The 72,089-nt window shown below is 39.2% G+C and overlaps 2 protein-coding genes across 11 annotated transcripts in view; one reads left to right on the top strand and one right to left on the bottom strand.

The window, feature by feature from the left end:
* Window positions 1-21,526, top strand: part of L3MBTL3 (L3MBTL histone methyl-lysine binding protein 3) — a 78,829-nt gene extending 57,303 nt beyond the window's left edge. For 9 of the 10 annotated variants that reach the window (XM_009092290.4, XM_050972551.1, XM_050972552.1 and 6 more), the window contains 6 exons: window positions 6,139-6,285; window positions 7,675-7,839; window positions 11,487-11,578; window positions 16,202-16,365; window positions 17,119-17,181; window positions 19,644-21,526. In XM_009092290.4, coding sequence (XP_009090538.3) covers window positions 6,139-6,285; window positions 7,675-7,839; window positions 11,487-11,578; window positions 16,202-16,365; window positions 17,119-17,181; window positions 19,644-19,787 — 775 coding nt within the window. In that variant the 3' untranslated portion in view covers window positions 19,788-21,526. The remainder of the gene's footprint in view (window positions 1-6,138; window positions 6,286-7,674; window positions 7,840-11,486; window positions 11,579-16,201; window positions 16,366-17,118; window positions 17,182-19,643) is intronic. The other variant, XM_050972548.1, reaches the window with a different exon arrangement.
* Window positions 21,527-23,424: 1,898 nt separating this feature from the next.
* On the bottom strand, window positions 23,425-58,959 carry SAMD3 (sterile alpha motif domain containing 3). Its single transcript, XM_050972675.1, has 11 exons — window positions 58,860-58,959; window positions 57,946-58,135; window positions 53,988-54,095; window positions 46,100-46,285; window positions 45,708-45,792; window positions 38,557-38,724; window positions 27,143-27,220; window positions 26,185-26,388; window positions 25,649-25,820; window positions 23,985-24,067; window positions 23,425-23,742 (listed from the first exon to the last, which is right to left on the bottom strand). The coding sequence occupies exons 1-11, from the start codon at window positions 58,936-58,938 to the stop codon at window positions 23,425-23,427; spliced, it is 1,671 nt and encodes a 556-aa protein (XP_050828632.1). The 5' UTR covers window positions 58,939-58,959.
* Window positions 58,960-72,089: the final 13,130 nt, after the last annotated feature.

Genomic DNA, 72,089 nt, shown 5'->3' with positions numbered 1-72,089 from the left:
TTTCATTTATGATCTCTCTAAATAAACATTGGCAATAAAAGTTCTAATGTTTTAGATGGAAGGGATGAGTAAGAGCTGTATGTCTATTTACTTTGTGTAGCCTTTGCTTTTATAGCTACCTTTTCCATGCTATTTAAAGGTCATTATACTTACTCATCCTGAATATTAAGAAAAGAAACAAACTCATGGCATTTCATTGTGCTTCTTTTTTTACTGTAGTCTAAGCAATCCAATTATTTGCACATTAGCTGATAGTTGTAGGGTATTAAAATATAACCAAGGAGATTTTGTTGAACATAAGACAGATATTTGCTGTTTCATAGCAAATATATTTTACCAGTAAGTATCTTATTCACTAGCTATTTATTTGCACTCTGTGATTATATTCTAGTTTTGTTCTGGAGTATTTCTGTGGAAAATAATGAGATTTGTTCTCTTCTGGAGCCTACAGATTTGAGGGTCCAGGTTATAACAAAAATTCTAACATTGTACCACCAATTTTTTCCTGAGTTAACTAAGAGATTTAAAAATTTCTACAATTTTCCACATCAGGTAGCATTCCCGTGGCTCTTTTATCTTGGCAACCTTGAAATGTATTTAACCACGCTTATCTTGTTTTTTGTGATGAGGTGCAACGCATAAATGCCTGTGTGCAGAAAAGATGATAATTTAAAATGCTAAGTAGTTCTGACATAATTTGGAGAGCTTGTTCCTTAGGAATTAGATGAAAGCCTCGGTGATTAATTATATAGCAGTGCTAAAGCATTTACTTTTTGGAAAAGTTGATGTTACTAAGGACTTGGTATCTATCAACAGTTGATCTAGGGCTATGTGCGGCGCAGCTGAAACAGCCTGACGTACAGATTGTTAGCATTATGCAGATCACCTGCATATTTCTGCTTGTGAGTTGGATACCCTGGTGTTTAAAAAGCGTGCAGTAATTCTCAAGTTCAGGCAGGAGTGGGAAGAGGTCAGTTGTAACTGGTTCATTAAGAGTTTTGAGTCAGTTCTTCATGAGTGAAGATTTTTGCCAGAAACTTTAAACTTCCCATGCCTTACGTGTAAGTTGAAGCGAATGGAAGTGCTGTGGTAGAGGCTGTGTTGCAGGAGAACACATGTTACATAAACATGGAAACCTCAGGTCAGCAGGAGGTCGCATCTTTTTGTTGAGTGGTTTTTGATGCCAGTCTCAAGGTCATTGGCACCAGCCAAATCCCTTCTAAAGTGCTCTTGATTTCTTGATTCATGTTTAGACTGTTGAAGCAGCTTTCCCCTGAAAGATGAATGCTTTGATGATAAACATGCACTGTAATTTGTGAAAGAGAATAGTTGTATTGATTGTTTTGAGACTAGTTAAAAATGTTTTCATAAAGCCTGAAGTAAAGAGATCACTTAACAAAATCCATCAGGAAAAAAAAACCAAAACCCACATCCCTCAGATGCTGTCAAGAAACCTTTCTCTGAAGGTTTCTTGCTAATCATATATTGCTACCAGCTGGTGTGATCACCTGGACATAGGCTGCTCTAGACAGTCCAATCCATCCATTAGTCCATTCTGGAGCTCTCATACACCTCTCCTACAGCTTCATCCCTTGGCAGTGCTCAGCAGTAACTTGCACCGGGAAGGCACTGAGGAGCTGGTGTTGGTGACATTTCCAACCAGTACAGCTGAACCAGGAGACCTGTCTGTGGCTTAATACAGGTTTGCAAAATATTCTAAGAGTTCAAAAAGACTAATAATCTAGATTTAATAGTACTTCATATGCAAGTTCTTAGACCTAACAGAGTGCTGCCTTACTCTGCTTTAGTTTAAGAGAGAATCCTGGCCTGTGTTCCCTTTAGGTATAGCTGAGAGTATTGTGTCTGGACTCTGTGCTTCAGAAATTTGCATACTGCTATGAGATAGGAGCAGCTTCAAATGTCTGGAGAAGTCTAAGGTCCATGCCTATCAGCAGCCCAGTTTTATCCTTCTACCCTTGAATTTTACAGAAAAGAGATAGGTTTGTAGCTGCACCCAGAGATAGATCTTGAGTGTGATAGAAGAGCAGTTGCAAATAAACACAGGTAGGGTATGCTACTCAACACTTTTGTTCCATCAGACAGTTCTGGAAAGGGCTAGGAATGTAAAACCTCTGTTGACTTGAAAATCCCAGTCCTGAAATCAGAATGGTGCATTGCCTTTTCCTCTCTTCATCTTTCATGGTTCAGTAAAAACAGAAACTTATTTTAATGCTCAATTTTTACTCAGCGTATGCAGGACTCTGGAAACAGTGGCTCCCTTTCCTTGGAAAACTGTGTCATGGACACAACATCTTGCCAGCCAGCCTGCTGCCATTTCAGTGGTGCCCTGCAGACAGCTAATTATTGTGCTGTGCTGATCCTTCAGCATTTGGAGATGGCTGATTACTCTCATGTGTGGGGGTGTGTGTGTGTGTCAGGTGGCATTAATGTGAATGTTTGTTTACTGAGGCAGCTCCAATGATAATTGAGATCTTCATGTTGGGCTGGTTCCAAAGCTCTGGGGCAATGCTGGGGGCTCTACAGCCCTGTCAGAAGAATAGCAGAGGTTTCACATTGAGTACCTGCTGCTTTTGCTTCATGCCATTCTTCCTGAGCCTCTGGCACACCTTGGTACCCCCAAGCCAAGGACATCTGATCATTTTGGAAACTTGTGCTGTTTTCAAAATGGTGTGCTAAAGCAAAATGTAAGCTGGAGCAGAAATCCAGGTTTAAGGTGACAGAAGAGTTAAAAATCCTTATTTAATATTAAATAACTTAAACACCAAGACTTCTGAGCCCTTGAGATGAGTTGTGTTAAAATCTTACAGTCTTATATAAATTGAATACTTCTATTATGTAGGAATAACAAGATTAATTTTTTTCATTCTTTGTAGTAGACAAGTTTAACTGAACTGAAGGCTGGAGGCATTGAGATTCAGGAGGATTTACTGATTGATCCAAAGCCATACACAGGTTCATTCATGCTGTGTTCTGTTGTAACCTAGCTAGCAGTGGAAACCGCGTGGGTTCTTTTGTTGCCTCAAGTAACAGTAACATCAAAGGACTATCAAGGTGTTTTTTTAAAAATTGTCCAGTAACTTGAATGATTAATTACAGAGAAAAAGTCATCTGAATCTAGTGTTCTGAAGCATTGTTAATATTATAACTATTATTGACTGAAACTGTCATTCAACTTCAGTTTTTCCAGAAAATACTAAAGGGAAAGGTAGTATATAAACAGGCAAGTTATAATAAAGGACTGAATATTTAGGCTTTTTCTTAGGGTATTTTGTTTGTTGTTGGTTTTGGTTTTTTTTAAATTTAAAATGTATTAGTGGTGTTGGTAAACAGAAAACCTGCTGGAGTCTGACAATTATATTGTCAGATTTCATTGGGAGTGTAAGGCTTGCTTAGTAATACACAACTGAAGTTAAATACCACATTGGTAGTGTTCAGTGTTTCCTTGTGACAGCCCTTTAACTGCTCAGAAAAATTGCTCAAAACACCTCTGTGAGCTTAGGAAGCCAAAAGAAAATTACATGCTTTGCCCTGTAGCAATGGCAGAACTGAGATTAACCAATATATTCATGAATTTCTGAAAACTGTATTTCATCACAGTGGTATGTGTTTGTCACAGCAAGAACTTCAATCACACTAGCATTGGTGCCTTAAAACCTTTTTCTGAGCAGAAGCCTGTATCTTTTATCTTGTATTTCTTTTGAAAGAGAAAAAAGATATCATTGTGATAGATGCAGCAGTGTAAGTCATCTGGCAGAGGCTAGTCCTAAGACACACAAAACCAGTAGGTTGAGAATAAATGTAAGTAGACATGTATAAATAGATTTAAAATAAAATGGCCTATTCTACTTAAGAGAAATTAGAAATAAAAGTGGCTGGACTCTAACTGAGCTGGATGTGTAAACAAAAAGTTCCTCATAAGAAGACAAAAAGATGACTGTTCTGTGCTTCATTGGATCACCTGGGGAAAAGGCTGCATGTCCCTTTATAGCACTGCACAGACTGTTACATCTGCTTGGAGTAGCCTTAAACAGGGATCCCATCTTGATTAGAAAAGCAGAAGCTATTTTTTTTTTTTCTTTCATAATTCAAGTTCAGCAGAGCTACTAAAGTATTTTAAAATAATAATAGAATATTAAAAAAAAAGAAGTTGATACTGTCTTGTTTTCAAATGAGCCAACTGAAGAAATCAAACATACTCTTGATATCCTGTCTTGATAACCCCAGCAAGGGCTGACTGACTTGGTCTTAAGGAATTTTCTCCTTTTATGCAAGTGCTGATAGAAATGTAAATTTCCACCAACTTTTTGTGTGTCTTGGTGACATCAAAATTAGATTACCAATATTGGTCCAACCCCATTATAGGAACTGTTACATATTCATTGAATTCAGAGCTTTGTTGGTAAGGGAAGAGGAGAGTGTGCAGCATATTTTAAACTATTTTTAAATAAAAGGCCTTTTTCTTTTTTAATGCTGTGGTTCTTAGAAAGAAAACTATAGTGAGAGCTGTTGTTTTTCTATTAATTTTTGAAATTTGGAGGTGGCAGGGCATATAGCTGTCAAGGTAGAGTTGTTGATATTAGACTGTTCTCTTTAGAAATCATGCATGTAACTATCAGTGAAACAATTGAAACATTGTGGTCTTGTTCACAGGGGTTCCAGGATGAGGGAAGAGACGAGAAACTTGACTCCATGTATCAGAAGCTTGATTTATTATTATATGATAGATAATATACTAAAACTATAGTAAAAGAATAGAGGAAAGGATTTCACTACAAGGCTATGCTAAGAATAGAAAAGGAATGAATAACAAAGGTCTTCTCTCAGACCGAGACCGACCGGACAGGTGAACTGTGATTGGCTCTTAATTGGAAACAGCCTGACGAGGCCAATCACAGATTCCCCTGTTGCATTCCACAGCAGCAGATAAGAATTGTTTACAGTTTGTTCCTGAGGCCTCTCAGTTTCTCAGGAGGGGAAAAATCCTAAGGAAAGGATTTTTCATAAAACATGTCGGTGACAAAACATTGCAGTGATTTATGGAAAGATGGGGTAGTTACAGTAGCTTCTTTCTTGAAAAGAAAATAAGCAAAATTGTAGAACATGGGGTTTTTGCCTTTTAAAATTATGGAAGTCATTGTAACAATACAGGTGAGTAGGAAAGCATGTTTTCAAAATATAGTTAATGTCATGGCTCATGAGCCCCAAATGGAGCATCATATTTAGTACAGTCTGTCCTGCATCTTATATAGTTTTGAAATCTTGAGTGTGATGCTATTCAGTGTTGTAACATGAATATACTGTTCAGAGTATGAGTATGTTGAGTATGTGGTCTGGCTGACTAATCAGTTGAATACTGCAGAGCATTCTACTAAAGAAAAATCCTAGTTCAGGCCCATGTGGTTTGGTTTGTGTTGCTGTTTCCCCCTTTCCTACTTCTTTTGCAAACACAGGTTTTCTGCCTTTGGCACAACTTTCACATTTCTCAGAGCAGTATTTAAAAGTCATTGTCTCAATGTTCATTGTCAAATTATTTCCCTGTCAAGATTGCAGGGAAACAGGGAGGGTTGAATGTTAAGAAAGACTGTGAAAATATCAGTCTGTTAATGGAGTATCACAAAATAGCATTTGCAGAGTTGGGGCACTCACTGCAATAAGGGGATGTGCTCCAATCCTCATGTTTTGCCCTTGGAATGCAGCTTCTGTGTAGACATCACATAATAGAAATATCCTCCTTCACATAAATAAATAACCGTGGTAATATGACTTTATTTGGAGAGACATGGGTGTAGTCAAAGGCATCCTGTGTTGTATGTAAAAATACCATTAAAATTATGAGGGAGCAGGCTAAACATTTATCAAGCAATTTTCGACAATATACATTGTAATAGAAATGAATACAGTTTGTGTGACACAAGTTGCTGTCAAAAGGAGATGTGAAATTGAGGGTTTTATTTGATGGATTTATTAACATTTTAAACTATGACTACTTACTGCATTTTTTAAAATCTTCTTTATTTGAAATTATTGCATCTACTTCTAGGAAATTCCAGTGTCATTTTGTTTGAAATCAATAAAGTGTCTGAGAATAAGGAGTAATTGTTCTTCTTCAACTTCTAGTGCAGTCAGCTGTCCATATTCAGAGATGAACTTGAACAAAGAAAGCCTCTTACCTGACCGCTTGAGTGGGGAGATGCCTGCAGCCAGTCCTATCCCCAGAAACAGAAAAGTGGAAACAAATGAAAGATCCACCTCTCCTGTAATCAAGTAATTATGATTGAAGAAATGCCCATGACTAACAGCAGTATTTTATTTCTGTGTCCTCCAGTGTGATTTGTAGCTGTGCAATGACTGAATGGTTTCAGAAAGGCCTGCCTATTTATCTACATTTTCATTTACAGGGAAGAAAAATGTTTTTTTCAGTGCTTAACAAAAAGGTCATGGAGCTGTCAAAGGCTGATACTGATTTTACTGCCTATGATTTAACAAGAGTTCAGGTTCATCTTTGGTAGAACTATCTAGACTACTAAGTGGTTAATTGGAATTTAAAATTGAATGTTGACCAGTTGGTTTCCCTTTAGAAAATTATTTCTTTGTGTTCCTTTTGTTTGCTGTAGTGGTGTTATTATGTGACTGTAAATTAATGTAGATCTTTGAAGAACAGCCACTATTATGTCTTTACAGTGGGAGTGGGGAATCAAATCACTGGGACTGAGTTTTGCAAGAACAATGCTGGAGTCTGTAGCTGAAGCTTTTAAACAGGAGCACTGGGAAAAAACAAAGGAGTGTGATACCAAGATGATTATTTTCAGATGATTATTTTATCTCAGAAATTGTGGATACTGATTCCTGTTATTTTGGACTATAGGGAAAAATAGAGAATTTAGGAAGGAAAGGAAAGGGAGATTTCCCTTCTTTTCAAGGGTTACATTAATGTAAATGTGAAAGTGTGAGGGATGTGAAATGTGAAAATGTGAAGATTTCCAGTTCCCGCTGTAATGACCACATATTTTCAATAGATTGTATTTTAAATTGCCCTCTCAAAGATAGTTTCAGCTTCATGCTTTAAAACCTGAAATATTCTGCTGTCTAAGAGTTCTGCCTGAATAGATTGTTATAAAGGTAGAGTTTTAGAAATCTGAAGTGACTTAATTACTCCCTGGCAGGTAGCCTGCTTAGCATTACAGTGAATCCTCTAGCACTTTGAGCAAAGTCCTCAGTGGCAGGGACTGTGTCAGGTGCTACTTTTTTCATTGTCCCAATTAAGAGGCTGCATAGAGCACTTTAAAGGCTGCACAGTGATATGTTATGGGAGAGAAGGTATAGGAGGAAAATAATACCTCAAAGTGTTCTGGTGTAACAAATATTGGAAGTGGATAGCCCATTATCAAAAGTAATATTAGACAAATTCTCTTCCTGTTGAACTGTCTAATCATTTTACCATTGACTTAATGGAGAAGAGAGTTCTTTATTTTGATTTCTGAAAATGCCAGGTAAACAATGTTTTTAGTGGCAAGTAGAAAAACTGCTCTGTATTTCTTAACCAAAAAACCACCTTGGATGTTTTTAGTTTACTTTTTGTGCATAGAGAAAATAAATTGAACAACAGCTTTGCTGCTTCTACTTCTAAACATTTTGTCAATTTGTTTTAAACAGTGACAGAAAATGCCCCAGCCCTGGTCATGTAGGTATGAAATCTTCACCTCACAATCGACCATCAGGGAAAACTGTACCAGAAACAACCAATCTGGAAGATGCAGAAAATAAATCTCCTTGCAAGAAGCCCCTGTTCTGCAATGTGAAAGAAAAGAAGGCACCTGGGTAACTCTCAGTTCCTTTCAAAGTACTGAGTGTTTGGAGTCAGTTCAAAATGCAGCTTACCAGGCAAAGCAGTCCAGTGATTTGGCTGTGGAATTCTTAGAAGCCATGGGGAAGGAGATGGAAGCTCTTCAGCTCTCTTTATCTTAGAAACAGAGGGGAAGGGAGTATCATGGGGTATGTAAGAAATAAGAAATACATGTCAGAGGAGAGGAAAAATACAATTATTGGAAATTGAGATTCTTCTTCCTAGGTTTGTGTCCAAATTATTTTATATATTCAAATATGTTCAAACGTGGAAAAATTAAAAGTAATTCTTTAACTTTCAGCATCTGGCATGCATTTTTGACAAAAAATGACATGAGAACTTTTTTATGCCATAAATATTCTCCAGTGCAAGTTTGGAAGCTGTCTTTGAAGCTAAAAATACACAATTTAGTGTTTTCATGGGGATATGTGAGGCAATAGGATTCCCTACATTTTTAATTAATTACAGTATTGCTACATTATTTTATTAACTATTTTCAAACAGAAATAGATGACACCCTGGAAGAAGATGTGTCATTTGTTATATATTTACATGAGCTATGTTATTTTGTGTTCATAATATATGAACAGTGTTAGCAATAACAGTGTCTTGAGAGACAGAGACAGGAGAGTTGGTATTTTATGGTAAATAAAATAGCCCACAGTAAAGGTGATGATTGAAATGGAACTGTTTTGTTAAGAGTTGGACTTTGGTGATCTTTATTGGGTCCCTTCTAACTCAGGATGATAAACAGCATTCACTAGTCATACTCTAGCGAATTTAAACAGCAAAGAAAAGATTATGGCTTCTAGTGTAATTTTGAAATAACCTGTGTTTAAAAATAATTAATAAAATCATTATTAACAAAATTATTAATCATAAAAATAATTAATAATTAAATTCATAATTTTATCATACAGTAAATTCAAAATTTTTTTAGAAATATCCTTTGGCTTTACAGACTGCCTCTTAAGAATAATCGAAGAAAAAAATTTTTCGTCTTTTATTTTTTTGGAGGGTGTTACCTTTAGAAGACTTAGGATAACCAATACTTATGCTATCTGTTCACTGTGTTGAGTCAGTTTCCTTAAGAGAGAAGTCTTGTGCCAGCTTTGAACTACCCAGAGACTTTGCAGCTGGTATTTCAACTGTTTGAATACACTGATGACTGGCTGCATTTTATCATCTAGCTTTCCTCATTCATTATGTATCCAGCAAAGTCATGGAGGACTTTCAGTTGAATAATCTCCCTTTGAAAAAGGCATGAAAAATAATGCTCACAACATTAGGTATATATGAACTGCTGGGGTTATAAAATATTGAGCATCTGCTTATTGCAATACCCAGTGGATCTTTTTAGATGTGTATTCAAAGTACACATGCATAATTGAAGATATAGATACACGCTTGTGTGCTCTTTAGTTGCTGAGCTCACAGTGTGGATTTAATTATGTTTGACTTCAGTTCAATTGTGTATACCTTTGTATTCAAAGGTAATCTTTTGTTTCATAGAAGTCTTTCATTGAGGAACCAGCCACAAATGATCTCAAACACGAGTTTTATTTTGTCATGTTAAATCTAAGTGGTGCTCAGTTAATCTCTGGTTCCCCTTACTCTTTTTCTTTTCTCTAGCTCTCTTTCTCTTTTTTTTTGTTTTTTTTTTTTTGTCTCTCTATGCATCAAACCTGCTGTGTACATATATACTCTAGTGTGTCCCTCTAGAATGATCCTGAAATTAAAAGTCATGATAAAAATTATATGCCTACAGCATATTCAATTTTAAAGTATCTTCAGAGTGGCAAAAGAATTTCACTGTAGTAAAAATTCTATTCTGGAAATCTTTACAGTGAAGGAAGCTGAACACTCAGACTTGGGAATCAAATTACTGGCTCTTAAAAAAAAAATCTGTTTGTCTTCCAGCCTGTTACCCAAAACCTTCAATTCATGATAGTCATATTTAACTAATGAGGTCAAATTTCTATGTGTATGCTGCTATGAAAATTGCCCTCGAGAAAATAGGGAGGTTCTTGTTTCCTCACAGGATTAGGTGAGCTCTCTTCCTTAGCTGAATTACAGCTGTCATTTCCTTTGCCTTTGGAATGAATTGCACTAGTTATTTTAAAATGTTACTATGGAAAGTTTTCTGTGTTTGTGGAGTTTGGAAAATAATTTTTAAGTGAATAAATCTTTCTGAGGAAGATACTGTGGAGAAGTCCTTTGTGGCACAAGAAGTTGTGCCTGCTATATGCATTCCACTGGTATTGGTTGTCATACTGTTATTATTTGTGTCCTGTCATACTAAAAAGGCTGGATTTCCTGATCTGCAGTGTTCATTTTGCACCATTACTAGTGTGATAATTACATTTCTGTTGAAGTCAGTGAACCTGAAGCTCCTACTTGATTTAATCCCAAATGTTTTCTTGTATATAATATATAAATGGTATTCAACAGTTTAAATGTAAACAGTGGAATTAAATAGTCTGTTTCTTCTATGGATTTGTACTTTGAGATTAGCTAATCTTGATGCCTAACAAAGTGTTAGGTGTGCATCTGCTTTTCATCTGTGATTTTAACATTTGTTAAGGTGTTCTTCTTGACTCCTGTGGTAGACAGTAAAGCATCAGTTCATATAGTAGTGGGATTTCTTGTAGTCTTGACTCTAAGAATCATTCTGTCTGGTGCCTATTTTTAGAAAATGCTCATTATGTACTTGGTATCTCTGAGTGCTCTAACTATCTGTGATGGTTTATTAAGAATTGGCCAAAGTGTTCTGAAATTCTTAAAAAGCAGAAGTAAGTAGACAAATAATGTCGTCAAATTCCTATCACTTCACATTTGTAAGAAACCAGGAAGCACCAGGAAATCCTTCTGGAAATACCTTCTGAAGGCGGACTTTGAAAAGGAACTTCCCAAGGGCTGACTTTTAGACAGGCATGTACACACCCCACACACCCCCACCTTGAGAAATTCTCTTATTTCTTATCTCTTGCCCGATTTTTCTCTATAGGGGGAAGACATTTCCTCTCTGCAAATTGCTGGGCTGGCAAAGCTTAGGGAGCAGCTGGACAAGAATTAATGCAAAAGCAGAGGCAAAGGAATATAGATATTTTTGGTGATATCTTTGGGATCATTAGCAGGTGCACAACAGGGGGTCAGTAACTGTACTGACAAGGAGTTGATGCCCTGTAGAGATGAATGTTGGGCAGAGGAAAAGGAGTAAGAGTTATTTCAGACAGCTCCTGAAAATGGCCTGCATAACCAGCCAGGCTTTGTAGGACAGGCAGCTATATATGTGGGATTCACTCTTCCCACCTTATGATGTGGACACATCCACTGCCTACATGTGTGTATTTTTCAGTTTCAGTTATTAGGTCAAGTGTGTTGGTACGGTTTACATAATCTTAGCTTACGCTATTCTTGAGCCTTCTTTGCAAAATTCATCTCAGTAGTCATGCCATTCTGTGTAAGTCAGAAATAGGATCCTCTCTCTTTATTTTATAATGATACAGCATCATTTGTGTGGGAATCCTGGTGTGTCAGTAGTATTGCTAGCGAGAGATTTTATCATGCTTAGTGATTTTTATGATGTACTAATAAAAACTGAACATCTTCTTTTCCTCAGTGGAGTACTACAAACAAAGGATGCCATAAAGCACAAAGAGTGTGAAGATGAGGAGACAGAAAATAAGCTGCTCATTTCAAATGAAATCAAAGGTAAATTGGCAGTTCTTAATTTGTTTCAAATTAAAATCTGCGGAAGTGAAGAAGTGTGATGTCCCTTGAAATTCTCATGAAGCTGTATTGTCAATTATTTTCCACATTCACTGTCTGTGTCCAAAAATTTCTTGACAGCAACACTTTCAGCATTATGTCCTGGTTTGGGGCAGATTTGGAAGGAACTTCCAAAGGAACGTTCCTTAAAGGGCAAAATTCAGCTTTACCCTTACCCCTACCTGTTCAGGAAATTATCTTGTGGCCATCAAAGGCTTTTACAAGAACTTTATCACAGTTGTAAGGATGAGTGCAAAATGAATAGCAATATAAAAAATCTCATTTCAGTGATGTTTTTCTACTGCCTTTTCAAAATAGTTTATTAAACCAGTCTGAATTGTGAAGGTATAAGATTCACTTATTGCCTTGAAAATGTATTGAAAGTTAAAAGCACTTACACATTACAGATGTAAAGCAAAATTAAGGTGACTGACTTAACCCAGCCTCAGTCTTGTGGAGGGTGATGGCCAGATTGTGGCTCCTCATAGGTGAGACAGGAAAGTTCTCATATGGTCTCCAAAGGTTTCTTCCCATGTGTACTTTTCTTCTGTTCAGTGATTCTGCGTGGTTGTATGTACAGCTGTAGCAAAACTCTTGGCCATTCACAGATCCAGTTGGACAGATTGTAGCAGCTGTTCATTAATAATTTTCATACTCTTTGTTTAGAAAGAATACAGCACAAATCCAGAATATCAATCTTATACTTGCTATTTTTTTCATGTGTAAATCTTAGTATCAGGCTTGTTATTAGACTGAGTCTGTGCATTGTTGCAGTGCAGCTTTGCTGCAATAATTTTATTGACTGATACAAGGTCAGTGCAAGTTAAGTATCTTAATTTCCTGATCTTAATTCCTTGTATTTTTAGATTATTTTCTTCAGCAATTTTTTGTACAACGGTTTGAAAGCTTTCATCAAAATTGAGTAATTGGCTTGAGTAATTCTGTTTCTTCAATAGCTACATGTCTTGCCTTTTAAGTGAGCTCATCTCTGCAAAATGCAGGAAATTCTTTGAAACTGGTAGAGCTTGCATAAAGATAAAATAAGCTAGTGGTTTATTTTTAAGTATTAACCTGATGCATTTTTTTTTATCTTAAGACATTATTTATCTGCCAGTGCCTTTCAGATAGATCTGAGGCAGTCTGGTGAGTGTGTAAAATTTGAGAGATTCCATCTATTGTAGGAGCTATGAAAAAACTGTATGAGTGTTTTGAAACATGTAGTTCAGAATTCTGTAGAAAATTAAGCATTAAAAGAAGCAAGTCTCTAAAGTAAATAGAAGAGACTTTTTAGTAATTTTAGCTATTTTGTCTCAGGAAGAAGGAAATATGCAGCTTTGATGGTAACTTTTGCATTATTTGACACAAAAAAATTCAAATAGTTGGGAGCATTTTAAATTGTCTGGTATTGTTCTTTTAATTATAAGAAAACTAGCCTGATTTTGTGAAGCGTTGACAAAATTCACTGGTTTTCACCAACAACCTCTGCTTGATAGGTTCTTGCATAGTTAGATTAAGGAAAATAGAACATTTTCTTACATTATTGTCTGGAAAAGTTGTCCTTTTTAAACACAAAATGTTATGTTCTGTGTTTAAGTAGGATGGCACATTTAAGCTGTAAGATGAAAATGGATCATTAAGTTCTTGCTATCATTGAAATCTCAAGATAAAATAATTGTGCCTTTATGAACTGTCACTGTTGGTACCTGTGCTTGTTGCCCTGGTGCTTTGGCATGTCACTTACCTTGTTATTCTTCAGCCTACTTTTGCCATACTCACTTGACCAGTTCCCTACTGATAACTTTATGTGTACTGCTCTCTTCCCTTTGTTTGGAGAAAGATTATTTGGAGCTAAAGAACTCCACTGAAATCACTGCCCCTTCATACTAACATTTTTACAAGCATAAATCTTGTGCATATATATATATATATATATGCTTAAATATAAGAACTAGACCCATGCAGGAGGCAATGAGCAGTGTTAATGGTCTCTCAATAATGCTAGAAAGTGTTTGCCACTTACCTTCTATGAAATATAAGTTCATATTTTGTTCTGTGGTAACTCATTAAGAAGATAGAGTTGAACTATCAGAGAGAAGGATAACAAGGTGGCATAAAGTAAGAAGAACAATGTAAAGGCAGGTGGGCTGATGCTGAAGCAAAATGTCAGCAGAGAAGACATGGTTGAGGTTTAAAAGTGTGAACTTTGTGCATCTGCCTGCTATCTTGTGGAGCTGGCAAGCAGATTTTTTTTCTTCACTTCAGTGCTTGAAGAAGCTGTTTGTGGCTCTGTGATGAAACTGGTTAACCCCTGGTGCACCTCAAGTTATTCTTCTCCTAAATGTCCCAGTTGAGACATAACTTGGAATATATCTCCTATTTTCTATGGCCCAGAAAGACAGATTGCCTCTCTATGGGAAGCAGGGCGTGCAGAGTGAGAAATACTCCAGAGTATTCCCTACTCCAGAGGGTAGGGAAAACTTTTAACTGTCTGGTATTAGAGATACAGATTGTAGCCCAAGTGGTGTGTTCTGGACTTCTTGTTACAAGGTTACCCACACTAAATCTAAATTTCCCCTTTTTTGCTGTTGTGGTTATATCTGCCACAGGGCTAGGGACTTTTATTTTTAATTTTTCAATCTAAATTGGCACTATACATGATCCATTTGTGCTCTTTGCCTTACCTGTGAGGCAGATACTACACAGACTGAGAATGGTGCTCACTATGCCTGTACCTGTGTGCTGTTGTGTGTATACATATATTTAAATGTGTGACTACAGGGTGTGATTTGTGTGGTATTTTCTTCACACAGCATTATAGTCTGCTATTTCTGTGGTCCATGCAGTTACTCACAAATCCCTATCAATATATTGCATGATGTGGCACTATCAATATATTGCATGATGTGGCACTATCAATATATTGCATGTTTTGTGAATGAAGGGAAAAAATAGCTGACCACTTAACATTTCCAGCTCTTGAGAGACCTTTTCTAGGAGGAAAAGATCAGAGGGTAAGGATAGGGAGGGGATTTGAGGAAACAATTAAACAGATACTGTTCTGTAAAATATGCTTTACATTCAGCATAGTTGCTGCCTTTCACATTCCTTTCTCACTGAGATTTTTATTAGTATTAGAGGCTCTAAGGAGCATTTGTAAAACAAGAGTGAAGTGTAAAAAGACATTTAGGGAACTCTCTTTGAAGAATGAGAGTATAATGGCAGTAAAATATTAAGGAGTCTATTTTAAAATAAATGAATGAGTGGGCTGACAGTGCTGACTAAATGGCTTAAGAGTCAACTTCAGAATAATAGGCATTAATAGGAAATGAGGATAAATCTTGAAGGTAACAAAAAACTAGGCTGGAGGAGCAGAACAACACAAGCAAATGTGATAACATACTATTAGGTGTATTATAGACCAGCCCCAGTGTGCTGGTAAAAATCCATAGTGGGAATTAGTGCCCTAGTTGTTGGTTGCAAATGTGTGAAAACTAGAACATTGTGGTTAATAGCAGCTTCTCAAGAATGAAAGTAGAATGGAACTGCAACAGAAATGAGCAATCCAAACAAAAATAGTATAGGGATTTGTGAGTAACTGCATGAACCATGTCATTAAGGAATATCAGGCATTAAAAGTGTACTTCCTTGGCAGTTCCTTCAAGAAATGAATTTCAGAAGTTCTCCACAATTTTAGTTGGCCATTGGGAAGCACTTGGGCCTGAGTTCAGAGAGCAGGCATGTTGCTTTTGCATTGCTAATGGATCTAAATGAACAGGGATGTCACATGCAGTTTGACATCATTTGAGGTATGACTCTTGGCTCTTTCCTGCTGCACACATCTGAAGCTGCTGCTTTTCTCCAGACAACAGCAGCAGTGTGTGTCTGAAGGCAGCCTCCCACCAGTGCATTACCTTTGGGGACAGTGGGATGGGAGATCATTCCTTCCATTATGGATGAGTGAGATAAAATGCAGCACGGAGGAGTTTAATGTTATTTTCCAAACAAAACATTCAATTAAAGAAGCAGAAAATTTGCAGACATTTGCCTTTTTTCCTCAGAAGAACTGAAAAACATTTTGTTGTGGATGAGCCATAAATGTTGTGTGGGCTGGGACTGTATAACTGATTCACTTGGAATTTTGTAGCAGTGCAGTGCTGCTTTTGATTTTCTAACAGCTCAACCCCAAAATTAAGTTAATTCTTTTGTTGCTGTACTACTATTAAATGTGAGTGTGATTTATTGTACCAAAATAATTAAAATTGTTTGACCTGTGGTGTGTTATGCTAACAGCTCTGATGGCATGGAATTGTGTTGTGTTGAAAGAGACTTCTTCCATGTAGGAGTAGGTATATTTATAGAGAGCCAATGTAATGATAATCATACTCGTGGAAGAACAGTCATGGCACTTCCAATTCTGGTATGGCATTCATGGCATTTTACTATTCAAGCAAACCTGTACAGCTTGTGTAGGGAGGCCCATGAATAGAAATGAATGTGCTCTTACCGTGACTGATCTCATCGTCGACTGAGGGATTTAATTCTGTTTCTTGCTTCCTGTTGCTGAAGATGCTGAAGAACCCAACACACAGAGGCTTCTCTCCCAGCCAGTTATCGTGTCTTCTAAGTTGCAAATCCCTGGCCTACCCTTGCGCTGGGAACAGCAGAGCAAACTCCTTCCAAGTGTAGCTGGGATCCCAGCCAGCAAAGTTTCTAAGTGGAGTACTGATGAGGTAGGTTCCCCCTTTGTCTTCTGTCTTACTACCACTGTCCTTGAAGGCTGATTCAGAGCTTTAGATTATCCCCATAGATGAAGAATACTACATGACTACTCAGAGGATTAGGCTCAGCCAAACCTAATGTAACTGATCCCCAAAATGCTCATTCCACTGCCATCCAGCCCCAGAAGCAGAAGAGCAGAAGTATTAATTTATATGTGTATTAATACAGATAAATGTGTGTGTGTGTGTGTGTGTGTGTGTGTGTGTATATATATATATATATATATATATATATACACACAAGCTTATTAATTGGTTGTAAAGAGAAATGTTCTGGAGGAATGGTGTAGGGGGTCTGCATGAAGCAAGAAGTTATTCCTGGTGCATAGTTTGGATGTGGCACACTGCTTTGGAGACTGAGAATATAGTGCAGAGAGGAACTGTATGGATATGGTCAGGCCATAACACCTGATTTTAAGATTAGAGCCTCTGTTCAGGTATGTAGCAATGCTTGGACAGACAGGATCTTTTCATTGCTTTACTTTCACAAGTACCTGTGACTGTTCTCTGCACCTGAGGCAGTTGGATCTCATTTAATCGGAGAATAAAAGAAGCATGACTCTATGCACTTACAGAAGAAGGTGGAATGCCTAATAAAAGACTGTAAAAACAACAGCTGAAAGACTTTAATGATTGTCAGCCTTAAAGACTATTTTGAGAAAGCATGAGTCTTACTAAATCTTTTGTTGTATGCTTTGGTGGCAGGTCTCTGAATTTATACGAAGTTTACCAGGATGTGAAGAACATGGCAAGGTGTTTAAAGATGAGGTGAGTAAAAAAAGACAGAGACAAGAAAGCTTGGTAGAGACACATATAAATGAGTAGGATGAAGTGTATGGAATCATCAGGGTTAGAAGAGGTCTTTAAAATATTAGGTCCAACCCTCCAACCTAGCGCTATCCTGCTAGCCTCCAAACCTTGCCAACCCAGCACCAGATCCAGATGCCTCTTAAACTCTTCCAGGGATGGTGACTCCACCACCTCCCTGGGCAACCCATTTCAATGCCACGTTGTTAAAAGTCAGATGCAAATGTGTGGAAGATTAGGTTGTTTCTCAGGTCAGGAAATGGGAAGAATGTAAAGAGAAAACCAGCCAAGTGTCAGCCAGGTAGTTTTCCAACTTGGTTCCTGCCAATTGAAATTACTTGCAAACTTTGTGGTTTACTACTGTTCTCTCTTGGTCTGGTTGGACACAATTTATAGGCAAGGATGTTACTTTAGTTGTCCCTGATGTTAGTAAGTAAAAAAAAGCAGAACAGATAATCATCTCTTAAAACTCACTGCATCTTGTCTCATCACATTTAGCAATTGATGCTCTTCCTCCTAATATTGCCAATTTATGAATGTGATTTAACTCAGCAGCAGGTGAGAAGATCTGAAGGTTCTGAGGTTCAAGGGAGCATGTACTCACTTTGTTAGCATTCCAGGTGTGCATTTCTGTCATCTGAGAAGATTGTTTTTCCAAAGTTGTCATTAGGAATGGATAGGGCTTTTAGATACATTAGGTCTTATAAACTAGGTTGCCTTATTTTTTTTTTTTTTTCTGCTCAGAGGTTTGTTATTCCTGTTAATGCTTGGCTTCAAGAAGGCAGTTTGATCACAAATGCCAGAGTGATCAGGTGCTTATCCCAGCCAAATGACCTGAATGGGCAGAGTCAGCCAGCCTTTCAAGTGAAGAATAATTTTGTTGCTTAGACCTGGGAAGGCACCTCCTGAGGAAAATGCATGCAGATGGCCCTGCTTATCTCCTGCAACAGAAGTTTTCAGGCTGTGCTGTAGACTGTAATGACTATTATAGCTGCTTATCAAAGGACTGAGAGGCTGCATCTCAGGGCATTTGGCACTAGCTCAGATGTTGAGCATTTTACTCTTCAAGCCTGGATCGTCCCCTATGTCACTTAGGATGTCTCATCAATGAATTTATAAATAAAAGTTGGCATATTGCTGATCAAGTCCACAAACAGCAAGTGCCACAGAGATGCTGAATCCTTAACACTTTATTCTCAGAGGTGTGAGAAAATATTTCCCTCCTCTAGGATTCAGCCTCTCAGGCTTTGTCTGTAAATTAAATGTCCTCCACTGAGGTCAGTGAGGTCATTGAGGCATAGACTGGCTGACATCAGTAAAAGATGCTGGTTCAAACTTCTACTATGGAAATGAACCCTCAGCCTGCTTCTGTTAAGATGCTTCAGCATTTTATTTGGGGGGCCCCAAGTTCACACACTTTGAGTTCTGAGCCCACCAAGTCTGGCCTTGTGTAGGAAATGAGTAGAAAGTAATTGTGGGTTACCACATGGTGCTGTCTGACTGCAGTGTTCCTCAACTTAGAGTGCTGGAGTGTCCTTTGCAGAATGTCTGATATAGAAAACTTGTTTCCTAGCCCTACAGGAATTTAGACTGTGTTTAGCTCAGGTCAGTATCTTTAAGGCTAAGTAGTGCTCCTATCTAACCAGAGTTGCATTTTATGTATAGCTATCCAGCTTACACTAAAAGTTTACCTATAGATACCTAAGTGATCCAAAGGTTACAGAGGAAGTGTTGGCCCCATTGAAGCCCCTGAAGTGAGGACCCTGGGGGCTCTTCCTGTTGGGATTTAGCATTCCTGCTGAGAGAGTGATTTGCTTACAGGAGAATGTTCATTTGTAATGTTTAGTAAAATATGAACAATACAAAATAAAAATATTCCATGTTTGAAATGTTCTGTTATGTTTGTGTCGAAGAAGCAGTTTTATTAGCCTGGCCCCTATTTCCATCTGGGATCAAATTAATTTCAATTTGCTATTTAGTGAGCAGAGAAGTGCTGGCCTGAAGGGGATTCCAGCTCTGTAGCTGGGAGTGGGATCCAGAAGCTTCTCCTATGGATGCTTGCATAAAAGGAATAGCTAAATGTTTAAAAGCATTGCTGTGCTTCAGCATAGTTGAATTACACTTAACTTACCCACTTTACTTTTCAATAGGTTTTATATTATCAGTATGAAAATGAGAACCGTTCAGCTAAAAATTAGCCAGATGGTTGTTTTTGAGCAGGAGGAAAATCATCCCGTTCTCATAGACTAGCTGATCTGTCTAAAGGTTGAAATCAAAGCTCTCCTGAAAGCATTTGAAAGTGCTTGTATTCTGCCAGTCCTTAACTTTGTCTGAAGTTGCTGGGACTTTTCATGTTTTCTGAAACTTTTTATACTGCTGTACTGTCAGACCTATTAATAGCTTTGTGTGTTTTTCTTTTAAAGCAAATTGATGGAGAAGCATTCCTGCTAATGACCCAATCAGACATAGTCAAAATAATGAGCATTAAACTGGGACCAGCCTTAAAGATCTTTAATTCCATTCTGATGTTCAAAGCTGCAGAGAAAAACTCACACAATGAACTTTGAAGATAATGGAAAATGTGCAGGAACCAGCTTTCTCCACTGGAGCTCATGTTTTATTCAAAGCACAAAGACTCACTAGAAGCATTGAGTAAGGACTCTCAGAAAGGAAGAAACTGAAGTTCAGCCCTGGTGGACTATTTATATTCTCCTGGAGCCAGTACACATCTGAATCCTTCTGGGAAGTGTTCAAGCTTTTGAGAAGGTACTGTGTGACAACCAAGTCAGCTGGTCTTGTTTACCAAACTAATGGCGCTAATTCTCCATGGATGGTTAGGATCCCTAACTCTCTCTGGACATCAAGAAAACCTTCCTTAATTATTTATGCTGTATTATATAAGGGAACGTTAATATTTTCTAAGGATTCTTGAAATGTACTTCATGTACCCATTTTACTTTTCAGAAGCTTTTACTTCATTTTATCAAAATAAAAACTGATCAGCCAAAAATTAGGCTACAGGTAGCCAGATGAGACTGTTATGGCTAATGTGTATTTGTGCCATAGTTTGAAAATGAAACACTTAATGTTACATATGTGACACTTTATGCTACAGCATATTACTTTACAGATAATAAAACTGTCTGTTTGCTTGTAACAAAACAAACCTTGTTGGGGTTGAAATTATAATGCTTTTTTGATAACTGAATGTTTTTACTTTTGCACGATTACAAAAATGTTACGTGAGTTTTGCCACCAGCATCTTTCATGTATTTTATCAAAAGACCAGTATAGAGAAGGCTGCAACTGAAAAATAAAGTTTGACTTCATAGAAGATTTTTTTTTTTATGCTGCACAATAGAGTCCCAGCCATTTACATGGAGTCTGCTACAGTCCTTCAGAACATGGAAGAAAATAGAAGTATTTTGAGGCAAGGAAATTAGCAGAAAAGAAATTACATTCAATTGTGTCTGCACATCCCAGTTTTCAGCATAGTTACCAGAACAATAGAGAAAAACTGTGCTCAAGCTCGGAGTGCTACCCTGGTTTCATATTCAACAGAAGTTTGCTTTTCCAGGGGTGGGAGAATTATTTTACTCACCACTTTCTAGCTGAAAACTCTGGCTTGTAAATGAATAAGGCATATGGAGAAAGGCAAAGCACAGGGAAAAGGATTCTTAAATGCTTTGGTGCACCGGGCGCATGCTAGGTGTAAAATACTTGCAATTCACTAGGTCATTAGCAGCTGCAGATGTCACCAGCAGGTACTGAGGTGAGGCAACCTCCTTTCTTGGAGGATTACTGTAGGGAAAGTCATTGCACGTGGTATATATGCGTGCAAGATGTAAACCAGATGCACTTTATATGGGAGAAAGCCTAGCTACCTGTATGCTGAGGACTGCTCCAGAATTACTTTGCAAGAAGAGAGAGAAGAGTTGGATCAAGTTTTTTGGAAGCCCTCTGTTTAGTGCTGCAGTGGGCAGTTGCTCAGCTGTAGAACTGAGAACAAACAGAACATTCCTATTGCACAGAGCTGGGAGAATGTTACATCTTCCCACTGATTTTGCTAGGCTTTTCTTTGGCTGGAGTTCTGAAGTTTTCACTCTCTGTGTCCCTTCCAGATTGTGTAGGTGACTGGTACCTGCCATAATATGAGGTGAAACAGGGTCAGTATTAAGTAAGTTGCATTGCTCTGTTAATTTCCTCCCATAACATTGCATAAATAATATTTTTACATTTTGTTCAATATGTGTACGTTCAAATTGCACTCTTATTGTACTACAATACAAATAAAACCTGAACTGGAGCCTCTGTTACCTTTGTGTGTGCCCAGGACTCCCAGATGAACCCAGCTGCTCCTGATGGGTGTGGTATGGAGTGAGTTCTCACTGTAGCTCAGTGCAGCCAGTAGTTTTAAAAGAGCAACTGCGCTACTGATGTGTGCCCTCTCCCTCAACACTTACTCCCAAAGCTCACATCCCCCGGTCATTACAATCAGAATGCCATTTATAGCCCTGGACTTTGTCACCACCAGCACCTGAAGTTGCACAGGCAGGTCTGTAAAAACCTAAATTCTTCTGTTTTCTTTCATTGTCTCCTTCCGTGTAGTTTATTTTCCTCTACCCTCTGTGTCTGTGCCAGGTCTACAGCCTGCAGTGGTAACCAACAAAGAGATTTGCAGCTCAAGAGAGATTACTTGGGGATGTTAGCACCTCCCTTAACTTTTATATACAACTACTTGCAAAGTACTGTGGTTTAAGAAATGGATTTAAATTAATACCGTTAGAAGATGTAGAATAAACCTCACTTGACCCCAATTTTTTATTCACACAGCTATCCCATACAATAATGAGGACATACATTAATGAGGACATACATAATCCTTATGTCCTTTATCCCATATGATGAGGTAGCTGAGTGAAGCCACCTCTGTTACAAAAACTACAGCCAACAAATTCACTTGGAAATTAAAACCACTGATCAGACCTGCTGAATCTCTGAAATGGCATTGGTTTTGGTTTTGTATCAGTGGTAGCCGAGCCCTCACACTGGTAAAGGTTCCCTGCATTCCACAGGAGCCATGTGAAGCCTACAGCAGGAGAGTTTGGCCAGCAAATGCAGCCATCTCCTCTCATCCTGAAGGATCTCCCACTGTAATCACTGCCTTGGAGTCACTCCTGCACAGCCAAACTTTAACAATGCTTCTGTGATCTTCCAGGCTGTGTATTTGAGTGTTTAAAGAATCGTGACCACAGGTGCTGCTTTGCCTACACTGACATTTTGGAGCTGGTGGGAGATTGGTCTCTAATAGAAAGCAGTGTTTTAATAAAAAGCCAGGTTTTATTTCTGATCAAAGCAATGGGTCCTGGCTGCTGTTCCTATCACCAGGCACTTGCCCAAAGCCGTGCACTACCAGCCAGTATCCCTTGGGATTTTCAGACAGGAGTTAAGAATAGAGTGTTGGGAAAGAGAGAAGGCTGTGGAAGAAGAGAGGAGAGGGCTCTATCTACTCTGTGTAGGCAGACAGAGTCACCATGTGGAGAAAGCTGGTTTGTTCCAGGGAACAAATTTGGAAAGAAAATGAGGCGTTCCCTCTGCAGCACCAAAGCTGTGGTTACCAGTGCACATGGCAGCATCCCAGACAAGTCATTCTTGCTGCTTTGAGAGCTCATCTTAGAATGTCTATTTAGTAAATTCAGGATTAATGTTAAAACAAAACATTTCATGCAAGAAGAAAACAGTGAAGAGTCATCATCCTGTAAACTGAAAATCAGCCCCACCATTTTAAACCACTAAAATCATTATATTAGGCTCTCAGCAATCATAACATAATGAAGTAATAGTAATAATTAAATGTTTAATTTGTGCCATTTCAAAACATTAACTGTATTACCATCTAAAGCAGTGAAATGCTCATGTTGCTCATAATTTTTTTAATTCTTACAATCAAATAAAAATATCTGAATTTTTCAAATGCTCCTTATAGAAAAATAATACAAAACACATGAAGAAATCTAGAAAATTTTATTATCTCTAGACTGCTCTAAAATCTACATTTAAAATAATGAAATTAATTGAGTTTTAATTTTTTGTTAGAAGTAGCCAGTACAATAAAAAAAGGAGGGCACTACTAAACATAGCTTTTAAATATAGATACACTTTCACTAGAAAAAATGGCACAAAGGGATTTATTTTGACAAAATATCAAATGCTCCTGAGAGGAGTGCTGGGTGCACCATCAGATACTGGAGGCTTGGGTGCCTGCAACCCTGTCTTTACCGGGGTGGGCAGGCATGCTGGGTTCCTCACCTCAAAGACCAGGGACTCCAGGAAGTTCAGTGTCCTGTGAATTCTCTTTGGGCATGGGATATCAAACACATGGAATGCGGCCACCAGTGCTGCCAGAGCCATGGTGCAGTCATCAAGCTGGGCCAGTTCTTCCCTTTCTATGTACAGGGCAAACTCACAGGAATTCACATTGAAGGGATTTTTCACTTCCAACACTGGTGTCACTGCCTTTACCTAAATTTTAAAAAAGGGTATTTCAGATGATGCCACAACATTGCTACAATGAACAGAGAATGAAGTAAGTCTGATAACACTCCTTTGAAGTCAGGTAGTATTTCTGTGAGTATTTCTACTCAAAAGGCAAGCTAATGTCCCCTCTTCTCAGAACTAAGCTGAGCCACCAAAAGGCCAGGTGTTGTGCATATGCAGGTGATAAAAGGAAGAGAGACCAAGGCTGCTGGTGCTCTGTCTCCTACCTCCTCATTCACTGCAGCAAACAGACTGGAATCATCTCCAAAGACCTCTGGCAGGAGTAAACATGCAGCAGTCATTTTCAGATCTGTCAAAGGCAAGGATTTCTACTAAATTACAAATGAAAACTTTCTGGCACTGCAGTATCATCCTGGAAAAAGAGATTGCAGCCTATGTAAGAGTTAACAGCTCAGCAGCGGAGCTGTTGTTCAGTCCACTTTGAAGAGTAGTTTGTAGTACAGTCAATATTTAGGCAACTCATCTGGTAATGAACAGTAATGTCAAATAATTCATGGGACTCTGCTACTCAACATTACAATTCAGTTTTCCTCACAATAAGTAAGTTGGCCTTTGGGTTGCTTTTATTGAGTTTGTGAGCTGAGTAGTCTTCCTGCTCTCACTGCCCTTCCCCAAACTCCTCTCTCCCCAGTAAACTGGAAGTCTGGGGAGTCCTGTTTCCAGGACTCAGCTTTGAAGGCTGTGGTACCAGCTGGGGCTGCAGAACCTCCTGGCACCTGGTACCTGCCATCCCTCTGGCTCAGCTGTTACTGATTATAACATCTTTTTTGCGGGTCAGACTTCTGGTGTCATGTGCTTCACTGAACTTACCTCACCATGCATTTATTACCTAGGTGCCAGGTCAAGTTGTTTGTGAGAGAAAAACAGAAAAGGAAAGGCCTTGGGACTTTACTAAGGCATGAGTCAAAATCTCTGTGGAAATGCTGTATAAGAAAAGGGGAAATTACTTACTGTATCCATAGATTTCCTTGGCCAAAGCTATGAAAAGAAAGTCCATAAGGGCTTTCTGGATTAGACTATTCATTGAAGAATTTTAATCTATCAGGAGTACTTTTGTTTTTAACCTTAGCAAAGGAATTCCCCAGAAATTTCACCTACACTTCCTGCTTCTCTCAAAAATGACCTGGCAAAAAACAGAGTGAAACTGCTACAAGACACACACATCTTCATATGGTGTGACCTTGGATTGACATCCTGGAATTATTATTCCTGTTTGACAGAAAGTGAGTCTAAGCAGGACTTCTCAGAGAGCTCAGCTTGGGCACAGGCAGCAGCAACTGGGCAAGAATGGCAATTCTGAGTGACTGCTTGAGGTCCTGTCCCTGCAGGACCACACTCCCCAGATTTCTCAGACTGAAAGAAGCTGAGTGTCAGCAGGTGCTCCCCCACATCCAGGGTGCGTGGACCTCACCAGAGGTACCAGTCTGTGCCCTTTTTCCTGCAGTGTATCTCTGCAGAGATGATACCATAGAAACTTGACTTGTAAAAGAAATTGTGTCTTTTTATGGGGCTATTTCTAAAGCAGAAAATTCGTTTTCTGTGGGTATTTTTAGAAAATAATAAGCACTCATATCTAGAAATCCATACTTTGCTCATCTAGCAATACTTATTTTAAGGTAATTACTTACTTTATCAAACCTGCAGTCTTTTATTCAGTGAAAAAAAAGTTTCAATGCTTGACTGACTTAATTTTCCTACTAATTTAGTAGCTTTTATTCTCAATGCTTCACCATCACTCTATATTTTCAAAGAAACCATAACATTTTTGAAATGTGTTTGCAGTACAGTTGAAAGTAGTTTAGTTACATAAGTAAGAACAATTAGCTACAACAAAACTCTGATATTCAGAGCATAGGAGATTTGTACTGACATTTCAGAACGTCTTCCTCTGTGTGCTGCTTCAGATTTTCTTGCAGCATAATGTTAATTGGATTATTCCTCACCACATACAAGGACAATATGTTTTCTGAATAAATCTCCAAAATCTCGACTGTTTTCTTATAAATGTCCATGTGTGTGAGAAGCTGGAACTCCCTAAAAAGCTGAAAGAAAAACAAGTATTTGTATTGCAAACCTCAAAACCAAAACCATAAACAATGCATGCACTTTGAAGACAGCTCAGTTAAATAAGATTATAAACTTGAGAGGGTGATGAAATTTTTTTTCAAAGCAGGGGAGGAATGCATCAAGTAACACCAAACAGTGACACTGGGGGTATGTGTGGCACCTTTAACCCAGAATTGAACTGATGAACCTTTTAAAATGGGATTAGCTTCAATATGAGTTAGATTAAAGAGAACATTGCTGATGGATACTTCAGTGGAAATATCCTTGAAATACATGCCTATAGATGTATCACATCTATTACACAGGATTTAATGTCATTATTAAAAAGAGTTCTGTTACCTGATAAGGGCATCTTAAGAAAGGAAATAGTCTAAGAACATCTTTTAAAGGTGCCTTATCGCTGATCATCTTTCTCCGTATTTCTATGGTCACATTCATTCTGTTATCCACTTCTTCCCAGTTCCTCTGAGTTTTCAGATATTCTCGATTAAGCCACTTTATATGCAAATCCATTGCACTGCCTTTAAGATGAGCAGATTCTCCCTATGAAGAAATTAAAGACAGAATTATAAAAAAAAATCAGCCCTTTTATCTGGTTATTCAGCTTTTTTAGCTCATGTCATTTGGTGTGACCTGTGTGATTGGAGCATAGTCAAGCTCAGCAGAAAGGGTAGTGTGGTTTCAGTTCCAGCTCTCTGAACTCACCCTCATATTCTAAGTTAGACTAAGGTCTGTTTTCATATAAAACTATACCTGTCAGCCAAGTCCCCCAAGCCCAAATTGCACCTTTGAGGCTATTAATGAAATTCCTGTTCCTGTGTCTGGTTTGTCTCATTGTGGTTTATTGGAAATGTGTAGTCAGTTCTAATGACAACTCAGTATTTAGCAATATTAACTCTGTATTACCAAGAGAATTTCAGTATTTTCCTCTTACCCATATAGGTCCTAAAAGCAGGACAACTAGCTTTCACATTTATGCAGCTGGAATTTTTACCCCCAAGGACACCAGCTGAACTAAAAACCTATTATTGAAAGCCATTATTTGAGCAGTTTAACAGTCAGTGTTTTCAAAAAGTATTTTTGTATGTGAGGATAGTTAACAACCTTCCTCAAAATTATCGTTATTGTCCCTGATGTAATTCCAAAGCCAGTAATTACTAAGAGGAGGGGTGGCTATCCAAAGCAGTACACCAGCTGGAGTAGCCTGAGTGTGTGTAGCTTATCCATCAGTGGACACAGTGAATTTGCTCACTGACACAATCTGAGGGACACAGAGATGCACAGTTGCTACAGTTACCATCCTCAGGCTGCGTTGCTGCTGGCTTCTCCTGTCTGTATTGTCACTGATGCAGCTGTGACTACACATGTGGGCAGCCTGTGGGTCAATGCCAGAGGGAGTTGAGACACTTCAAAATGTTCCCCAGAACATTTCTGACACAGAGCTGTGAAACACACAACATCCCAAACCGCTTCACAGTGCTCTGCATGTGCAATGAAACTTTCCATTTTAATTAACATCCTTCTTTAAAATCGTGCATGTGATACTCCAAGAATGGTTGCAAAAAGTACATAGTGAAAAACCTGCTCTCCTAGTATATATCCATAGGCACCAATGACCATTGGCATCACAGAAGAAAGTAAGATCTGCCTGCAGGACAGGTACCTAATGTGCCCCCTGCACGACTCCCTGGCCCTTGCTAGGGTTCTGTACTAGCACAGTCTGTGCTCTTTCTAACAGGGGATTGCAGTCTTCATTGTGAAACAACAGCAGTGTTTGTTTGTGACCATCTTGCATAGGCATTCCTGGCCTCTTCCTCAGAGTACAGGAGCAGAGGTGGGGAGACAAGTTAGTACCATACCCTCCCCTACCTGCCTGGGAGAGGTGCTGGGAAAAAGTATAAATGATGAGTATGTGGTGAATTTGTCAAGACCTCACTACACTGGGGTTTGTGTAGTTTATATGTAAAAGCCTTCAGTCTTTATAGCTACACAGCCTTCAGTAGATTTTTTTTCACCTTCAATTACTTCTCCCAGTCACTTTTCCAACTCTCATAAATCATGCCTTCCACAAAATCCTGCCTGAAATGTGGCAGTTTAACTATATGCTGTCAGAGGAAATGCATTTATTTGTTTTTCTCCTGCTACTTCTGCTTCCTAATTATCATACTAGATTCTAAACCTGTTCACCATCTCCATGCCACTGTAGTTTTACAGATATGTCATATTCTGTCCTCAGCCATCTCTTTTCCAGCTGAGAGCATCCTAAGCTATTTAATCATTCCACATATGAAAGCTTGTCCATACTTTCAATTATCCTTGTTACTGTCTTTGTAAGTTTTCTAATTTCACTGGAGTTTTTATGAAATGGGTGCAGTATAACTTAAAGTACTGGCTGAGATACTGAAACACCACAGGGACATAATGGAATAATGCACTGCCTTTTGTTCCTTCCTTAAATAATTCTGTGTAATCAACTTTTTTTGTTGTTTTTTTTTTTTTTGACTGCTGCATAGCATTGTGCCAGATATTCTTTGGCCTAGTATAAAAACAGCATTTGTGAATGGCACTAATAAGCTCAGAGTCCATCACTAGAAGTGTTGTTAGGACTGGGTTTTCTCCTTGTGCCTTATTTTCCATCTATCAGAACTGAATTTTACCTGCTGGGTTTTTTCCACTGGAATGGGGTCCTTCTGCAATTCTTTGGTTTTTGTCTTTAGTATCCTTGGTAGCATCACAAAATCTAATCTGCCAACTAGTCTACTTTTCTCATGTCATTTAGAAATATATTGAACTGCTTAAACTAAGCATTCATAATCTTTTTCACTATAAACCTCAACCATTTCTGCATAGCCTTGTTTGCTCTATCTTTTAACTGTTTATCCATTCAAGGACCTTCCTGTTTATCCCCTCAGATTATATCCTCTAAGAGCCTTTGAAAGGCATGTGCTAAAATCTCTTCTGAATTTAAATTAAACTATATCAGCTGGATTGCCTGTGTCCTCAGGGTTGTTGAATACTTCAAAGAACTAATGAATTTGTGAAGAATTAGGTCTGTTTACCAAAACTTTGTTGATTCCTTCCTAATGTGGTAATCTCTTGGGTCTGCATTACAGTTCTTGCCAACTTGGCCAGTGAAGACAGAAAGTTTCTTGGTCCATATGTTCTCTATCTCTCTCTTGAAACTCTAGAAACTGGCATCAAATTAGTTACCTCCAATTATCTAATATGAGAAAAATTGTACATTACAATTAAAAAATTACCTGGTTTATCCTTGGACACCACTGAAAATTTTGTGCAAGTACTTGATCCTGGAAATGTGTTACTGCTCATTTTAGTGAATTATTCTGTCCCCTTTAGTGACATGCCAATCTTGAGACAGATGCCATGAAGAATGCCTATGAAGAATGGTCCCAGTAATGTGGTCATCTGAACTCACCTACTGAGAATCCTCACAAAATCTATCTTGTTTTTCTGGGATAGCTTTATATTCTGCCAGCTATCCTGTACCTAGGGAATGCACCTTGAGCACTCCTCCTCCCTTAGCAGCATCAGGCCTCTTGTTTCTCACCCTGGCTGAGAAAGCCTCTATAACCTAGTGCAGAAAAGGCAGAAAGCCACAAAAAAGAATTCTGTGTAAATCAGATCACTCAGAGTCAGCAGAGTTTTGTTTTGCTGCAGGTGTGTCATCTCTGCAAGCTTCCTGCATCAGCCTTTGATGGTTTCTAGAATGTAATTTATATTGGTTGCTACTATGAATACCATCCTAGTATTCACATGTTCACAGCTGGGTCATTCAGCTATTCCTTAACCTGCCAAGCTATTCCTTGGCTGTCCCTTGATTCACTGTGACCAGTGCACAGAACCAAGGGATGACCCACTCTTGTCAGTCTCAAGATACTCAGGCTTTCTCACACACACAAACTTGGGCACTTGTTAGGGCTTTTAAAATTACATTTATGTTTTTACGCTGTGCAAGAGCTAGCTTGAAGTCTCTGACTCCAAACAGCCCTTTCACTACTGGTTTCTCCTGTGGGTCTGCTTTCAGGCCTCCTGCCCATAAAGCAGGAACTTCTTCAGCCACCTGATGTGGAACATGGTGGCTCCTTCCCCGAGGGCCTGTCACCTTCAGTGTCTTACTTGCAGAGACAAGAAAGCAAAACAATTCAACCCAGTGTGCTGCAACCACAGACTGACTGACTGGGTTGCTTAGAAACAAACACAAGAAGAAGTTGTGACCTTTATGCCAGCTTTTCTCCAGCCCCCTTGTCAAGGCAAACACTGCTTGATGTGATGGACCTTCCCTATGGTCAGCTCTGTCCTTGAGAGCTAGTTTAGCTGATGGTATTATCAATTAGCTAAAGGAGACTATTTGACATTTTCATCAGTGGCAATGACAAGCTACCAATAGAAATATGGCAGTAGGATAAGGAAGAATTGCTGTCATAGCTATTTATTAGGGGGGAAAAATAGCAATGGAAGGCCAAACTTTGTAGTGTAAATCATCTACTACCTGGGAGTAATACAAGCAGAAGCCAGCGTTAAATTGGTTGCCTTGCAGTGTTCATCCTGCTTAAAACCATCACTATCTGTAATCTTTCCAACTTCTTTGATTGTGAATAAGTTGGCTTTTGAGGTAAGGTGAGAGGTGGCTTTCTTTTGGTAGAAAGAAGTTATCTCAGTGGGACACCCATTTGATTGGAGAATGACTCCAAGTGTCATTGTAAATATTTTATAGCTAACTTTAGCATTGCAGGAGGAATCTGGGTTTGAGAAGCTGCTTACTGAACTGGTTTATCCACCTACTACTTGATTATTTAGGGAGGACTCTAAATTCTCTCCACTTCAGCCATCTCAGCAAGAAAGCCAGCTACAGCACAGCAATATTCCAGTAAAAGCTGACCATAAGGTTAAAGCTCAGTTATTTTGATAATGTGCAAAACCAATCTTCTCTAGACCAAAGCTGGGCTCTCTTGTCCAAATACCTGAAGAAGCCACAGCTAACAGTTCAGCATGTATGCTAGACAGAACTAAAAAATAGCCTCATCCAATGAGGAATCTTTACTTCTTGAGGTCACCCAACCCCTCTGGCCAAATATTCAGTTGTGTCACCAGTAGCATCCATTTCAGTTGCAACAATAAGAATGTAAATTTGTGATATTTAATTATTTTTATCTTTCTTAGCAATGTGCATGCTTAGTTTATAATGTAAATGGTTTCCTTTCTTTTTAAACAAAAAAAATTATTTAAAAAATATTTCTGGAACAAACAAGAATTTATTTTACCATCTTTAAATAAGAAGCTGCCTTATAATCACAAGCCTATGAGAAGGGCAGCAGAACAGAGAAAAAGGCAAAAGGATGTGGAAAGGAAGTTAATGAGGTAAGCAGAGGATACCCAGTACCTGTCAGAGTAACCTAGCCCTAGCCTGCAGGATGGTCCTGCCAAGGCTCCCACTCATTCTGTTGGATTCACGCTCAAAGGGTGACAGCAGTAGGGAGCCCATCCCTTAGTGCCCGTGCCCACAAACACTCTTGACTTCTTGGCATCTCAGGTATCTGTGAGTGAAGATTCCAAGTCTGGGAGGCACACAGATTGTGAGGCTCTTTGCCTACCCTCCAGATGCCTTTTGACTGTGACTCCCCCCCTGCTATTCATGGTTCTACTTGAAACCTTATACAAGCAGATTGTGTTAAGATGCTAACATTAAAGTAAGAAAAGATACAAACAAAAAACTACTGGACTCCAAATTCCTCATTCATCCCATCTCCTGAAGCAAGACAATAGTCATTTGATTGGAGGCAGAATTCTAAATAAAGGCCTGATTCCTAAATATCCTTTTAATGGATCTTGATTCTTCCCAAGATATAAGATTATATTAGCACCTTCTTGTAAAAAAGCCCCAGCTAGCAGGGCACCTTTATGAAACAGTGTCACAGCCAAGGCAGTGAAACTGCTACATCAGTTTGTGAGGAGGGAGGGAGCAATTCTTATGCATGATGTGATCTCCAAGGTCTAAGCTTTCAGTTACTGTTGAAAGCCAGCATCATAAATCGTAAAGGACATGAATGTTAACACCAAACATGACTGCCTAATCAAAGAGCGATGAAAGCGCCTCTGGTGTGGACAGCAGACAACTCTTTGCTCTTTACATGGGTTTAGACCAATTCCTGAATGGTAAATGCAGCCTCATTGTTGCTAAGGACAAAGATAGAGATCTCTTTTTGATGAATGCCAACAGGACCTACTGGCTCCTCAGTTTAAGAGTGAATTCAAACAGGAGCAATGGAGTTAAAGAGGTATCTATGAGAACATTACTGCATGCTGTCAGTCTGCTCACTGCCAACCAGTGATCCAGGTTCCTCACCTGGGATGCTCTGGAATATTTCTTTGAGGCAACTCCTTTGGATGGAGATTAATCTGCTTGCTGGAAAGCAATGTAGAAAACATGTGATGGTAATGAGACCAATCCCCTGAAACAGCTGTGCTGTGCAGACAGCTTCAGTTATCAGCACTGAATGGGAAGTCCTTTAACACCATACATTAGAGCTTGATGCTGATGGGTAGCAGTGTTGGTACAGCCTCTGTCTTTCATTATTATTGCTTTTGTCAGCTCCCAGAAGCTGCTAATAACATTTCCTTTGAAAAATGCATTTTGAATTTTCCTTGCTAGATGCCAATACATATTCCAAGTCGTGTTATTGCTAAGAGCATTGATGTTGCTAACACTTCTTGATTGCTGGGTCTACCTGCATTAGTGAGCATCAATGCTCAAGGTACTTATACAAGAAAGCCTGATGGTAGTTAGGACTCTTGTCTGGAATAATCTTTTCCATCAATTGGCTTTTATAACTTCTTCAGGGTGAGAAGAAGCTTTCACAGTTACTTAAGCGAGCATAATCTCTGTGTCTTGATATTTTAATACTGAAAGTGAGTCTTGCTAATTTGAAACTCATACAGACACGAGGCATCATAAAAGCACAGTGTATAGACCAGTTTTTTGCTACCACTGTTGTAAGGGACAGCCCTTTTTTCTGTGGTGACAATCAGGGTCATTGGAATGACATTTACTATGATGAACATTGGGTTGTTTTATATCAGGAGGAGTGATCAAAACAGAGAATGAGAAAAAGTGAATATCTGCTCAAAAAAGCCGCAAACACTGGAGACTGATCTGGAACAAGCATGAATCTAAAAAGGCCTAAGGCCCATCTTCTCATCCTGGATTGTGGGAGAGAATTGAGAAGACATCAAAACCATGTCCCACCTCTCACATCCAAACACTGCACACAAAGACAGGTGAAGCTGCTTGGACAGGTTGCTTTCAAGCAAAATGAGTGTGTAACCATCAGCAGGATCCACACTGACTTGTACTCCAATGAGATGTTTAATTAAGGCAGGCTTTGCTTTAATTACACATAATTGCCCTTTTGAGCCAGGCAGGCAACTTCAGAACTAGATTTAGGTGCCAGTGCTAACCAAAACTTTCAAAGTCATGTAAGTCAGCCTATTTCTGACCACAACAACTGCTTTCTGATTTTGTAAGCTGCATAAGCAAAATAAGAGAAATCTGTTCTCCTCTACCAAGGGACAGCCTGTGCTTGACAATTTAACTCACATAACAATGAAGACACTGGCTGACACAAATAAGAAGGTGAAGTGCAAGATGTATGCTGGGGATTTGTGTTTAAAACTTTTGCTTTGACTTAAAAGCATTTCAAAATATTAAGTAAGCAACACTACATGCTCAAAGTTTGATGTTTGCACATCAAAGTTTTAGTGGAAAAATCACATTACAACAGTTCAGTACAGCCATTGAATGATCATTTATATAAGCATGCTCACATTCCAGCTGTGCCAACATTCAAACACCTTATTTAGAAACCATTAATCTTAGAGGGAAAGGTGCTATCACACCTGTTTCATTTGGGCATGGCATTCTCAGCAAAGATGGTACCTAATGCTGTACCTGCCAATAGTGCCATAAGATTGAGCCAAGAGAATTTCAGCATCTCATATACAAGTTGTTCATCCTCTCAGAATTTTACAGACATTTAGCTCTCCTTTTCCCTTGCTATTGCCTTATTTTTCTCCAGCCATCATTTTCTAAATCCTATTCCTTCTAGAGCTCTTGAAATCTTGTTTCAAGTTTCTGACTCCTGCAGTGGCATAAGATCATTGACAAACATGATGTTAGTTATCACCTCAAAGAAAGGCATATCCCTAGGAAATGTCTACCTTGCCTAATTTACCTAATCTGAGATAAAAGAGACTCCATCTCCGGGTAGACTCCACTCAGTCCTGATTCCTCCTTTCATCTGAAAAGACAGTTTCCAGATAAAACCAACAGGGTAAATTTCACCATTCCTGTACTGCATGATACCACCAAAGCAAGCACAAATGGTGCACCTCCTTGGCCGGGGGTCTTCTCTGCTTCTTGTTTAGTCCTCTTGGCACAGAATTTGCACATTCAGCAAAATGTGAATTTCAAAATTCCTGCTTATCTTCCCTCTACAGGAATATCAATAGATGTCCAACTTTGTGAATTAAAGTTTCTGCAGAATCCTTCTGCTTCTCCCAGTCAAAGTTCTCATCAAAGCATTTCTTGTCTCTATCCCATTGACACAGAAAGAAGATGGTGTGCTGGTGCCCTCTTTATAAATTGTTTTCATTTTGTTATTCCCAGCTCTGCTGGGTGTGGCAAATACTCCCATTTATCTGCAAACATCTACCGCTATCTTAGCTGACATCTTGTCAGAGCCTATTTTTCCTTTTCACACCTAACTCCAAATTTATTTGTGTGACAGCTTCAGAGAAACCCCGATGACCTCACAAACAGGCTGTCACAAGATGTAAGAAATCAGAGGCTTTAGAAGAGGGACTGTACTCTCTCTCCATTTTTGTTTAATATCAACTACTAGCAGTCTTATAGCTTGTTATATTCCCTTACATTTCAGGAAGCTTAAGATACCCTTGGGTAGTCCCTTTGCTGAGTTATTTTCTTATTTAATTTCTGGGATGTATTGAAGGAGCTTAATCCAGCTGCATAGATACAGCTATTTAGTGGCATTTGAGATATCATTAGAGTATCCCAGAAGCCTCTGGGAACAGAATATGATACTGGACCTATGGGAAACTCACACCTCTTTGAATTGGCAGGTTAAGCCATGCAGGATATCTGGGGGCTTTTTCATTTCTGCACTCAGCTAACTGAGTTGGTAGTGAAATCACACATTCCATGAACAGCACCGCTTGAGACTGGTAAGATTTCCAGACTTAAAGTTCTGAAAGGGAAAATTTGCTCTTTGGTCACTACTGCTGGGAAGACTAAAATAGTGTTTGAGCCATAAGCTCACAAGACATGCAAGCCAACCATCAGCTCTAACCCCATTTCCTTCTCCACCACCTTTTGCCTTCTGACAATCCTTTGGCCAAGGACCAGGAAGGTCCTATCTTCTGTTTCTTCTGGCTCCCCCAAGTCTAGGGCCCTTCCTATTACAACTGGCAGGAGGTGGTTTCCCTCACATAAATCAAACAAGTCCTTAGGGCAGAGGAAGGGGGCTTGAAGCTAAAAAAATAATAAGACCAGTCAGAGCAAGCCACTGAACAGGCTGGTTTAGCAGTAATCCCACCCTTGCTGCAGAGGGGAGACTGGCTTGCTTTTCTTATGTATTTAACAGTGTGATCACCCTTGTCATGGAAAGCACCTTCCCTTGGCAGCAGATGAAGGTCATTATCATTACAAAACACTCTCCCCTGGATTACTGCAGCTCTGAAATATTTGCCTGACTGTGGAAAATGACTGAGAAGGATTCTCACAACTTAGCCATAAAATTTGTTGCTTATGGAGTCTTTCCTGATAAAACTCTGAATATCCCTCAGACACAGACTCAAATTAATGTCTGCCAGGTACAGCTTCTTTCCCTGGTGGTGCAACCTGATGAATATTTATAGGGAGCATCATTTAAATAAAAACCTCCTTTAGTGACAGACACCTCTAGCATGGGTTTATGTGCTTACTTACCATCATCCTACTGCCCTGCACTTGCTCAAGACCTTTCACGTGATGCTAGTCACTAGAAAAAAGAGTAGCTGCTCTTCAATCTTGTTTGAATAGACTGCTCTGTAATGAGGAATACATCAGCAGATGTTTTAAAGAAAGTGGAGGAGAAAGACAGATGCTGCACCCGGCAGCAATGCCCTGCAAGGGAGCATACCCTGCCGAGTGTGCTCGAGCTGCTTCTGAAGGAAGAATGCCTGGTTGGAAGGTGAAGGGGCTCGGGCAGTCCATGGGGCAGACATCATCTGGCTCAAAACATCACAGGAAGATTTTCCTGACAAGCAGCTGGATTTTCACATGAAGAAGCAAAAAGACTGGTTAAGGGTTTTTTGTAGTATTAATAACTTTATTACTCTTCTCACATAAAATAAATGCCAGGTGTAACAGTGAGACATTTCCTATCAGTAAATAATCTTTTCATCGGTTTCATGCCATTAACAATCCAAGACTACACTGACACAAAGCCCACAGGACAGGGTGACAGCTGATGACTGCTCAGAAACCAGAGCTCGATACAGCAGTCAGCCGTGTGACTGGTAAGTAGGTCATCTGCTGGGAACAGATGTGCTCTCATCTGCATAGCCCTGCCAGTCAGCTTTGACCTACAATGCCCTAAATGTCCTCTCTGCCTATCTAAAGGAGAGTGCCGTGCCCAAAAGGGACTAAGAATCCTTCACTAACTGTTCTCCAAAGGTCTCCTTAACCTCCAATTCATTTCCCCCCATTTTACCTCAATTAATTTTGATGTGTTGGCTTCTAGTTCACACAAAGCTGATTCATTCTTCCAGTCTTGGAAAAGGGATGAAGACAAGGGGATCTGGCTAAAAGTAATTTGAATATATTATTTGGGTGTAGCCTGTGGTATTGGCTTCTAGATAAAATATTCATTTTTTGAACCTAAGACACTTTAACAGTTTCTATTTTTCATAGAGTAATCAGTGCAAAGGATTGGCAGGAAAGTGCCTTTATGTGTGTTCTTATATGTACAGAATGAAAATCCCCACTGCTTTTGTTAAAAATAATATTAAACATTTTGTTCCATTTTGCAGATATGTAGTGACATGATTTAGGATCTCAGAGTCAGACATCACTGCTTTCAATGTGCTTTCAAATGCTTTCAACATTTAAAACTAACTTTTGATTCCCTCAAAATTATGGAATACATTCTTAATCCTTAATAGGGCCCACAGGTGTTGATTCTTGCATTTATATTTGTATTATATATTTATATATATATATGTTCAAGATACAGGAAACATGAGAGAGAGAGAGAGAAAGGAAAGTTGTTTAGAGATATTTAGCATCCTCTCACCACCTTTAAGTTTAACCCTTAATTTGCTTACAACATTCAGGCTAGCAAAAAAGGCCTAGGCCTTTAGAGGAGATGCAATATTTGTCTTTAATTTCTAAAGCAACAAGGGTGACCAGTGCTGGCCTCGGGCAATGCAGTTAGGAGTGGTGATTCCTGGTCTGCAGAAGCACAGCAGAGCAGTTACACCCTATCTAGAGATAAATGAAGTTTAGCATGCAGTCCCTACAGGATCACTCCAAAGCCCTTCTCAATGAGCTCATAAGACAGAAAAGATCCACATGTGCCCTTTCCAAGCTTTAGCAGATAAAGGATGGCTAACTCTTAATGTGCACACAAAACCAGGAGCTTATAATTTCTTCTTTACTGGGTGTGAGACTGTTTATTGTTTTGCACCAAAGTCACAGGTTTCTTACTTCACACATGCTGCAAATCCTTCAACTAAAGCAGGCAAGAAGAGGTGTGTATATTCCTGAACATGTTAACCCAAAGGGAATAAACAGAAATTACTGAAATTTCTAAAAACCAATGCAAAATGTGTTTGCATTTTGTATAGGGAACTAAAGCCACCTTCAATCACAAGGGCAATATATGCAGAAATGCATCCAATAAACCACCCTTGTTCCCTAAATACGGGGTCCAATAAACAGCAGGATGAACACAGATAAGCTAAAGATAAATATCTACTTACATATTTTCTTTATCACATTTGGACAAAACTGTTTAAGTTTTACCATGTTTTAAATTCAGCACAAAGAGGTGGGTGCAGTATTGGCTAACATGGAAGCTTAATGAATTTATGAAACTGTATAAATTAACTAGTATGCTTCAGACACTTACTGGACAGTGATAACTCTGAGTTCTCCAACTAAAGGAATACACAGCAACAGCATGCATAGATTTGTGAACATGCCTATGTATATCACACATCTACACAAACAGATTTTATATAACAAATGTGACAGTAGAATTTTTGCTATCAGTTCAAATACCTCTTTGCATTCTTATTTGTACAGAGGCTTCAGCTAGTAAACATAATTCTCTGTTGTTTTTCACTCAAATTAAAGGTATATAATTAAAAGGAGAATAGAAATACTGCATTTAAAAAAAACAGTATTTTCTGTCCAGCTTACAACTCTAAATGACAAAAAACGTGCAAGGTGTCCAGTATCAGGTTTAGTTCTGCTGTTGATACCTAAGAGAGTCAAGGGTCTGGCAATATGACAAGCTCTGTACTAAGTGAGTTTAAATGGGATGAGATCGGTTCTCCCCTTTACTGGCTGGTGGCCTTAAGGTCAACAGAGGAGCTGAAAGACTGAACTCAGTCAAGCACCAAAAATCTTACCTCTACCTGCCCCTGGACATCATCAAGAGTATTTTCAGCAAAAGAAGATTTTCTGCTCTGTCCTCTCCTGTGGCCAAACTTGCATTTGTTCCTCAGGACTTGCTCATCATCTTCAATGGGTCTCCGCACGTATTTGAAACGATCTTTAAGGGCCCGTTTCCACAGCAACTACATGGGGGAAAAACAGCTGTCATGCCAAGTATCTGTCAAGAATTTGCCCCAGCCTAAAGCAGGTCAGTTTTTTTTAACTAACTCTACAAAAAAGTGTTTGCCATTAAGCAGAAAAAGGCTCCTAGGGTAGCACCACTGCTGGCTTCAGGATGGAAGGGAACAAAAGCACCTGTGGTAAATGGCTCTGCAGCAACCAACATCTGGGCTAATGGCACTGCTGTGGCTTGCTGAGGACAACAGTAATTGAATCTAAGGGTTACATCTATCCTTGGCTACCAGTGAAACTGCACTGTTGCCCCTTCCTCGGCTCTTTATGCTCCATTCATGACATTGGGTAGTGAAACTACATAGTGAAGCAGATCAGCTCACAGATACAACAGAAGCTGCTGTGGGGTTTGGGGAGGGGCGTTTGGTGATTTGTTTTGGGTTTTTTATTAGTTTAGTGTATTCTTTTTCCTTTGCCTCTGGCAGTATCTGACTGGTTCCACAGTTTCATGATTATTGTGTCTAACAGAAGGGAAAGACACAGTGTGGCACTACCTTTTGCTGAGAGCCTGCAGTTATACTGGATCAAGGGTATTTTTAAACTGAACTCAAAACTGCTGAATTAGAGAATCATTTAAATAGGTCCTAGCATTTGTAAGACACCTCAAGGTATGCAAAGTGCAACTTAAAGACATTTCTGCATTGCAAGCAGATGCAGGTCCTATTTAATGCAGCCATTCATCACTCCTTGGCAGTCAAAGGCAGAGCTTACATGGCCCCAGAGCTTCTGTCACCCTCTTGTATTTCTTTATTCAGTTATTGAAAAGTCACTACTGAAAGTTGTAGGGACAGCCACTTCCTCATGCTTCCTTAAGGACCAATGGCCATTTGCATGTGGCCCAAAGCTGGATGTGCCATGGCAGGAGCTAGCCATGATATTGACACCCCAGGAAGCAATTTCTAAGCAAAGGCTGTTCAACACATCTGCAGTACAACCTGCAGTTTTGAATAGCTTTGTTATTCCCCAAAATCACTTGCATATTCCAGTTACTGGGGAGTATCCAAGAGTCAGAGGAAAAAAATCAGTCAGAAAAGTGACTGCAAATGAAAGGATGTGGAGAGATTCAAGTATCTGTTACTTCCTTTTCTAATACTGACTCCAATATTGCACTCACTTAATACTATACTCAAGCCTGTACCCACTGACATGCTAAAACACAATATAAACAGAAGAATGATTACCCTAAATTTCTTACCAAAATGGTGTCATTTATTAGTCAAAGTCACATGATATGAAAGCTTAACTTGGTGCAAACCAGAATTCAGTAGAAGTAGGCTAAGTAGTTCAGTATCTCTCTTTGCAGTGTTGGACATCCTGCCCTTCTCACTCGCAGGATACAGATGAGAGAGTTTCTCAAGAGGTAGTGGTGAAGGCAGTATGACCTTACATTTCCCCTGCCAAGCTTATTGTTCCCACTCCCCAGGTTCTAGCTGCCCTACAGGCCCTCAATCCTAAAAGCAAGACCTCCATTAATGGCGAAAAATTGGAATGGAAGAGCTATGAGACTACAACCCCTGTGGTCTCTACTTCAGCCCTTCTTGAGCAGCCCTGGGCCTACCAGGGCAGGAGTGCCCTTCCTAGGGGGACACTCTGTGCCACCCTCCTAGGTGCCCTTACCAAAGTATCTTTCCACAGCCAGTCAGAGTTCAGCACCCAAGAACTGGAAAGAAAGCAAGTTCTTTCTTTCTGCATTTCTAGTATGCAAACTTCAGGCTTAGGGTGCTGCCAGAACAGAGGTCACATCAGCACTAAGCTGAAGCTAATGACTAAAAACAGAGTACAACCACTCACCCAGTCTTCTCACAAGGCACAGTCACTGCCTCAAGATGAGTATTATACCTCAGCACCCTTTTCAGAAGCAGTAAGGTGACTACTTGCCTTGAAAATCCCACTTGTTGTTCACCTGAACCATTAAGATCCCTAAATACATTTACAGTTCTGGCCGTACGCATTTTGATGCAAATACCTCATCATTATAAGCGTAGCAAAATTTATGCCTAGCTTGCTATTTTAAGGCTCCTAAGAAAAGCAAACAAAAACCTTAGTTTAATGCTTCTTTGAAGTGTTTAACAGATGTTATAATATTTTAAAACATGATCATCCCAGAATATATTAGCAGCTGACATTTTAAGCATCCCTGTAGTTGAGCTTCACACAGTTTCTTTCTTTTGAAAATCTTTATTTGGCTACAAGGTATTTTTGCTTATTCTTTCACATGAAAGAATATGCTGACACCTATACAAGGCTTTAAATATCCCATAAAGTTAAAAATTTTCAGCTGCTTAATTCTCCAGTCCCCCCAATAAATTAAGAATTTTAATTAAATCTATTTCTATAGTAGGATTGTCATAAACTTAGGCAAGTCCCTCTCACTTACCTATTTCCACGATGAGACTGCAGGCACATACATTTATGTGGTTTCCCTTGTGTGCAATGCATGCTCTAAAAAGGATGCTTTTGTTACCATTTCTGAACCAACAATTTTATTTTCTTATCATTTTCCTGCTCTCCCCAGCTTCCCCCAAACACCTCCCCAGGAAGGTTTACCTTCCTGGTAAGGAGTGGGAGGATTAGCCTGTGTCTATCGGACATAGGAGGGAAAGGATTACACACAGATTAAAATCAGTCATTTACTAGCAAACAATCACTTTGTGCACAGCAGTTACATAAATCAGGCATGCCAGCACCGGCACCCTGGGCTTCCCAGGCACCACTGGGCAGCCAGGAGCTCCAGGGAGCTGCTCATTGCAAAGCCCAGCCAAAAGGGCCAGTGGTGTGGAGCCGGGAGCCCTGTTGCTCCCTCCTCATGTCATATTGTCTTGGAACCATAGGATTTTCAAAAGGTTGGCTGAAATGAAATGGAATAAGGGAAACGATTCTTTCCAAATTGTTGGCTTTAAGCCTTGTCAAATGGCTTGTAAAACACAGATCTTGCAAGTCATCAAGGAAACAGTGTCATGCCGGTTTGCTTTTGACTGCTGTGTTTATGACCTTCACTTTTTCTATGTAAGCTACATGTCTGTAACTTACAAATGTTGTACTGGTTACAATACACATCACAAATCTAATAAACTATTCCATGATTAAATAAAGACTTTTATTTTTTTTTAAATATCATATGTTAGTTTAGGATAGCATTGCTCAATTTCCTTACGTAGTTACTTTAAAGTACTCTTACCAAAAGTTAATCTTGGAATTAATTTCATTCCAGATACCCCACTTCTTAAATGAGTTTTACTATTAGTAGAATTTTTTTCTAAATCAATATTTAGAATTTTAGATAACTCCTAATCCCTACTTCTAGACTGACCTCAGAAATATTATTTTTTTAAAATTCCTAGTACATAAGTGGCTTACTCATTACTTTATTTGTTAATTAATTTATTAAGGGTCATAACCATTGTCCTGACTATACTGAATTGGATATTCTTTGAAAAGGACTGATGGCACAGAGGCATATTTTTTTTCATACTGCAAAATTAAATGGGAAAATTTTTAACCGAGAAAACAGAACTGTGAATAATCTACTAATAAATCTTGAAACCACAAATTTTTAATGACCGCCCATTGCAACAGTATGAGATTGAAAATATTAGACTATAGTTCTACATAACACACACATTGTTTAAATTATTTGTTGAAAATAACTTGGAGGTGTAAATAAGTATTTTGGGAAACAAAACTCCAGTATTTTGGAGAAATCCACAAACAAACCCCACCAAAAAAAAAAAAAAAAGGAATATTCAAAGTTTTGCAAGTAATTTTTTTTCCTGTCATGAAAATTCTGATGGTAATTTTAGGTGCTCTTATGTTTGGTTTTTGTTGTTTTTCCTCCATGTTCCTCTATGTTTGACAGAAATCTCTCCCTTTTATACTTGTTCGTTTCACTTCATTTCTGCAAAAATGTTGCAATAAAAGTGCTGACATCTACAGTTCAAAGCTTCTCCATCCATGTACATCAATAACATCAAGTTCTTTATATTGTGATTTTCTGTGCCTTGCCAGAAGCAAATGTTAATTCTGGAATCCCAAGATCCCTCACGGGATGAATTTTCCCTTTCCTCATCCAGGAAGCCCGGCTGTCTGCCCCTGCCCAGCCACACAGGCATGCACACTGGCCAGGGAGGAACCCAGAGCAGTTTCTGCAGCAGCCAACACACATCCATTTCTGGTGAAAGGCTTTAAACTGCAAGACTTGTGAGTTAAAGTTAAATCACACCCACCACTGGCAGACCTTCTCAGGACATCTCTTTAAGAGCTACTGCAGCTTTCTGCAGAGCCCAGCAAATGCTGTGGCTGCTCCTCCTCCCCAAGGGCTGAGAAACCGCTTTCCTTTTAATGATAACTTTAGAGTTAAAATGAATCTAGGAACTGAGAGATGGCACAGCAATAAATAGCAAGCAGTAAATGAATGTCAGTGGTATAGAGGCTTTTACATGGCAGAAAGGATAATACTCAACGGCAGAAGTGGGCTCCAGAACATCAGAGAGAATGCCAAACTTGGTACTCCAAACTGCACTCAGCCCTTTTGGTTTCTAAATGCATGCAACAAGTTATAATTTCTTTTCAAAGCTGTAGGAAAAATAAGTCCAATAATTGAAAACAGACTTGCTGGTATTCAAAATAGTCCCCAATGACTTTATTGCACTACCACTACTGGAAACCATTATTCTCAGAGGCCAGCCCAGCTGAATTGCCATGTTTGGTGTCTCCCATTCTCCAGCTTTACAAGACACAAAAAGGAGGTGGTTATCTATCAAACACTGACATTTGTGCACAGCTGGCCACCTGAGGAGTCCACAGGGAAACAAGAATTTACAGAGTGCTATTCCTCCTTTGCCAATGTTAACACCAAAACCACATTATATGAACTGCCTCCCCAGAAGTTTATATATAAATGCTATTTAACAAAGAATGTAAATAGCATTTTTGATTGAAATACTACTCTCGTGCTAGTCGTCCTTTCTACTTCCTTTTCACCTATCAGTTCCCTTTTCCTCTGAATTTTATTGATGATCAATTTCTTAAGTGTTTTCAATGTATTATTTTAAAAACTGTAATAATAACAAAAACTGTTCAATTACTATAGATAAACAGCTTAAAAGTATAAAAACTTCTCAGTAATCCATATTTTACCTCTTAATTTTTAATACTATTATCAGGAACAGAAAGCAACAATTATAGTCCCTTAATAGCTGGAGGAGTTTTAGAAGAAAAGTCTACAAAAACTTTGCTTTTTTTTTTTAATTGCTGAAGATCCTTTCAAGGAAAAAAGACTGTTGTCAATTTTTTTTTGGTGTTCACTTGCTTCTTAAAGGTATATGAATTCAATTTTACTGCAAGTCATGTGATAAGTAGCTATGCATATATTGTAGGGTTTGTTTTGGGCTGTTTCTGTTGTAACACACAACTGTCAGATCAAGAAAAAAAATGTATTTATGCTGCTTATGATCAAGAAGGAAGAACAGTGTGCCTAACAGTAGGCCCAATTAAAAATACTAATTCAGTCTCACACCCTCCTCCAAACTTAAGAATGCAAGCATACACCTTTTGAGCAGCTTTTTCTCTCTCTACACAGGCAGTGAAGAGGGGCTGGATCAGAAAGTGGTAGACAAGCAATATTGCAAACTGCTAATTCCAGCTTCCTTGTTTACTTATTGCAGCTATTGCCAGAATGCTTTCTAGTAAGAAGGGGGGGGAAGATCAAAAGATAAAGAATAACCACTCTGAAATCTCTCGCATAACTTCTGCCAGCACCAATTCTGCCATCCATGCAGCAAGTAATGACTATTTCCCGAAGAGCAGAGTTGTAAGTAGTTTCAGTCAGCCTATGGTCCTTCTGCAATTAAAGCCCTTTGAAAACCTAGCTAGGAATCTCTGTTTTAAAACAGGTTTTAAAAGTTAAAGGCTGTAAAATTCTCTATGGAACAGACTGAATATCCTTCCAGCTCCTCATCACAGAGGGAGCCAGATGAAGCCACAGCATTACTCAGGACCCTGCCCAAGGATCACCACTGGGGTATTCTGAGAGGTATCCTGATTAAAAAGGAGGACAGGCTGTTTCTCTCTGGTCCTTTTGCTCCCTCTCTTCTCTTTGACATGTGTTTGTTTTCTTTAGTCTCTTCTGTTCAACAATGCCTGGGCTCAGGGGAGAACTAGAATAGTTACCCTTAAGCCTCAACTTTTTTTTTAATTCCCAAAATTATTTTGCTTTCTACAGTAATGGCATGTGAGATATATGTGAGTCTTCCCTGAGCCTCACCAGCTTTTACAAGATGGTATAAAAGTATCACATGGCAAAGCAATGATGTGAAGTGAAAAGGTGACCACTGTCCTCCAAGACCACAGACAGATATTCTGAATCAGAAGTGAAAAAAACATAGTTCAAATTTAAATCATCTCCTTCCACTGCTCTCTGCTATTTCCCCCAACGATATTCCAAAATTTGTTTTTAAATATTTTTTTAAATATTTTTTTAAAATTAGACCTAGATTCTTTAAACCACGAGTATTACTGCATGCTGTAGTTTCATATCTAACACAAAATCACAATACATTGCAAGAACATCAGTCACATGTTAGTCCTCACACAGACAATTTTCTAAAGAGCTGGCTTCTTTGTTTTTAAAAAAGAAAAAAAAAATCAGATTTAATTTCATCCCTGGGCAGATATCAGCCCAGAAAGAAAACATACCAAACATGCAACCAGGGATTTCATCCACAGACAGGTCTGCATAATCTCATGGTAGCTTTGAGGTACAGCTATACCTGCATTAATCTTTAATTGACATAATGAAATAAGAATGTGATTTGCCAAACACAGCCAAGTGTGTGTACTCTGAATAGAGCCAGCATATAAGAAATTGAAATTGATTTCCTCTGAACTAGATTATTTTCTTGTGATTGATTATGTGGGAAAAGCCCACAATACTTACAAAGCCATTCCCATCTTCATCAAGGAATGGGTAAGCCTGGAGCAGAGCATTGATAACAATGTTGTATTGCTGAGTGTTCGGATACCTGTGCAAAAAAGATGGAGATAGAAAAGAAATACTTGGTTTTCTAGACAGTATTAAACACTGGAGTCTGTACTGATCTAGATTAAATCATCTCTGACTATTTCTCAGGCAATCAATTGCCCTCCAAACAACAAAGGGCACAGCTTAAAGGCTTACATAAAATCTTCCTATTGGTTTCAGTAGGTGTCAGGCCCTTAACCACTTTTATTTAAGCAAATATATCAGAGAATAGCTTTACATCCATTTGAAAATTTATGTCTGCAGACAACAGGTAATACCCCCAAATAAATGTAATGGTGTTGACTTACAGTGAGCCTTCCAGGTATTTTGTCATGTCTGCTTGTAAAAATTCAATAATTCTTATTCTCATACTATGATCAGGGCATTTTTTTTCTGCTAATATGCACTTGACATCGTAAGGGAAGTCTGGCAAAACATAAGAACTTGTCCACTGCAACATCTTGTGTCTCGCAAAAAATGATTTCAGGTTTTTTCTGTAAAAGAAAAGATTGTATCATCACCAGCACACCTTTCTTCTATGGAAATGCAGGCAGGAGGGAAAGATAAATACATGGGAAAATGCAGCACAAGGTAAAGTTATTGCCATAGAAATTCAAGGCCTTCTGTCTTTATTTCTGCATAAAGAATACCTACAAAAGCAGCGATCAATACACACAGAGTTAAAAAGCAGATGTCAAATGTGGAATGTTATAACCAGCAGACAGCAGGAGGTGCTTCCTAACTGAAAGCAAAAAGCAGAAGTCGGTGGGGGCTTGCTGTTGTTGCAAAGCATCTTTTTCTGTCTTCATTTTCAATATGTTTCCTCTCTAGTAAGACAAACAGCTTAATTGAATAAAAAACTATACATGGCATTATTTAAGGCTGTCCTCCCACAGGGGAAGGCAAGGAAGGGGTGAAGGCAGTTATCATCAGCTCGTGGAAACAGAGCAGACACAGCCCAGCAGCTCTTGTCACAAGAACACCACGACCACTATTTACAGAAGTCACACCCCAGGTGGGGTGAGCTTGAGGCAGGTTACCACCACTGGCTGCCCAAACCCCAATTCTGAAAGAACATGGGCAAAAGTGGGTCCCAACAGCCAGTTATAGTCTCAATAGGTCCTTGAGCTGGTTGGTGTCTAACTCTCAACCTTTCTGACCTGCTCATGCTGCCACACCACCTTGGCATTTTTTAATCTTGTGGGCTATCAAAACCTCTACATCCCTGGTATAACTGACCAATGCCAGCTCTACCATGAATGGCAATGCAGTGCTGAGGAAAAAAAAAAAGTAGCTTCAGTGCTGTATTCTGCTCCCAGCATCAGTAGAAGCACTCAGCACTACCATTTCCCCACGCCAAACAGGCACAATATGGTCAGGGCTGCTGTCTTTTCAAGCTCACCAGGTTTCATGGGACACAGATGGTTACCAGTAGATGAAAAGTGCCGTGAAGTTCTGTTTGTATTTTGCAGCCTCAAAAGAAAGCAAAGTTGTGCAGGAAGTGACAACACAGACACGTTCATGTCCTTTTTTGGTGATAAATTAATATAAGAATAGGAAAATAAAACCCAACTTAGATTCTGAAATCACTTGGAAATCCCTCCTATGCAAACAAAGTGCAGGTGTTTGATGTAGCATCAGTGAGCAGCTCTGCAACCCTAAAGTTTGCATCCTGTACCTTCACCAACTCTCCTGATGGAAGTGATGTAGCACGCAGGCTGCAAGTTACTACATAATGTTTTCAATATGCCACCATTTAATATAGCTCAAAAGTGGACAGAAGTTTAAAATTTACAGTATTTTTCATCTAAGCAGCACTGAAATTCCTTTTGTTGGTAATACCACTGAAGCCAAAAAGCCATTTCCAAAAGTGGAGGAGTTTATAGCAGGTTCCATTTGGGAACACTGGACTACATTCAGTCACCTGGGAAAATAAAATTTTCTTGCAGTTGGGATGGCTAATAATCAGAGAATCATGGCAACTCTCCCATCCACCAGTCCCTTCACCCTCGCCATGGCAACAAAAATACTCCAAGTTTCACTTATCTTCATTTACCTTACCTAACACAAAATAATTCCTTGCTCTCCAAACAAGATCCAAAAATTCCTCTGGTCTCCACAGTCCATGAGATTAAGTATTTTACTAGTTTTAGCTGGACTCATGGCTGTTGGGAAGTCATGTTAAACATGTGCTGTAATATTTCACAATGAAATACAAGCTTGTTTGAAAAGAAACACAACTCCACATAAACTTAATCCTCAAAAACACTCACATGCAAACTTGTTTAACTAAAAGAACAGCTCAGTTCAGCTGCAATGCTGTCCTCTGCAGTCAAGGAAGGTTTTGGCTCTACACATAAATCCCAGTGCATGTACATTTTTGAGATTTAGGTACAAATACATGTAGCCTGTTTCTGCTCGTACCTCTTCTAGCTAACCTGAGGCAGAAATTAGATCGTAATCTTGAAACTGCAAAAAAAATCTCATCAAAATCTCAAGTTACATCTTTTCCTCTCTCTCAGTTCTTGAGGCTTTTGATTCTACAGCTAAATCAATGCAATGGCTAGCTAAGGAAAAATTTCAGTGTCCCTCTTTTTCCACTGTCACATGTCTGACTTACTTACAACCCTTTCTCAGTGGTACTAGGAATCCTGCAGCAAGTTACAAGGAGCTACAGTGACAAAGCTCTTAATTATTCTTTTCATTTTGTTTTCTCACAGATTAAGATCCCAAAATGACTTCTCACGTGGTGAAACAAATACCAATTCAGACGAAGCAAGCTGGTCTCTCTATGCTTAGCCGCAGTAAGGAACTGCATCCTAAGAAGCACCTCCTCAGCAAAGAGACAACTATTCACAGAGCTTTTACCACTCAGCTTTTGTAGATCGCCACTTTAATGTGCTCAGTCACAGTCTTGTCTCACACAACTATTTCCTTCTCTGTCTCCATTGTAACCTTACTCTGCTCATGCACAGCGTGTTTACTGAGACATGAAGCTATAAAACAGCATTATTTTGGGAGGAACCATTTGTCTCCTTCAGATGGAAAAAACCTCACAGCAAACCGGCCAACCAAACAAAAAAACAAACACCAAAAAACCTCACAAAGAGCCCTCAAAGACCCATCTATTTGAATTATATAACCCCTGGCATCCCTAAACCCATGGAATACCTTGTTTTACTGCCAAAAAGACAAAAAGTAACACATCTGCAGTGTCACCCAGACCATTCAGTGATGGTTTTAAATTACGCTGGAGAGAAGAGTGGGGAGTAAACACAGCATCATCCCTCCAAGTTCAGTGCCATGCAACATCACACGGACACACAGAGCCACCTGCATTAACTGTCAGTAAAAATAATCATGGTATCAATACAGACAACTCAATCAAGATAGCTGTGTGAAGTGCCAAGATACTTAGAAACAAGATCAAATACTAAATCATAATAAGATTTTGTTGTTTTTAAGCTTCCTGAGCATACTGTTAAGAAGGATCTATTTAGATCATTTAGGGCAAAATGTGATTTAAAGGCCAACTGAGCACACATAAATGCGCTGTGTGGCACAAGCTTTTCTTATTGTCTGCTAAAGTCTGTGAGTCAGGCACCCATTGCTGTATCTTGTATCAGCTCAGATCCCATTTAGTCAGAGGACATGGAGGTTAAGAAGAAATTTGCTGACATCAATGAGTTGTTCCCCTTTTTGGTATATCCACATAAAACCCAGCACATAGGTAAAGTCTCAGTAGATTCGCATTATTCCCAAATGAAAGTCTAACCTTTCACATGTCTACATCACACAACAGCAAGAGACTCTGGTTTGTAGTCTGGAAGAAAATCCATGTCAACGAATCCAAGGAAGAAACAGAGGAGAAAACAAGGAACTTGCAGATGCGAAAGAAAGGAAAAGTCTTCGGCTGTAAAAAAACGTTCAATTTCCCTAACACATGTATAATATGCTTTCAATTTTATGACAGCATTTAAGGTTGCAAAGGCTATTTCCATCAAAAGGAAGAAATTATGAGAGAAGATAAAATAACAAAAATAATTTTCTGCCTCTCAATAGTCAGATAAAAAAGGGGTCTGTTTTTCTATTCACAATTCTGATATCTGTGCCTGAAAGATCTTCATGCCATTCTCTTTTAGTGCTTCATTGTCATTTCCAACTTTTGAGCACAAATATGAGGTTTCCCAGTCATTCCCTCAAGCCTGGGATTTGCAGTCTACCTAGTGCTTGATGATGTCTTCTATTTTTTAGTTCCCACTAAACACAAGAGCAGGCATCCTTTAGACTGAAAAAGAAGTTACCCACAACTTCAGCAAGGCTGGGATGTGGGAGCTGTGAGATGTACCAAAGCTGCCCACTTCCCAGAAAGCTCCCACTTCAGCTTCCCCTGCGGTACCCGTTCTATAGAAACCATCATGCTCTGTAAGACCACACAGTTATAGAAAAAGTTAATCTGCTTCCAGAAAAGTTTGTGAGATGCAGACACAACCTTCTTCTAGAAGGAGTCCAGGCTTTTTGAGGGTCTGAGGAGCTACATCACACAAGGCAAGGCTTTGCACTTTCGCATCATGCAAGGGCAGCAGCTGTGGGTGGCAGAAAGGGGAAATAAAAATATTCCTTAGGGAATGAGACTGACAAAATTGCCAGTTAAATCCAGCCATTTAAAAGAAACAGGGTTTATTTGTATTCACCCCTGTAAGATAGGTTATACTGTAGTCAAAGAATTTTATGGGGTTTTGGAATTTTTGTTGTGCTGCTGTTATGACTTTGCTAGACCTTAATAAGGCAATGCAGGTAGTGTCTTCCGCAAGTCATTTCTAAGACTTGCTCATTTCTGGTGTGGAAAAGACATAGCAATTTATTTCTTTCTTCCTGTAAACTTCTGTGGAAGACTCACAGTACCATGTCAATAAATTCAACTCTGATGACCTGAGGTGCTCTGACACCATGAGTCCTGTTGTCTTGACCTTCAAAATATCGAGGCAATAAGAACTGACAATAGCTATTATTATGAGTCTTCTATGTCTTGTAGGTTAGTGTCCTTAACTATCCTGCTGCAATAACAGAGACATGAAATGCTGATGTAAAACAAATGTGGCAGAAATTCTTGCATTCACATAAATTGAAAACCTAAATTTAAAGCATCTCCCCCAAGCCCTGAACAAACCAAACCAAAACGCACAGATAAGACACATTTCATGAAGATGCAATAACAATTGAAGTGAAATGATCAGAAATCATAAAAATGAAATTGTTCTTCTGGTATGTTATACCAAAGGTATAATCAAACACATCTGACATCTGTACTTCTGATCAAAATAGACAGGCAGTACTTCTCTTCTACTATTGACCACTGTCAAAGACTTCACATGTTTTTTCAAGTCAGCTTTTCATGTCCTTATGAGCTAACTGAAAAAAAGATCATCAGAATTATTTCTGGTATGTGTGATGATATCAAGAATAAGGTCTTTGCTTAGAAACTAAGAAACTCTTCAGCTATACATTAAGAAAAAGCATAAAAAAGCACAGGTCTGATGAGTTTTCATTGTAGGATTACTGCTACATGTGTGTGTATATGTATGATATATAAAAGTAATATTTGCCCTGTAAATGGAGGGAAATTATTTGAAGTAATTGACTAGGTAACAATTTTTCAGGCTAGCTGCTCTTTTTCTCTATCCCCTTTAAAAGTTTTTTTTTTTTTTTTTTTTAAGCACAAGCATAAGTGTGTTTCTGATAAAACACATCAGAGAGATGAACAATACTGATGTATAGGTTATAGGGAAGGCAAAGGAAGGAGCTCTCTACATTATCAGATTAGATCATTAACAGAATGACAGATCATAATTAAAGACACTTCAGATGCAGCTACCCAGCAGTCAGGGAAGTTGTTGTAGGCTGACCAAAAAAGGTGTGGGACTGGCCTAGTTAAAGACATTTCCTCCACTGAGGAAATGAATGACCCATGCAGGCCATCATGGCCATCTTAGAGATGGGTGCCAGATTTGTAAGGGCAAAGGTAAAAGGAATTGTAAATCTTCCAGTCTGTTGTCCTGGCTATCAGCTCAAATTTATGCAGCACCAGCATCAATATTCTGTCAATGCTGGAAATAGTTTTATTGGTATAGGAACACTTACCAGGCCCAGGTTTAGCTGAGCACTGACCACATCTTCCAAACTCACAACAAACAGGGAATTTCAAACCCGTTGAGGCTGGCTGGAAGATCTGTTATCCTCCTTATGCTCTGAGCAATTTACCCCAAGACATTCAGACAGTAGGCCTGTTACACAGCACTCAAGAGCTACAGAACACGTTTTTATAGAAAAAATAAATGTACAAATAAAGATGTACCAGGACATTACTCTTGAGGGAAAACAGCTGGACCATCATAGTGGAAACAGTGGAAAAGGGATACATTAGGGATGTCATTTTGCTGAGCAAATATGTTGAGGAAAGGCAGACAGAACATATAAACCGACCAATAAAAGGTTGGTTTTCCACAGCAGTATCAGGTATTTACAAATAATAAAAGCCTCTGTCTTAGCAACAAGATAAACCCCAGGCTGTCAGGAACCATAAAAGTGCTAGTACTCCAGTACAGAAAAGCAGAACTATGGGAAACATATTTATTGAAGTGTCCTCTGTGTCCATCTTATTGTTTTCACAGACAGGCACTGCTTCAAGATTAATCTTCTTGGGAGATTAACAAAAAGATGGACTGGTTTTACTTCTGTCATTGTGTCAAAGCATTATTCCATTGCAACAGGTTGCAAACCTCATCTGGTTTTATGTATGCCCAATTTCAATACAAGAAAACAAATTATACAATTGCTTCGTCCAGTTAGTCTTTATTTTTATGTTTAAACAATTTTGATATTTCGGTAATATTTAGTAATATAGAAGAGTATATTTAACACCATTGTTAGGACTACCTACACAGGAAACACAGAGAAACTTGGAACTTATTCATCAGCACTAATAATCCATAAAAGCATCCACTAATTCACTTCCAGCAAAATCATACAGTTACTACAGCTGTGGCTCCATGAATCTTCTGGCATAACAAAACCAAAGCCAAAAACAAACCACAAAAACCCAATACCATGGACAAATTAAAACAAACCAAAAATCCAAAACCAAACAAAAAAACCAATCAACCAAAAATTTTAAGTTTTTCTTTTCAGATTGGATGAAATGAATGAGGAGACAGAGGCCGTAAGTATAATCCTGGCCAAGTAACAATAATTTAAACTGTGCATTCTGTAATGGTTACTCTGATTTACACAACCCATTTAAAACTCTTTACACACCACCAGGTAAATTAATTAAAAATAAGCATTCTTTAGAAGCACAGGCTAAATATTGCAGGATCATATTAGTGGTTTGTTCCAAGGGCTCAAGTGATTTGAGTTTGTTTCTTTGACAACAATGCTGACAGGACCTTTGGAATTTTTTGGGATGCTTTTTTAAAAACAGAAGTACCAGGACATTTGAAAGCATGAAATCATATCTATGGGGGAGAATGGCAGGAGGAGAAGTTATAACAGGAGGAAATAAAGGGGGATAATGATAAGCAGACAAAGCTTTGGAAACATGGAAATAATTGCCTTGAAAGAGGAACAGGGCACTCTGTCAACAATGACTGCCCATCTCAAAGAAGAAAATCATGGGTAGGAGAAAAAAGAAAGAAAAAAAAAGAAAAAGAAAAAAACCACATCACATTGTCTTACCTCCAGTTTCTAGGCAGGCTTATTTTGATAACCAAGGAAAATGAGTGTGCAAATGGAATCAGCATGCCTACCTTCCCAAGTGCTATATTTAAGATGCCTCAAGCACACAATTTATTGAAAAGCCATATTCCACTGTGTAATGACTCATTTGTCAGATTGCTGTTGAAAGCACATATGTAAAATATGATTTTTAAAAATCAGATAAATAAAGACAAACCTGTATCTGGCCTTCTGCATGAGGTAACACAAAACAGTGAGGATGGAATTACACCTTCAGGCTATTGCATTCAGTCAAACAAATTTCTCTTCTTGTGTATTCTTCTTCTAAATACACCTGGATATACCTGAACCTGACCTCCAGTAATTAAGATCACTTTATAAAAACTATAAATGGAGCAAGACGAAGTGTTTATGTAATCTTCAAAAGGCAAGGAAAATTTCATTAATATATTATAAACTCACTTTTGCTTTAGCACTCTCTGATCAATTAGTCCTTTTTCATTTCCATCTGAACACTGATACCTCTGCTCCACAGGACCAGAAGAAATGAACATCTGTCTGTCAGTAGCCCTAAAAGAAAAAAAGAACAAAAATCACTGTCATGTCTTGTGCAGTTTATAGAAAAGAAGATATTTAGGGTTCTAAAATACCAGTGGCAGAAACAGAAAAGAAGAAAAAGCAACATCTCAAATATGTCATGATTTTATATGCTCATGCCTCATAACCAATTTCTCAGTTCAATTATCAAACTGACAAATTAAAAGGAAAACTGTCGAAAGTTCTGCCTGCTTATATTCTAATTGCTACACAGTCACGAATCCCAAGAAAATCAGCCTTCTCAGAGTTGCAGGGTAACATCCATCTTCATGATCTGGCATCCTCAAACTTCTGGGAAAAACTAACCACTGCAATGCAACATGTAAGGGGTGGGCTGAAAGAGCTAATTATGCAGAATTTCAATACTTTTCTATTTACCTAGCGTCTTGAAAATTTGTTTTTTCTGGGGGTTAAGTCAAAAGCTTCAAGTCAGTTTTGCATTACTCCAGATCTCCGAGTGCTTCCTGATCTTACAGTCCACTGTTCCTGGCCATTTGCTCCAGCTCTAGCTCATCACTAGCAACAAAACTCTAGATACCCACTTTGCTATGAGCCAGTCCACTATTTTCCATTTAATCTTTGTGTCCACTTCTCTCCCTCCTCACATTCTTGTTATTTCTTGTTTTGGTAGATGTGTTGGTGGAAGCCAACATCAGCAGTTTCACCCCATACTGGGGGAAAGGCAGAGCTAAGATAGGGGATACTGTTATGCTGCCAAGAATTCATGGCAATCATAAACCTCTATTTTTTCCCCCTATACTCCTCTCTTCAGAACATCAGAACTCTAAAAATGCTCTAGAAAGTGTTCCAGCCTCAGCTGCACTCAACACACAAAAGGTTGTTATTAGAAATTACATTAAAATTTGTCATATTTATAAGGGGAGTCCTCCCTTTCCATGAAACAATATATTTCAGCCATGCAGTGAAACGAAACAACAAAGAAAAGCCCTTGGTATATTCTCTGTGTGGCTCTTAGAAACAATTGACTGTGGAAGTGGAAGGCAGCTTAATATTTACCCGGTAATGTCTTTGTGTGAGCTCCTCATACACACTGAAGCAGTTTCTGCTGTGTGACTGAGAACACTTCCACTGAACCAGTGACAGACACAGGAAGCTATTTCCATGTCCTAATCCAAACTGCTGGAGATGTAAGCCACATTCTAATTAGCCAAATCTATTACTTCCACACAGAAAGTGCTCACCATTGCACTCCAAATTCCACAACCAGCCAAGGACTTTGTTTCTGTTTCTGTCAGGGAGGAGAGGTCAGCAAAATTCACACACAGTCACAGGATGAGCCAAAGACACCAGGATACAGATGTGGCAGCCAGGAGTGCACCAAAAAGCACTGAGGATAGCGTTTGTATAAGAAATACAACAGGGAAATACTGCTGACAGCTCTAGGAGGCTCCACAGTGACTTCAGCTGACCCAGAAAGAGACTGTGACAATGATGATTTCTTCCCTGCCCTCAGCAATGTCCTCTCCACCCTGTCACTGGTCCTGGCAGGATGAGCAAGTTCTGGGAACTGGCCTGACTGAGAAATAATTCCGCAAAACAGAAAAGATGGTTGGTTTTCACCTGGGCTCAAGCCCTGCATGATAGGAGCTAGGAGCATGCAAACTCAGATGTCACTGCTCTCTGGCACCACAGGAGGACCACACACCCGGCTGTGGATGGTACTAACTGCAAACCTTAACATGGTTTCTCTATTCACTGCAATTCAGCCTAACATCAGGGAGCAATGGAGGAAATGTGAGTTCACATCTTGTGTGAACTATCAGAACTATGAATTTTACATTTGTTCAAAACAGTGTCTCGTGCACTTAAGTCATGAGTCCTTGAACTAGATCAAAAGAAATTATTCTTACAGGATTTTGTTCAAGATGTACCAAACAGACAAAAATAATTTTGAATTTCATCACCAAGAAAAGCACTGCAGTGTTAAGAAAAGAGGGTCAGAGTTATCTGCATATAAAGATACAACTTTCAGTTTTGTAACAAAATACTCTTTTCTCTATAGGTGATTTTCCACCTTTTTATAACCCAAAATGCACAGAATCTATTGACTTTTTACTCATCCTACATCATGACTGAACGCATCCTAAACTTATTTGAATTCTATTCTGTCTTTCTTGCTGACACAAAAAAATATTTCAGGAATGGCAGCTTATGTACTCAACTTCCCTGTAAACAGAAGGATACCAGCAGCTTAATTTCCAAGGAAGGAAACTAGATATGGAAAGATTTTAATGTAAATAATATTCACTAGGATTTGATATTTTAAGCTTTTTTTTTTTTTTTTTTGAGTCTGCAGAACTTCACAGCAAAAGTGATGCACTCATGCTACTGCAACTGCGTGCTCTTTGTGGGACAGCGTGGCTGACCTGCAAGAGCTGACAAGCAGTCTCATCTGAGACACAGTCTATGCAAACACCCCTGACAAAGTCAGAAATACCCAAAGCAGCATTCTAACTGCCCTAAACATAAGGACACGTTTTCTTCTGAAGCCCCTGCTGAAATTGTGGTATATCCACCACACTTTGGGTGAAGAACAATATACAGAGTAGTCTTCCTCTCAGCAGACACCTCCACCCCTGAAGAAGGAGTTTCCTATAAATCAAATAGAAAGGCCCTTGGTGCAGAGAACTGAGACTGGCTGTGATCTCATACTTCAGGCCAGTGATAAATCCTACATGCAGTGACTTGGTCTTCTTCCTGCAATCCCCTTCCCTCCAATGGTGCAGGAGCATTTGCCTCAGGAGTTTCACAAATACTTCCACAAGGACAAGAGGATGTATCTCCCTGTGCAGTTGAGTTCTGCTCACGAGCTCAAGTTGTTTGGAGGTAACTCGGTTATCACTGTTTATTACGCTTTTGTTCGGGCTGTTAATCACCTCAGAGTGCACAACCTGGACTCCTTTTGGATGAAGGCAAATGCTCTGCAGTTCTAATCCTCTGGGATTAATCCTACTGTGACTAATGCAGCCTTAGTGTTAGAGTCCTTTCCTTTGAAAAAAAATGCATTTTGGATCCATGGCAAGCTGCTCTCTACAGCCAGGATTCTTGGGTTTAAAAGGGACCACTTGGAGGTCAGGATTTCTCTCCTCAGCCAAGACATTCAGAAAAACATAACCCTGCAAGACTTACAATAGAGCAGAATGGAGGTAAAGGATGGGAGAATCAACACACCCCTCATCCAAATACTCTCAACAAAAACACCCCACAAACTCTGCCCTCACCTCCCTCCCCTAAGAAACCCCAAACAAAGAAAACCTGCTCAAACAAAAGCCAGAGCATAATAATGGAGGACAATCTCCCTGGAATCTGTTTTCTAAAAATCTATCTAGTCTCAAAATAAATTTCAATAATCCCACTGTGGGATTATTAAATGCTTACATCTGGACCAAATCCAGAGTCTCTTTTGATAAACTGACTTTTAATACACTGGTGACAAATACTATCTCTGGCTAAATGATTACTTTACTCCAAGACTTGCAAGCATTTAAAAGTAAGTTCTTCAAAAGCTTAATATATTAAACAAAGAAAATCTTAGCTATAATGAGAGTTTGACAGTACTTCATTCAAATGAACACTGGCTATGAAGGAAGTTTAAATTAATTCATGGCGTGGTTCAGGAACTCTGATGCCCTGTTTAAAACCACAAGGTAAGAACCCAGTTTTACATTTCACGTTTGTTACAGATACTCAAAATATAAAAACCAGGTACAGATGAAGAGCTAGTAAATGCCAGTTTCAAAATGCCATGAAAAGAACACAACTATACCCAGACTGATATTTGCTGTGCCACGAACAAACTCACCCACTGAGTATTTCTGGAAATTTTTGAGAAGCCATTTCACAACAGTATGTAAGGGATTCCAGCCCACTCTTCTGTTGCTGGTATTTTTTAATCAGGTCCATCAGCACTGCCTGGTGCCCAATCTTCTTCACCAGCTGCTGCACCATACGATCATTTAGAGCCAGAAGAGCTGCTCCACTTATTTCTTCTTCTGCAGATTGAAGGGGACAAAATCATTACTGTAAAATAGCTTTATAGTTACAGTTACATTCTATATGCCTAAAAACATGGTGATGGAAGATGGGTCAAAGGGAAGGATGCTTTGTACTGCTGACAGTCATCTTCAGCTGCCACCATCCTTTCCCAAGCAGTGCCAGGAGTCCTAATCACTGGCCAGATATCTTCCCCTGACATAGAGCCAAGTCTGAAACACACAGAAGCAGAGGTGACAATTTTAATGTTTTAAATCAGGCCTTGCTTGAATCACAAGAGACTCTTACTTGCTGATGGAGGAAATAAAGCTTTTTAACAGAGTACACAAGAAATAGGTTGTTCACATTACAGTTTCTTGTGCATTCTTCTGTAGAACATAAAACATTTGCACACTACATTTGCATTATTTCAAAAGATTTCTACAACACAAAATAGGCCCTGTCAGGACTTTTAAACTGCCAGCTCTGGTTTGAGGTGTGTTTATTTATATACAGGCTTAATCTCGTCCCCCAGGATTTCTCAGACTCTGTAACAAATCTGTACACTTATGTTGATTTATCAGATCTATGTCACTTCTCACCCTAATAAATTTCTATAAAAGTCTGAGGTTAGCATATACACACATGCCCCAAACCAAAACAAGGTAGGCAGTGCCAATAAAATGCATAGCAAGATACACTAAACAAACAGCACCACCCCCCCCAAACAATAAAAATGCTTACCACGGAACTTAGGAACTAGTTCTCCTAAATTTCTCTGTTTCAACCAGTTGCAGACTTGCTCAACTGACCAACTTTCCATCTTCAGTTGTTGCAATGCTAAATTTCCCTCTGAAATGAAAATAGGGGATTATTTTTGTGATGAGCTCTTAGCCAAACTCCAACATTTCATAGCAAAAATGCACTTGGCAAATAATATATCTACATGCTCTGAATAAAAATAGAGCAAAATAATCCAGCTAATGCCCGTTGTAAGTGGCAGTTTTCTTGGATCCCTTTCCTCACCTCCTTTCCCGTCTCTGACTTCCCTCTCTTCTGAGGCAGTCTCATTCCTTATAAAACAAGACCTGCTCCGGTACCATTAACACCCAGGTTTCCACACAGAGAAGAAAAAAGGTGTGAAATTCACCACCACCACCAGGCTCATCAGGAAATGGCTGACATTTTACAGAAGGGGAAAAAAAAACCCAACAAACCACCCCACCATCAGATAGGAGTCTGTCACATCCATGCTTACAGTCAATCAAGCACCTTAACCCTCTCTGCACCGCCTGGCAGGGCAGGTACTCAGCAAATACTTAACCCTGAATCACCAACTGCTAGGGACAAGGAAGGGGAAAGGGAGGAAACTGCTCCTGCTGTTATTTGCTGGTTCCTTTCTCCAGGCTCCAGTGGTACCTGGGAGGATGCAGTGGGTGCCCTGGGAAGGCTGAGTCTCTGGGGCAGCCGGGACAGGTGCATCCACCCTCTGGATGAATCCTGCTCACACCGTGTGCCCCCTGCCTGAAGGACTCACTCGGATGACAAGGGGGTGCAACACAGCCCAAACCACCAGTGACCTCCCCAGAGGAAGATTTCTTGTAAAGGCACAGCTTGTTCTTCACGGCCAACTTCTCAGCAGCAGCAAACTCTCTCTGAGGGGAATTTTCTAATTAATGTGTTTTAGCTCTGTTAACTAAAGGAGCACCAAGTGCTCCACAACCATGCTTGCAGTCCGCAGCAAAACAACACGACTGGAGTCAGTTTTTCAGACAAGCATGTGATGGTCTGGCATTGTTGGTCAAACATTTCCTTCCATATTCTGAGCCTGCAGCAAACTCCAGGCCAACATGAGGATTGACCCTCACAAACCTCATCAGCATCTCTGCTCAAAAGAAAAGGAGGGAAAAAAAAAAAAAAGAAAAAACCTCTGAATAAAAAAAAATTTCCATTTCCATCCTTCAGCAGCAGAGACCCTCCAAAAGAAACACACGTCAGCCTACACTTTTATGCCTGTGGACTTCAGCAGCTTAGAAGGGTTAAGTTTAAGAGGAATGCCTTTCTGAATTACATGAGCGGGTTTAATTTGATATGACAACAGTAGCCATACAACTCCTCCCCCAGGCTAAGCAACAAGAACAGGGTGTGAAAAGTCATTATTTGTTGCGAACTCTAGTGTAAATTAAAAATCACACCTTTCTGTCACACTTCTTTCTTCCTTGCAATGAGTAGGGCAGGAAAAAAAAGCCTCCAAAAACTTGAAAGATAAAACCTAGTGCAAAGCAGAAAGATACTTCCCTTATCAACCAAGCATTCTAAAAGGAGAGAGATACATTAAAATGTTGGAAAGGTCACTTCTTCACCCTACAAGAAGACTAACACCCTAGAACAATTCTTCTAAAGCAGACAGGCAGATACCAACACTTCAAAAAGTGTCAAGCAAACTCAGCAACTTGCAGATTTAGCCCTGGGTGGCTAATTCTATAGCAAAATGGCCACTTGCACATGGAAATGCAGGCTGCACACTTTATTGAGGGAAGTGATGATAGCTGAAAGGCTGGGGTTTTTTTAAAAAAAAAACCAGATTATATATATTAAAGGTCATGAAACATCAACACCTTGAAATGCTTCTCAAAAGTGATTTCAGTTATTTGCATCTGCTATAGATGAAACAACCAGAAAGAGAGCACACCAGTCTTCTATCAGTGTTATGGAGACAAGAAGGACTGGGCACAGATGCTGATATTTGTCTTCATTAATGATTCTATTTATTACAGTAGCATCAAAAGACTATCCAGCAAAGGGTTGCCTGTGTTGAGTGTGGTGAAACCTGTGAATATTTCTATTCCTCTATCAAGTCTTATAAGTCAGAACAACAAAAATTCAATAACAGTAACATTTAGAGCAATTTACAGTGTAACTTCAAGTCAAATTCAGAACAGTACAAAGTGTGAGTGATCTCTGTTTGTTAGTAATATAACCAATCACTGGGACCCATTTCTTCATACACCTGGGGTCAATAACTATAATTAGGCTTTAACTAGCCCTGGTTAATGAAATTAAGTAATGAAATAAATGAAAATTACTTTTCCCTAGAATGTGACAGGAGAACACTTCTATTTACTATAAAATTCTTAAAAACTGAAGGATAAAATCTCAGGTTTAAAGACCTATCAGTGGTACAGATTTCAGCTCACATAGCTGGTTACACAATAGCAAGAGATGGGGATCCTGACCAGTGAGCCTGTGCTGGTGGATGCATACTGCCCATGCACCAAATTATTCCACAGCTGCCATAATCTTGAAGTGACACTTCTAAATGAATAAGCCAATGTATCAAAAACACTTGAAACATGTCGAGTGAGTTATTATGTTTACCTATGAGAGACCCTATGGCACCACAGACTACAAATAGCACAACTTTTGACAGGCCTCTATGAGGTTTTCACCAATGTCAGAGTTATGGTTGATTTTAGCATATTTTAGTGCTAAAGGAATGTGTAAGGCATGTGATGTGTGCACATCTATACATCGCAGCTGTGTGGCACATTTTGTAAAGGGCCAGGTCTCAAAGTTACTGTTGTGATGAGTAGGAGTGGGTGCACACCAAAGATATAAGCAAAGTATCCCATTTGCAATTTTATGTTCTCTTAGTTTGGCTTCATCTTCAAATGCACTCCAGAGACTTTATTATTTTCTTTCCACTTACTACCAACCTACTTTTTAAAACAATTAAAAATAGATTCAAACAAATATATTCAAGACAGAATATGTAATCTCAGATCCAGTGCTGAATTATCATGAAAAGAACATCAGTTGTCCACAAACCTTTTCAGTAACACATAGGAAAAGGCTCTGAGGTAGCACTTCTGTCACCTTTCCCATCCCTTGAAGAAAATGCCCACAACATATTGCTGTCATTTATCACGTGTTTATGCTAGCATGAACCATAGTGCAGAGATGCCTGAAAGAAAGGGAAAAAAAATCCCAATATCAGTGAAGGAGCAAATCTTAAAGTCAACATACCAGTTCTCATTTCTGTGCTACTGTAGAGGAGGACACATGCAGCTGCAGGACAAGGAGAGATGCAAACATACAGCAGATACAAGAGAAAACCCTTATCACCTAGGAGAAAGGCTATATAAGAAGATCTAGGAAGAAAGCAAGCACATCCATTAGTCAGCTGCAGATAAAGGGAAACAAGCCAGACAAACCTTTTAAAATTTGATCAGAGCTAAGGGAAGTTTCAAGGGTTCTGAACATGCCCACCCATTGAGCTTATCATGTAAGCAAATCCCTCCACAAGAATTAACTCTGAAGAATATTATAAAAAGTCATCTCTTTCCTTAATAAATGTGCTTCTGACTAAGTATGCCATTTCTAATATTCAAGTTTGTGCTATATGAACTTTAAAAATATTTTCATCTGTAATATCTGCACTACCACTGGAAAAATGAGTTGTCCCACTTCAACAGCAAGATTCAACACAAGAACCAAGCTCTCTCTATTACAAGTGTGCAAGTTATTTGGCAGTTTGAAAGGAAGAAAGTTAATTTGGCTGTGATTTAAAAGTAATGTAAATGAAACTCCATTCTTGCTATCACTGGCAAGAGCGCACAAGGGGTGAAATGAAATGCTTAGCTGTAAATGCCTTCTTTAAAAAAAAAAAAAAACAAAAAAACTTCTGGAAATGAAGGCCTGGTAAAATCAAAACTTCTTCTATTATCCTTTTGTATGGTTTGACACTGGCCTAACACCAGGCACCCACAAGGGTTGCCCTCTCACCCTTTCCTGCCACAGCTGGGCAGAGGAGAGGAAAAAAGTAAACGAAGACTTCATGAGTTGAGATAAGGATCGTGAGAAAAAAACCCACTTCAACAGCAAAACAGGCTCAACATAAGGTTGCAAAGTGAATTTATGACTGAGAGAATCAGAGGAGGATAATGAGAAGTAAAATAAGCCCTTAAAACACCTTTTCTCCCCCAGCCCCTCCCTCCTTCCCACCAACAGTGCAGGGAGACAGGGAGTGGGGATTTTGTCAGTTCATCCACAAGATTTTCTTCCACTGCTCCAGGAGAGGAGTCCTCCCCCTGTGAGGCTGTGGGGTCTCTCCCATGGGAGACAGTTCTTGCTGAACTTCTCCTGTGGGTCCCCTTCCCGTGAGTAGCAGCCCTACCACACCTGTTGCAATGTGGACTCCCCCTCACAGGCACTCAGTCCTTCCCAAAGCTGCTGTGACATGGGGCTCTCTTTCCACGGGCTGCAGTCCTCCAAGGACAGGCTGCTCCAGCCTGGAAGCAGGGCCCCTCTCTCCACTGGGTCTCTCACTGGATCACAGCCTCCTCCAGGCCTCCACCCGCTCCAGCATGGGCTGCAGGTGGGTCTCTGCATCCCCTGTAGATCCCCAGGGGCTGCAGGGGCACAGCTGCTTCACCACAGTCTCACCACAGCCTGCAGAGGAATCTCGGCTCTGGCATCTGAAGTACCCCCTTCCCCTCCTTCTCCACTGACCTTGGGGTCTCCATGTTGTTTCCCTTACATGGTCTCACTTCCTCCTCTTTCCTGACGGGCAGAAACACCTGTTTTGGTTTGATTTCCCTCTTAACTCTACCAACACAGAGGCATTACCAACGTCTCTCACTGGCCCAGCTTTGGCCAGCAGCACATCCATCTTCACAGCCATCAAGAACTGGCTCTGATGGACATGGTGGAAGCTTCCAGCAGCTTCCCACTGCAACCATCTTTGTGGCCCACCTGCTACCAAAAACCACAACCTGCAAAACCAATAAGTCTTTAAGAAAAAAGTATCCAATAAAAATTCATTGTTACTGGACAGTGAGAACAGTAAAAAAATCAAGTAAAAGTTAAAAATTAATGAATCACAAAAAAGAAATTTCATGTACCAAAAAGGAAGCAATCAGACTGAAGATGTTCAGTATGACATGGACACTGCTGCAGAAGACTAAAGAAAAAAAAAATAATTTCATCTTGTAAGTGATATCATGCTGACTTTTCTTTTCTCCCCAAAGTACAAATTTCTCACCAGGGCCATGAGTACTGTGTTGATCATGTTGCTGCTTGCTGGCTTACCAGAGGACTCCAGCTCTTGTCACTGGGCAATGCAGAAACCCTGGGCACTGCAATTCCCCACTAGCCTGACCTGGCAGTGACAATCCAGCCCTCTTCTCTGCAGCCATTCACGTGGTCATGCAATCAGCAGCGCAGGCTGAACTGAAAACATCGTGTTTTGGTGGGTTTTGGATGGATCAGTGTCTTTAACCAACTTGCTGGCCAATCCTGTGAAAATAGATGGAATAATATCTGTAGATTTATCATAGTGTACACTGATCCTTGTTTCAATGCATTGGAACAGTGAAGATTTCTATCTTGATGGAGCATTGGTTTGTATACATTGAAACCTAAACTGTGAGTAACTAGTTTACCTCCAAAAGAAATGGAGGTAAACTAGTTACTCTTTCCCTCAAATCATTTTGCTTGAATGATACTGGCTCTGCTTCTTGAAAGGTTCTCTTTCAAGTACCTTTTGAAAGGTTACTCTTCAAGCTTTTTGAGTAAATAAGAGTAGTAAGATGTGGAATACTCAACCAGCCAAGGCTGATCCTGTAATTGCTGAGAAGGATGGATACAAAGTTCTATTATTTGCTTGCTCTGCTCTTGATTTAGAACCACAAATCAGTTCAGAGAGCTGAACCAGCAGTCAGTTGTAGTGACCTTACAAAAATGTTCAATGCTAACTGAAAATAACAGCTTACCAAGTCTATTCTGATGGAAAATGCTTAGTGACATTTTATAAGTGGTTCAACTGGCAGATCCTCAAAGGTGCTAATGTTCAACAAAGCTGCTTTCTGTTGTTCCCAGGGGATAGATACAGAAACCTTTTTGGCCTGGGCAACATCTAGAAAGTGATGCATATCCTTAACTGAGTCTGTACAGCTGAACTATGGCATTAAGTTGGGGCTCCCATGTGGATATGTGGCATTTACATGTTTTTCCCATGGGTAAGTGATCTACACAGCTCCTACACCTTCAGTACACAAAAGGTGTTATAAAATATCCCTTGAATTTTGTTCACACACTTTAATTGCTCTTATTATATATTAAAACTTGTACTCAAAGCTAGATTTTTCAGCTGTGTTTTGTCAATGTAAGATTTTGTCAAGCAGTGACTCAATCATGCCCCAAGTTAGGACTGTGCCTCTTGGTGAGACGGGTCTTGGCCAGTCTCTGAGAAATCACCAGGTACCATCACCAGGTACAGCCACGTGTCTGAGACAGCCCAACCTCAAAAAGAGCTACTAACCATATCTAGAAATGTTTATCAGGCAGGAAAGAAACAAGAACCTCAACAAAATTTTTAAATTCTCCTGCCATCCAATCAGTAGGATGAATCAGCTAGGTAGAAGAGTGAGAGTTACTAGGAAGACATACAAGCAGATCCTGAAATGAACAAAGTGCCCTTGTTGGTAAACCCAGGTGCCAGTGTACAATCAGCTCTGGCCCAGAGGACACTTCTCAGATGGTCACAGGGAGACTGAGGAATGAGGAACGAGGTCTGACCTTTGGGTTTTTCTTGGCTTGTGCTGGAGACAAACAGTTGTGGGCTGACTGGGGCACAGCCATCTCTCCTACACTCACCTTCCCTCCTCCTTCATCAAACTGGGCAAGACACCCCTGAGCAGAACAGGTCATGCACCTCCTGGTAAGAGATACTGAATTCTTTTAGGAATCCCTGAGCTGTGGAGTGGAGCACCACTGCTAAGCAGTGCCTGATGTTACCCAGAACTTCTGGGTTGCTGTTTAAGCAGACTGAGAATTGCTGAATCATATGTTACTAACCACTGACAGTACTCCTCCAGTTTATTCATCATATAAATATGAATAGGATGATTAATAATTAAGTTTTAACACATTTCACCATGCACATTTTTTGGTTTGTATGATTCATTAAACAATGACAGCTCCAGACAGTCACAGATTTTTGTGTTAAGGCATAATGTTGGCAGATGAAGCCGGGTGAGGTGGGTGCAATTGAGCTAGATGGTAAAACCAAACAGGCTGTCTCATAGGCCTATGTTATACACTACCAGCAACAGTTTAACTAATTTGGCATCCATTGGTTCAGACTCTTTTTGTGATCTCAAGGATGAACTAAGTAATGTAGTATTATTCAAAAAAGACGTCCCCACACAGTAAATGCATTTTAGTTCCTTGATATTTAGGGCATGCCCAGACTATTTCTTACACCATGCCAGACTAAACCAGTGATTTCTGTCCACTGCCTCAGTGCTGTTGGCTCCTCATCATATCCAGATGAGGAAGTCATGTAACCACTCCACATCTGATACAGTGGAAACCATGAATGGAAAGATAATCAATAATGTCTACCTACACAAGGGAGATAGGAAACTGGAAAGTCTGAATATCTGTAAATTTCTGTTTTGTTGGGATGATATACAATCATGACATAAGTAAAAAGGTTCAAAGGCCACTTCAGAGGACTGCTTCCTCCTGATTTTTGCCTCTATTCCAGCTATGCAAAATTATGCTGCCATGAAGAAATCCCCACTCCAAAAAACCCGTACTCGTATAAACATTCGTTCTAGTGACAAGGGTGTAAGTTTCCTGGTCTAAGGATCTAGCAAGATTGTGTCCTTAGGCAGAATATCAATTAGTGGGCCTTCATTCTTGTTGATGGCTGTAAGCTTTTCAGGACTTCTGAATTATTTGTGTGAAGAGGAACCTCCCAGTTTCACTGTGAATTGCCTCAGAGCCTCTTGGTTAGTACACAGGACACATGAAACTGCTTTTAAATCCTTCATTCAGATAAGACAGAGCAGGGATTTGGGGGAATGCCTTAAGCCTTCAGACCACCACCCATTACAAAATGGGGTGGGATTGTTGTTTGGGGGGGAGGACCTGTCGGGAGTGATACATCAGAAAAGGAGCTATCTCAGCTTAAACACCTTCTCTGGGAGTGGGGCTAGAGTGAGGATTTCAAGGGCAAGTAAATATCTTTCTACAGGTTGAAGATACTGTGTCTCAAAGCAGCACATCACGGTTGTGCTAAGTTTCTATAGCACATTAATGAAGTTAAACTTCTTTTCCAAAAGCACTTAAAGAAATCTGCTTTGTGATTCAGCCTAAGCAGTTACAATATACGTGGGAAAACGTAGGAGTTTGCCAATTTAGCTTTGTTTCACTTATTCTGTGGCTCCTAAACCTACACATTTTATAAATAAATATTTTCTAACTGTAGATTTTGTTTACATTGCAGGCAGTCAGACTGAAGCAACACAACATCAAAAGAGGTGAGAAATTTTTCTGCATGTGTCTAAAGTAGTGCTATCATTTTACTGTTAAAAGGCCAATAATTTTAAACAAAGGAGTGCCCCAAACAGCCATATACATTGTACATTATTTGTATTTATATATACATTGGCTGAACCTGAGAAAACATACTGTGGTATATACATGGTTCATCAGTCAGGGTGTGGCAGAGTTGTAGAGACGAGACTCAGTGAGGCATAAGAATTATAACACTGATTTTATGGAAGATTATGATAAGATTTATTGCTCCTGCAGTAGCTAAATATTGCCAATACAATGCATAATACAAGCAGGTCTAAAGTGTTATAATAGAAACAGGTTTAGCTAGGGATTACACACAGGGTTACAGGCTTTGGCCTTGCAGAATGCACAGCTGCAAAGCATCAAAGTACCTGTGGAGCCTTTAGGGTTTTATCTCTGTACGTGACTTAGTGCTTTTACTCACTTGGAAAGAATTTGGCTTAAAATATCTATTAGACTAGGGACCAACTTAAATAATGATGTAGACAAACAGCCATTTTGGAAAGAGCTGCCCTGATGTATGGTCTCCAGGTACTTATGATTTCTCAGCTGTTTGGGTACTCCTGTAGACCAGTCTAGCTAAGCAGGAGGTAATCATGGCATTGCAGGCAGGATACCTTCCATCACCATGGGCTGCTTTTCACACTGAGCCTGACTAAAACTTCAGATGCTGAGTGAGTGAGTCTTTGTCATGGTTAGAGACGCACTGATCTCTGTATTTGCAGCAGTTCTTACAAATCATACTGGTAGGAATGTCTGGTAAAGTCTGAATGAGAGGAAGTAGGTTTTCCTGCAGGTTAGACTTGCCTTTGGGATTCTTCAGATATTTAGTTTCATTCATGTCTTATTGATCCCGGAGTGCTGGGCAATGGCTAAAACTGTGGATTCTCTGTTCTTCTGAGGCTGATATTGCTGCTGCTGTTCACTCATGCTCAGTCTTCTGAAAGCTGGGTGTCCATCAGATCCAAATTCAGTGCAGAAGAGATTCAGTCTGTGGGCTTGGTGTGAGCCTCATGGGGCTCCAATTACATGTCTCAGTGGAAATGGCTGGGGCAGTCACTTAGGTCATCAGTGCTTCAGCTACACCTTCCTGCTGCTTGGCAACTTGTTACTCCCTGGTCTCAGTCAGCTGAAGAGAATGTATTCGTGGGCACTTTAATATAAAGTCAGGGCTGAAATCCTCCTACAGCATTTACCTTGGACTCCAGTGAGCAGACAGGTTTCATTACCATTTTGATGTGGGTGAGATGGTCTTCAGCAATAGGTAAGGGGTGAGGGGGGAAATCAGCATTACTAGGCAACTTGAATTATTTCAGTCTCTGGCATTTGGAATTTCTCACATTACACTTGCAAATCTTGTCTTCCTTATAAGTGCAGCCAGATGTTTCTTTTTCATATCTTCTTGCCTAAGTGTAGCTGGGAGTTTAGAATCTCTAATAACACCCTCAAAATCTCTGATCATCCTCCTGTCACAGCATGAGGTCTGGGCTTCTGCAGTGCTGGAGCTCAGATGTCCCATCAGAGCTCATGCCAGGCCAGTACCATGCAAGGCTGTTGCTAGAGCACAGCACAGGACAAGTCTGGGGATTTTTTTCTCACTGAAAAATCTGACCACCTCAGGATTGCTTTATCCTTCATGTTGCCCTGTTCTACATCAACTAAGTGTTGTTTGTGATCTTAATTGCCAGAGAAACACAGATATTTAGATTAGATGGTTGAACGAATCTTTAGTCTTAAAGGGCTAAAAATAATTAATGTGGACTGTTATTACTTGTATAATTAAAAAATTTAATCAAGGGAATCAAAGAGTAGCATAGGGACTATGAAATGAAGTTTCAAATGCTACCATACAACAATACTTCTTTCACTCTTATCCTATAATTTCAAGAAATGTCTGTAGAGATACATATTATCAACTGTATTGTCAATTTTGTTTCACAAAGCCGTCCACAAATCTAATTTTACTGAGAGGAAATGATGAGCTGTATTTCCAGTTTTGACTCTTAGGATCTCTTGACATTAAAGTCTTGTCACCAAACTGCTCCAAAGAGATTAACAGTTTTTCACTCAGTGAAAAAATATCTCAGTGTCCCTGCTAGGATAGCAAATGAGGAAAGAAGCCACAGTTAATTCTGCATTACTTAAAAATAATGAGCTATAAACTTGGTTAGTTTAAGAACTGTTTTACACTCACCTCATCCTTCTTTGCTGTGCAGACAGCAAATTTCAGAAAACAGACCCCTGAATATACCTCCAGCTGCCTGTGTTTGTGTGTGTGTGCAATGTTGTTATATCATCTTATTTACAGTAGGAGTTTTTGGAAATAACTGCCTATTGTTCCCCATTTGGAAGGATAAAGTAAAAATAATTGTACTGTTGGTTTTGATTAAATCAAAGAGTAACTAAACTTTATAGAATTTTGGCATAGTAAAAAGTATCATAGAAGACTGTTGGAGCTTACAGCCTTATTTGACATAAGCAAATGGTAACAAACCAGGGATTTTACTGCAGTTTTTATTGACAGTGAATTCTTCCTAGTTATTTTCCTCTAGTTCTGATATTGTATGGTTGAAGAATGCCCTTTTGTCTTTTGAAAAAGTCAACAATAATAAACTGTTTGGTTTCATGGACTTTGAAGGAAAAAATAAACTATGTTCTTGTGCTTGTCTGCTGTATCCTCTCCTGCAGAAAACCAGGACTTATTTTATAAATATGGTTCACAATACAATGTGTAATTGTTCTGCTGACATTTCCCATGTCACTGACTCTGACAATTAGCAAAAATATTTTATATTCAGCTCTTGTTGAAGCAAGGGAGCATCTTGCTAGTCCCTGTACTGCATGTAATTGATGGTTTGTACTTCATGAAGTGCTACAATCAGAAGCTACTTTGGATTACACTTGAGACTTTGGACTCTAGTGTGGCAACACTGAAGCAAACCTGTGTAGTCTCCGTGGCACAGATAAAAACTTTGTCCAAGTTGCTGTGTTCAGCAAATCCCTGTGACTGTCAGTTCAGTGTGTAACACCTTCAAGAGGTGGTGAATTGATTTGCCTTGGTGAAAAATCATGACAGTTGGTAACAGCATTTCAGTGGGGATAAATTTTCTCCCTTACTTTTATTGAAAGGTTCACTCCACACCAAAATTATCTGCATCAGAACAAATCAAATATTTCAGGGGCATAAACAGCATCTGACGCCCTGATAATTACAGTACTCCTAAAGTAAAGAAAGAGAGATCTAATTTCTCAAGTACAGATGCTTTAAATATACATATATTCTTAACATATATGGGGGTCATGGAAACTGGTCCAGTACGCTGGTAAAAGTAAATGTTAACTAAGCTATGTGTTAACTGCTAAAGCTCTGATGCAGGACACTTGCCAGTTATTCTTTCAATGACTGACATTTTCCTAATTACATGCAAAATGATATATTAATTGGTTTTGCTACAATCTCAGTAGGCTCTCTTATTAATTAATTTATTTGTATGCATACTAAGACATCAGCTGCAGTCAAAACAATTTATTATTAGCACAGACTTCCTAATGCTCCTGGGGTTTTGAAGCCTCAAGTTACTGGTTTTATCAGAAAACATGATTCACCTCTAGTCCAAGGATATCATATTTAATTAACTTTGTACAAAAAATTTCCAGCAATTCTATGTCTGGAAAAAATGTACACATATGATGTCTATCCCCAAATATTCTGTATGTTAAAGTGAGCAGTGGGATTATATTTATTTCAGAATAAAAAGAAAAAAACAACCCAACTTTGCAAAACCCTGAAGCCTATTTCAGAAAATAGACTTGGATCATAGAGTCACGGAGCATTCTGGATTGGAAGGGACACACAAGGGTCATCAAGTCTGAATACTGCCTCCAAACAGGGCAACCTAAATGTTGAACCAGTGCTGAACAAATGGGTTTTGGAGACCAAAAACTTGAGGCTAAAATAATTTCCCTAGAGGCTTGTTTTGGTGCTCACAAAGAAGACATTAAAATAAGATGATCTGAAATTTGACAGGGTAGTAGTCTTGGTATTTAAGATCAGCCTTTTCTGCGTCAATAACAAAATGCCTTAAAAGTTATAAACTGCCTAAACTGCTTCTTAAAAAATATTAATTTAGAATTCCTTTGGAACTAATTACTACATTTAAAGGAAAAATAATCAGATGACAAGTTGTTTTAAGTCTTGACATTTCAGTTTACATGTAGTGTACCCTTTCAATCCAAACACAGCTGATATTTACCTACTTAAAAGGTAGATATATGAAAAGCACCTACCTTCTTTGCCTTTATCTTTGTAAACCCCTTTATTTTGTTGGTGGCAACCATAACTATGTCAGTTTCGTATCACTTGATTACTTGGTTTCTGAATTTACCTCTAATCTTCTAAGCATTTTGATCAGGTTTTGCTGTCCACATTTATTACAAAACTTTTGTTCCAATTCTCAAAAATTATTGCAAAATATTAAGCAGTGCAGATATTCTCCAGTCTTCCATCATGGAAGCAATTTCTGCTATTTAACATTATAGCTTTAATATCTATTTTTGAAAAATAGATGAGGAAGCATCATTAGAGTCCAAGGATTTGTTTGCTTT

This window comes from Serinus canaria, chromosome 3 (genome assembly GCF_022539315.1).
Source record: "Serinus canaria isolate serCan28SL12 chromosome 3, serCan2020, whole genome shotgun sequence".
NCBI classification, from domain to species: Eukaryota; Metazoa; Chordata; class Aves; order Passeriformes; family Fringillidae; genus Serinus; species Serinus canaria.
This window is presented reverse-complemented; position numbering and strand designations above follow the sequence as displayed.

Coding starts and splice junctions, on each gene's coding strand:
- SAMD3 (XM_050972675.1), bottom strand. CDS start 58,938: ATGGAAAGTTGGTCAGTTGAGCAAGTCTGCAACTGGTTGAAACAGAGA. Junction 27,221..38,556: donor ATGTCCAGGGGCAGGTAGAG/GTAAGATTTTTG, acceptor ATTGACCCACAG/GCTGCCCACATGTGTAGTCA. Junction 26,389..27,142: donor AGCAACGCAGCCTGAGGATG/GTAACTGTAGCA, acceptor ATTTCTTCATAG/GGAGAATCTGCTCATCTTAA.